The sequence below is a fragment of the Choloepus didactylus genome, chromosome 3 (genome assembly GCF_015220235.1).
Source record: "Choloepus didactylus isolate mChoDid1 chromosome 3, mChoDid1.pri, whole genome shotgun sequence".
Classification (NCBI taxonomy): domain Eukaryota; kingdom Metazoa; phylum Chordata; class Mammalia; order Pilosa; family Megalonychidae; genus Choloepus; species Choloepus didactylus.
The window spans coordinates 153,297,946-153,359,856 of record NC_051309.1 but is presented as its reverse complement, the minus strand read 5'-3'; the positions used below and the strand labels follow the sequence as shown (position 1 = coordinate 153,359,856).

Genomic DNA, 61,911 nt, shown 5'->3' with positions numbered 1-61,911 from the left:
TGGTTCCTAGTGCATGGAGTTTTTGAGGGAATTGTACTGCCCAAGCAATGCGAAGTTGCCTTGAAATAATGGGAACCAAATTCATGCCAGCAAGAAGTGGACTGTTTTCACAACACTCATGGAGAGAACACCCCCCAACCTCCACTGCAGATGTAGCCATAGGAGAAAAGGGATAAGGAATAACTTCCCAGATAAGGGAACCACGGAAGACAATGAACAAGGAAAGTCTCTGCCTGAGATTACAACTGGGGTCTAGTTAATGAACTTCACTATTAAGAGCATTTCTCTTTCTTCAATTTTACAAATTAAGAGTTTTTACGTAGTTGTCCTGTCCCCACTACTTCACCTTAAATAAGGGCAGGGGTGAGGGTGGGAGCAAATAATTTGCACATCAGTTAAGAGGTTGTCAGACTAGAAGCCACATTTACAATGGAAGGACCTTAACAGAAATCCTGAACTTTTTGAGCTGAATTGGTAATTGGATGAGGAGTGGCTGAATATATGCTGTGTGCAAAGAAGATTGTGCACATACACCTTGTGGCAAGAGAAGAAGAATGTGGCAGAGGCTGCTAGTTGCAATCAAACTCCTTTATCTTCTTCCATAGTAGTGAAGTTTGTAGCTAGAATATGGCTGCCCAGCCAGGGACAGCATTTCTCAGCTCCTCTTGCAGCTAGATATAAGTCCTTCCGCCACTGGAATGTGAGAAGATGTGAAATATTTCCAGGCCCAGCCCAAAAAGCCTCACCTGTGCACACTGACTTTTTCCTGCAAATTAGAATGGCAATAACTAGAGTGACTTGGAAGCCATGTGTTGAAAATGGCAGCCATCCTCAACCTGAGTCCTTGAATGAGTATATGAAATCAAACCTGCAGCCTGCAATAGTCACCTAGGAACCATTAGTTGGGAGAGAAATTTCTATATTATTTTACATTCTTTAACACTGGATCGCTTGTTATAGCAGCTTAGCTTAACCCAAAAAATACAACTGCTTTTACCCAGGAGATCATAGATCCTTTCTCTTTCTCTGGATGCTTTTATTTTAAAAATTAATCTGTAATCCTATAATATTTGTTTTAATAAAAATATTATTCCCCCAAACTCAGAGCAACATGGATATGCTATTTATCCTGTGCCTTTGAACAACCCTGGGCATATCATTATATAGCTCAGTTACCTACCATATGAAAACACAACACAATCTCTGAAATGGCTTTTTATTAAACAGCAAAGCAGAATCGCAACACAATTTTCAAACGTTTGTAAATCAGGTCACAAAAGGGATGCAAATGTTTGCAGTACAACTATTATATATTCATACAGCTGAAGTCATTTATTGAATTTTACTTGCACCAATACAAACATTAAGATTATTATTCCATGATTAAAAGTGGCCCAAATCTAAAACCACAAGCTATTATCAGTGGATCTGTCTTCCTATTATAACTAGCATTTTAACATTATTTCTGCAAAATTCCCTTACCAAAAAACTCTAGTAAAAGGATGCCCAAAATTCTACAAATCAAGTAGTTGATTTACAGAAAATTCAAGAACTACTAAGATAAAATACTGAGAAAAATTATCAAGTAGTACATATGTAAAACCCTCCCATTTTATTCATTATTCTGATACTAACATACTTTTAAGGGTTTTTGCAAACTTGATCTTCTGGGCACCATAAATAAACCTTAAGAGACCAAACACTTTATAACTGTTCTCTTCCAAATGTGGATTACATAAAGTTAGTCAGACTTAATCCACTTTCATATATATTCCCCAAAAGACCTAATCTATGTCAGGATGACACAAATCTGGAGTGAAAATATTTGGAGTTAGTTACTGTTTATCAGGTACTTTTTCCATTCTAAGTTTCCCAAGATTTTCTATTTTAAACACACACACATACAACCAGAGCTCATCTTTTTAGATACCAAGTGCAGAAGGAAGTTTTGAACAACAAATCTTCCGAATTTGAAAATTCACAGTTTCAAAGAACAATCATTTTTATAGCCTGTTTTCAATTTATCAAAAAGGAACTAACAGTCCTATCTTGTTACTAAATATAACAAATGACAGGTCCTAGCTGAGAAACTATCTTATTTTGGTTAAATTCAACAATGAGTTCAGGTTATTTTCATAAATGATTAATTATTAAAATTACTTTTACAAATGTGGAACCAACTGTTTATCCTTAGAAGGGAAATGGGAAGGAAGAGGCAAATGGAAAAGAGGCACAAGACGGTGGGCAGGGTACATAAAGCTGTGCATTCAGTACATGATTTTGGTTACTTTTTTACAACATGGTAGTTATTTTCTTCTATCATCTTTTACGAAGCCTATAATAAAAGACAGTGCTAAACTTATAAATCAAAGCAAATTTGATAAAACACTCATTTTCAAGTTTTAATAAATATATGCAATTCTAATTATAAAGTCTCTACTATCAATATAGTTACATGTTTTCATAGACTAAGTTAATATACAAACTCATAGAAGTCTCCAGTTATACTTTTAGAGCTCTTAATTTTTACCTAGATCTGCCATTATCTTCATAAATATTCAATGAAGCCACAAACAAAGGTACTGTAACTTTTGGAATCTACTCAAATTTTAAAGAAAAAAAAACCAGCAGCAATTCCATAAAACAGAATGGATATCAGCCTTACTTTCTTTTGCTTTTTGTGTCAGTTGTTTGAAAAACACTAGAAGCTGACATGAGGTTTTCTATATATTGTCCAAGAACTTGGTTTTCTGATTTTAGCTTCAGATTTTCTTCCTTAACTGCATCTACTCTTGCCGAGAGATCTATATTGTTAAGAAAAAGCCCATTAACAATAAAATGATGGCAATAACTCTACGTTACAAAATGTTTATTAAGATTCATGAAGATATCACAATCTTTAAATTTTTTTTAAATTCAGATTACTTTAAAGAAGTTAAACAGTACAACTCAGTAGGCAATAATTCCTAAAATCAGATTTTGATAAGTTTAAATATATTTCACATTACTCTTTCTTCTAAAGACTGTTTTTAAAACACGAATTCTACCTTCAACATCTTACCAACAACATAAGAGTATGTCTTTACTATGAATGTTTAAGATATTTATAGTAAACATGATTACAACTCTATTCAGCCAGCCTCCAAGCAACTGATCATTTTATGTTTTTACACTAGCAAAAAAAATTTTTTTTAATTTAAAATAAAAATGATGATCAAAATAAAAAATCACCCACATTCATTCACTTAACAAGAGTCAGGCACTGATCTAGCTGCTGGGAATACAACAGTGAACAAAATAAAGGAAGGCCCTGCCTTCAAGAGAGCTTATACATTAATGTGTGCCAGTGTGCACGGGTGCAGAAGGGGACATTACTGGAGGTTAGGAACAGGCATTAAACTACATACAAGTTATTGCACAGTGATGAGTTGGTCTGGAGAAAAAACAAGGAGGGTAAGGGTGACAGGAAGAAGAAGGGAAAGTTGCTCTTTTATACAATATAGGCAAAGATAGCGTTTTTGATAAGGAAGTAAGGAAATGAACCATGTAGACATACAATCATTAAGGGAAGAAGATTCAGGCAGAGGGAACAACTGCAGAGGCACCCTGTGCCATGTTGCGGGAACAGCAAGGAAGTTGGGGTCTGAGGTGAAATGTACGAAGGCAGAGAGTGACATACCCTGAAAGGTAACAGGGAAGTCATAGATGTTGGCCAATATAAGGATTTGAGCTTTTATTAACTGTGTGAAATAGGAAGCACTGGAGGGTTCCAAGTGGCATGATCTGTTCACTCTGGTTACAAAAAAAACCTCTTTAATTTCTTTAAAAACTAAAAGATGTTTCAGTGGTAGTATTAATTTTACATAAGACTCAGATCAATTCCCTTTTAATCTCTTATGAGGTTAACTTTTTTATTTTAATATAAGTTTTATTAAAATGACTTTAATATCACAATGAGGGGGCTAAAAAAGGGTTCTCATCCACTAAACAATATTATGTTAGTTATTAAAAGGAAAATAAAGGGACTTTAAAGAGGGAAACATAAGAACACTATTTGACTTTGATACCTGTTCTTTAAAACCACCAGCCAAGTTTATAAACAGGAAAGGAAAAAACTACTGAAAGGGAGTTTGAAGTTTCTTGTTTTAAAAATTCTGTATATTAATTAATAAAAACAAAATTTAGCAACAGAAATGCTTACAATTTCAATTAACTGGATGTCATTCAAGGAAACTACAAAACGCAAGCTAACCTTCAAGTGTGTGTTGGAGTTCCAACACTTGATTAATAAGTCGTGTTTTTTCCTCCAGTTCCACCTGATTTTCAGCATCAACAGCTGTAATTAAAAGGTTCAACTATTAACACAGGTACCATTTGTGTACTATAGCACTTAAAAATCTGCAAAATATCTTATATTCATTATCTTTATTTGACTTATAACAAGAGCCCTGTGAAGTAAAAGGTTATATACCACCCCCCCCCCAACCCATTGCAGCTGAGGACACCACTGTGAAGATAAAACAACTTGCCACTGTCTCACCTTTAAGTAATATGGAAGCTACCTTAGATCCTTTCTAGAACAGTTGGGATATAAATAAGTAAATAAGTTAGACAAGATCCAAGTCTTCTAATTACTGCATCTCTGCTCTTTCCATTGCTTAATAAAGCAAAAACATCTACAAGATGAGGAACATACAAAAAGGAAAACAAAGAACATACCATCCATGTCAGCATTCATCATCTTGCGTAAAAAACTTTTGGGCCTCAGATACAAAACCCCTGATGAAAGGTCTGCAATGAGGGAAGGTTAGAACATAGATACATATAGCAATCAAACGCTTTTCAAAAGAGATGTTTAGTCAAATATGTGATCCAACAGACCCTATTCACAAACATTACCATGTCTAAGGATAAAATGAATACGTTTGTATGATGCATACAAACAGTTTACAAAAAGGAAGTATGTTAGTAACCAAGACAAAACGTTGAGTTTCTTGGTAGTGAAAGCAATATATCATAAAATTAAATACCACTATTAAATTAGTTTTTGAAAAGATTAGATAATGATCAATTCTAGCAATGTTATGGAAAAACAAATACTGAACACAAACTTTAAATGCATACTCTTTTTAGAAAGTAGTACAATAGCAAATGAGATTCGTAATAACATTTAAACTTCTTCTATTCAGTAATTTTACTCTTGGAAATTTAGCCTAAGGACAAATACAAAGAAAATAATTTTACATATAAAAATGTTCACTTCAATCTTATTCACAGTCCAATGATTTGGAAACAACATACTGTTCATTCAAAGTCTGGCAATTTTTAGTTGTAATTTCTAATGGAGTGGCTACTAAAATTAATTATGACTATAATAACTTGGAAAAATGTTTACAAAATTGTTTAGTCATGGATGTAAATTATGTAAAAATATGCAAAAATATGGATAAATGAAAATGAAAACAGCTCTAATGTTAAGGGATGATGGTAGGGATGAAGACTACTTTCTTTGAAAATATTCTTCATTATTAAAGTACTGTTTTACATACATTGTTTAATTTTTTAAAAATACACAGAATTCCAAAGAAAAATACTATCTACAACACTAGAAAAATGTCTACCTGTTTTGGTTAAGCCAAAATAGATAAATCAAGATGTAAATAAATAAATAAATATTAACATTTTATTATTTGGATAAAAGGCTCCAAAATATCAGAGCACAAAATTCTTGGGAAACAGAATGTTCTGCTTTATTGATAACATTCATTTTACATATGCTCAAAGTTTATTAAAGCAATCTAGTCCTGTCTTAATCAGTATTGTTATTCTTTCAACAAGTATTTATTGAGCACCTACTACACCCAAGGTATTGCTAAGCCTCCATATGCTGAAGACTGAACCCCAGACCTACTGAACAAGAATGTCTATATACTAAAAACTAGAATCACAAACAAAAGGGTTATCAGTGTATTGTATATTCCCTCACAGCTTCAGTTTAATATGATTTGTTACACTTCAGGTACAAGCATGAATATGGAAATAGAATGCCCAGTATACATATATATAAACCACTACTAAAGTAAGATATCATTAATTAGCTTAAAAAAAAGACCCTAAACATCCTTTGCTTAGCATTATTAACGAATTAACTGCAAATAGTATAAAATTAGCTTAATGCTTAACAAACCTACTCCAAGTCTTCTAGCATCTTTCCACTCATCCAGCAGGAGAGCTGCTCTCTACCTCTTTTTTTTTTTACATGGTTGTGCCAGTTTGGATATATTATGTCCCCCCAAAACATATTCTTTAATGCAATCTTGTGGGGGCATATTTATTAATCTTTTTGATTATTAATTTATTTATATATTTATTAATCTTGACTGAATGTTTCCATGGAGATTTGACCCCGCCCATTCAGGGTAGGTCTTGATCAGTTTACTGGAGTTCTTTAAAAGGAGCAGACCCAGATGCTTGCTGATGCTTTTGAGATGCTAGCCTAGAGTTTACTTCAGAAAAGCTAAATGAGAACAAAAGACTCCCTGAGCAGCTGAGAGAGACTTTTGGAGAGAAGCTTGGGAGCTGACACTTAAGAGATGCTTGGAGATGTGGACAGAAGGACACTAGAAGATGCTAAGCTAAGAGAAACCCAGAGACATTTTGGAGAAAGCCATTTGAAATGCACCCCAGGAACAAAGAACAGCAGACACCAGTCACGTGCCTTTCCAGCTGACACAGGTGTTCCAGACACCATCACTGTTCTTTAGTGAAGGTATCATCTTGTTGATGCCTTTATTTGGACACTTTTGTAGGCTTAGGACTGTAAATTTGTAATCAAAGGAACCCCCTTTATAAAAGCCAATTCTGGTATTATGCATAATGGCAGCATTAGCAAACCGGAAAAATGGTTTTAGTTCTAAGGGTCTCTATACTTCAGAGAGATTATAAATTAGTATATTTACATAAATCCAAATAAACCAATTATTAAAATTAAAAGAAAAAATTTTGGTGAGGGTGTTGAGTTTTCCAATTATTCAGGCATTTGAAGACCATGCTTCAAAAAGTATTTCTCTCCAGCCAATCAAAATGTCTCTTTAAAATAGAAGAAGACTGTGAACAGGGAAGACGTGACTTGACACTTCCCTGAGAAAGAAGCACATTTCTAACAAGGTGCCAATCCCTTCACTTTTCATACCGCTTCAACCACTGAGCTGGTTAAAGTAGGGCTGGAAGAGATGACAGGCAACCAACAAAAGCTAAATTAAGTAACCTCAGCAGTACTCAGCAAGAGTAGACTAGAACTTGGCCATTTCCCCTGCTAAATATATTCCTGTATGCCTATTTTTGGTAAAAAGTACTTCAAAGTTCTAATGTTCACTTAAAAAAAGAGAGAATATGGCTAAAACAGAATTTTCACAATAGGCTGAGAAGAGTTATACGATATACAAGCTAAAGCAGCAGATAATTACCTCTGATTTTGAAATAAGATGTAGTATATGGATGTGATATATTTATTTTTCAATTTAATCTTTAAAATTAAACAGAAAGGTCTTCTATAAAACACAGTATTGTAGGGCCAGGTTCTAAAATTTTATAATTCAAACAACAGAAACATGATTATCAATGGTTTTTTACTTCATCTGAAAAAGAGAAAATAAAATTAAAAAAAGATTTTAAATACAGCAGAAAAATTGGGGGTTGAGGAGAGAGACTTTATTAAAGGAAAAATGACTCTTAGAAAAACACATTTCGTATTGAGATGGGGGCAGAAGCACAAAAGCCGAGCCACTAGGACAGTCCTGTAGGATATACCACACAACCTCAGAGAGCAATATTCACATCATAGTCTACACAAAGGACAGCACCCCAAAGATTTACAATGCAAAACCTGCCCAACTGTATGCGGCAGCCCTGTACAAATGGGTATCACTCATTAATAAGGGACCAGAGCATTACCCACTACCTCTCCACAACAACAAAAGACAGCAGTGATTTTCTCTATTGTGATGTGATTAAATCGACTGGCCTCAAAATTCTATTGTATATATTCAAAGTCTTTCAGTAGATTTTAGAGCAATAGCTGATTTATTTTATATACTTAGACCAAAAAGCCTGTTGAGCTCTCCAAAGTATTTTTAGCCATGGATTTTATTTTCTTTCAAAAGATCAATCCAGAAACTGCAACTTCTAGTCAAACCATTACCACATTAACAGTACCACAAAATATGTACTCATACAAGATTCATATTTCCAACTGTAAAATCCTTTTTTATCTATAGTTTCCATCGCATCAATCCAATTTCATGTCAAATGTACTCATAAGGGTTCATTTTAAACTTCTTCCACTCCTACACATAAATGGAAATCGGACCTTTAAAAAAAGTGAGACCCTAGACCAAAGCAATGTCAAGTGTGGGAATACTGAAACAGATTTGGGGTGCTGAGGCTCTGTTCAACAAAAGACTGCTTTGTCAATCCTAAACCTGCCTTAGCTCTGAAATGGATATGATTCTCTCAGATTCTGTAGTTCTAACCTAAGCCTAGGTCAGTTCTCATAAAACTTTTCTCAAAACTCACAGTAAATTTTGGTGCCATTCCTAGCCTTGGTCAGTGGAAGGAAATCTAAAATTATTTTGATAATTTAAGTCCAGGAAGCAGAAAGTATGGAGAGACCAAGGATCAAGAAGTATGGCAAGCATCAGTACAAGACTCATTTGATTAAATAAATTATCTTTTCACTACCCATACATCTAACCATGATCAAAGGCCATCATCTTACCAAATATACCTCTGCAATTCCTGCTAATAGTATCACAAGATCCCTTTTCTCCCCTCTTTTCAAGAGACAGTTTAGCACAGTGATTAAGAACACAGACTGTCTGAATCCAAATCCTAGCCCTCCCATTTACAAGTTCTAGAACTTTGGATAAGGTTAACATCTTAAGCCTCAGTTTCCTCATCTATAAAATAGAGATAACCAACAGTATGTACCTCATGGGGTTGTTATGAGGATTTAATGAGTTGATACACATAAATGTTGGCTAGTATCCTTCCTACCTTTTAGCTCATATAATTCAGGCCACAAAAAGAATCTTGGAAAGATCATCAGGTCTGGATACCTTATCTTACAAATAAAGAAACCAAGGTCAAAGATGAGTGGTCTACCCAGGTTACTGAGCTTATGTTCAACAGAGCCAGGATTACAGCCAATGTTCCATATTTGGGCTTTGTTCACTATTCCACCACAGCTAAGTCAATGAATCTTGAGATCTTGAGACTTCTTCCTGATATCCACCCAATCTCAACCACCCAATTTCTCTGCCTCTCAAAACTGATTTTCAAGTATGATATACCATAATGTCATCCACTTACTAAAGGACTAGAACTGCTAACATAATGTCTTTGTGCATTGATTACTAAATGTTTTACCTTTATGCATTAAGAAATTTTAATATGGCCCCTGTCTAAAGTTGCCAAACATTTTGCAACCTCTATGGCCAATTCCTATGGTATTTCTACCAACTACAAAGCAACTGAAGGTAAATTTCATTCAATCTTTTATCTTGGTTCTGGTTGGATAAGTCTCGTTTCAAATTCCACAAATCAAGGATTTGTTTGGCCAAATGAGGATCTGAACGGGAAACAGATTCCCAGAGAGAGGCTAGCTACATTGAATTTAGTCAGTGAGGAGCACAGGCACAAGAACAAAGAGGCATAGTTTTGGGTCCTCAGGAATAGATTCGGTGTTGGCAATACCGGGCATATCCCCTGTCCTTAATATTGTTATGTCACAGAGCTAGTAAGATTGATACATTGTAAAACAGAAGCCCTGCCTTTTCAGGAACATCCTCTCTTCTCCTTTCCAATCCTTACCCACTCAAACTTGTTCCGCAGAACCATTAAGAGAATCCGATGGAGAAACAAACCCGGGTGCTGCTTTCAGCGCCTGGAAAGATGTCAACAGTCTCATTTTACCGCTCACTCGCTTCCCTCCACGCCTCGACGTTCTGTCCCCCGCTACATCCGAGCTCCCGGCCTAGCATCCGCCAGCAGGTGCAGGCCTGCGAGGTCTTATCCCACCCAACGGAAGGCCCCTCCCGCGGCCTCATTCCCGGGAGGGTGCAGGACCGCGGTCTCTAACACGAGCGGTGGAGAGAAGGCGGCAGGGCGTCAGCCTTTGGGACCGAGGGTGGCTCCTGCCCAAAGGAACCTTTTGGGAACGACAAAGAGACGAGAAAAAGGAGGTGGCGCAGGGGTTCTGCAGAGAGTCAGGCCCCAGCCTCCTCACCAACTGCCCAGGCCAGGCCGCTCTTCCTGGGGTGCGTCCAGCCCGCCCCGCCCTCCAGGCCCTCGGCATTACTTCACTCGCGGCGGGCCAAGCCCGGGAAAGCCCTCACCTGGTGCTTGAGGAGCCGGGAGAGGGGAGGGGATTCGGAATAAGACGCCTCAGGCCCGGCACTTGCACCAGAATACACCGGCAACGCTGCCTTCTCAGCCCACAGAGTCTGCGCCGAGGGAGAGTCGCACCTCCTCCCTCCCAGCCGCCCGCCAATCCCGATGCAGGAATGCACGCTTGCGCATTAGCTGACCGGTGCCCCACTCTTCCAATTTCAAAACACCGGGATCCGCCTTTCGCCATAACAAAAGGACATTGGCCTCCAGTCAGGACTGAGGTCATTATAGGAGAAGGAGTGGAAGGGTCCAGGAGGAGCAGCAGCCAATGACAGTACAGGGATGAAGTTCAGCGTGTGAAAGCCTGTCTCAGCGAAGGAGTTCTCTAGTCTCAGCGGGAGCCTGAACATTAGGTACAGGTATCCAGTATGGATAATCCTTATTTCTGACTGGAAGGGGGTCGCTATAACTAAACGCTGGGATAGGGAGAAATTATTCAAATTCAAGAAAAGGGCGTTTGTGGGCAGAAGAGAGGACGCTAATGAGACACGGTGCTTCCTCAATTCTAAAAGCAGACTTTCACGTGTTTTTTTCTTCAAATAGGAAAAGCTTGTAAAGTGTAGATCCAGTGGAACGTTCCTCCCCCCTTCCAAGCTGTTATCAGATCTATAGTACGTGTTAGAATTAATGGTATTTTAGAATGGACAGAATACCCTAATAGCACTTTGGTATAGTGTTTCAGCTCGCATTCCATTTTATCCTCACAGCAACCCACACAAAGAAACTGAAGCTTGGAGTAAATAAATTTCTTAAAGTCATACATGCAATAAGAAATGCTATATGCCAGGCTTGGGATGATAAAGTGATCTTGCTTGACACAGATCATAGCTATCTAGCACTCGACATGTAGCAACGTCTGCTGCTTTTTCATAATTGTTGAGTACTAGGTGGGGACACCCACAGCAATACCTTACTGTTTCTGCTTTGGCACCTTCTCCTGCGCTGTGGGGGTGAGCCTTATGTCTACCTATTTCTTTACCTTTTACTTCTGGCACAGTTTGCTGACATGTAGCCTTAATCCTTTTAAGCCCTACCTTCCATTCAATGAGAACTATACATTTGGCTGCAACTACAATAAATAGAGGACATTTACTAGAATGCAATGCAGAAGATAAATAAATGAAAAATTAGAGAGAAAGGTCCAACATAAATCTAATAGAAGTGCCAAAAAGAGAGACTAAAGAGAATGTGTTTGGTCAGGTTCAAAGAGTAATAGCTAAGAATTTTCCAGGGCTGTGGAATATTTGAATCCTCAGATTCAAGAAGTACTCATTTTGGGGCAGGATTAATATAAAGAATTACATACTTAGACACATCGTGGTGAAATTGCAGAACACCAAAGACTAAGAGAAACTATTAAAAGCAACTTTAAAAAATATGGTATTGACATAAGGATAGACAAAGAAAATGGGAAAGGAGAGTGCCTGGAATTGGTATACAATAGAGGTGTCTGAAAAGGAATATGTTGGTGAGGATGTGGGAAAGAAATCTGATTTGTTGCTGTTGAAGTGTAATCTAGATACAAACATCTCCAGTGAAGAAAAGATTAATTCATTTGATCATTTTAAAATTTAAAACTTTTATAAACAGAAAAGAAGTCACCATTAATCAAGTTAAAAACAAGCCATGGGCTGAGAAGATATATTTGCAATTTATACCACCAAGAAATAGAAAAACTTTGAAACTATAAAGAATCTTGACGAATCAGTAAGAAAAAGACCAAAAACTCAATATATAAATATGCAAAGAATATAATCAGGCAACTCACAGAAGAGTAAAACTGAATAGCCAAATTAAGATTTTTTTTATGTTGATCTTCATTAGTAATCAGGGAAACTCATATAAAACAATGAGATATTTCACACCCATGAGACTGTCAAAAATTAACATGTCTGATATAAATTAAGTTTTGGGGAAGCTCTGGAAAAGAAGAACACTTGTACATTGTGTAAATTAGTATTAACACTTTGGAAAATATTTTGGCAATAGATATACATAACTTATGAACTGACTTCCATGTCTCGTTATCTGTCTCCTAGAAGGCATATATAGAGATGTTCATTGTAATGCTGTTTTAATAGTAAAAAAATGGAAAACAGCCTGAATGGCCAACAAAGGAATGAATACATAAATTGTAGTTAATTTATACAAGGAAATACTATAAATCCATTAAAATGAATACATTTTGTATATATAAACACAAATGTATCCAGAAAACATGTTGACTGAAAAAAGTTGCAAAATATCTAAAGTATGAAACCATTTATCATATATGTAAAACACAAAAAAACCAATAATTTAAATTGCTTATTAATAAATGCATACGTAGTAAAGATAGAAAAACATTGACTAGAAGTATTGCAACACCAAGACTGTGTTTTTTTTTCTCAGGAGAGGTTATAGGGGTTGGGGCTTTTTCTGTGATGCTTAATTTCTTAAAGAAATAATGATTTGAATCGAATTAACATTGGGTAACCAATTAACATCGGGTAACAGTGTTTGAATTACTACTCTGTAATACTAGTAAAGCTGTAATAGATGTAAATGTTTATTAGGTAAATAATAAACATAATTCATAAGATAGAATTCTTAGATTTGGGAAGTGGAAATGGAAATTAATTTTCTTTTCAAGTCTTTCATAATAATTTTCTAGGACAGTGATTCAAAAGTACAGAAAGACAAGTTGTAAATTCCTTGGAGAAAGATACAATAATATTAGAAATAAATAACAAGCAAAAGATACCTAAACAAGTGACAACTTTACTTTGTTAATGCCATATAATCAGAAAGGATTTTTTTCTCAATTTTTATTTCTCATCTCCTTTGACTAGCATTTGATTAGCAGCATTTTGACCCAGTTGACCACTCCCTCTCATCAAAATACTTCTCTATTTTGTTTTCTGGACCTCCCTTTCTCTTGGTTCTTCTTTGACATTGGTTGTTCCTTTCCAGTCTCCTTTTCTCCTGGTCTCCAAAATATTTAAATGTCAGAGTCCACAGACCTCTTCTTTAGTGATACTCACTCTCTTTGTAAATACATAGCATTGAATATCATCTAAATACTGTTGTTGATTTCTCCAATAAAGATATCTCATGTAAACTCCAAGCTGATATATCTAACTGCCTCCTTAACATCCCACTTACGTGTGGGCATGTCAAATACAATGTGATAAAAAACTTAACTCTTTACTCCATACACTTCTCCACCAAACCTGCTTCTCTCACCATCTTCGCTATCCTTTCTGTTGCTCAAACTAAACACCGGGGACTTATCTTTGACTCTTCTCTTTCTCTCACATACATCCGGTTCATCAGTAAGCCCTACTGACTCTTCAAAATATAACCAGATTTGACAATTACTCATCATCTCTACTCCACCCACTCTAGTTCAAGCCACCATCCCTTTTTGGTCTGAGTTATTGACTAGCTTCTGGTTTGTCTCCTTGTATCTACTCCCTCCAAGCTCTCCTACACACAGCAGCAAAAGTGATGGTTGAATATGTCAGATCACTCCCACCGACACTCAGGGTATAGAAAGCTGCAAATGAACGTCATTCCCAACCTAATAATGAGAAAATAGCCAGATAATCTACAAAATAATGAATTTTCTTTAGCTCATCAGGGAGTTGAGGTCACAAGGTAACCAATTAAACTGAGTTCCAAAGAGTGGCAAGCCAAGGTGAGATGCAATATATGAGCTACTTACATTTCAACAGAGCATTTTAGGAAGAGATGACCCCCATTCAAGAGGTAAGAATGAATTAGCTAACATTTTAACAAATGCTAAACACCAAATAAAGTAAGTTCTTCACACTGGAAGAGTCTGATTCCAAATGGAAATTTGGGTCTACAAAAAGACATGGTTAAATGGTTAAATACAGGAAAGGGTTAAAAAGTGAAAGCAAATAAAAATAATTTTGTTCTTATTTTTAATCACTTTAAAAGATTATGTCTTTGAATGTATAAAGAAAAAATAGTAACAATGTGGTTTTTGTTTCATATGTGAATTTAAATGTATGAAAACAATAGCAAAAGGATGGGATGGAGAAATTGGACATATACTGTTGTGAGGTTCTTACTTTATATATAAAATGTTATAATATTTGGCGGTCGACTGTGATTAAAGAAGTACATTGTAAACCAAAGGGCAACCACTAAAAATTTTACAACAAAATGAGATATAAACTAATAAGCCAAGAGTGGAGGAAAAATATAATCATAAAACATATTCAATCCAAAGTAAGTAGAAAATTGGGGAAGAGGGAACAAATGAGACAAATAGTAAACAACTAGGAGGGAGTAGATTTAAATAAAACATAGAAATAATTACAGTAAATGCAAATTATCTAAATGCCCCAATTCAGAAGCAGAGATTCTTAGACTGCATAAATATATCAAGACCCAACTATATGTTGTGTCTACAAGAAACCCACTTAAAATATGATGATATAGATAAGTAAAAAATTAAAGGAGAGAAAGAGATATGCTATGCACATATCTATACAAAAAATAAAAGATGAAGTGGCTATATAATATCAAACTAGGACTTCAGAACAAGAGATATTATCAGGGTAAGAGAAGAATTACAAAACAATATATAGCAATAAAAAAGTCAATCAAGAAGGCACAAAATCCTATCAACAGTGCTACAAAACACATGAAACAAAACATGATAGAACTGAAATGAGAAATAAATTAACTCACAACTGTAGTTGGAGATTTCATTGCTTCTACCCTTTGCACTTTGTAAAACAAATATTTGGAAAATCAGTAACCATGCAAAACATGGATCTCAAGCTTGTTGCACCTTAGAATCACCTGAGAATTTCTTAATAATTCCAAAGACAAGGCCATACCCCAGACCAATTAAATGATAATCTCAGGAGTGGGACATAGGCATTAGTAGCTTTTGAAGTTCTACAGGTGATTTTAACATGCAGGCAAATTTGTGGAATTATTAATATAGTAGACCAGAACAATCCTATCAATGAACTTGACTTTTATAGAACACTCTACCCTACAACTGGAGAACACATTTTCTTTTAAAGTACATACGGAATATTTGCCAAGGTGGGACATATTCTGTATCATAAAACAAACCTCAAGAAATTTAAAGTAATTAAAATCATACAAAATACATTATCTGCCCACAAAGTAATTAAACTAGAATCAATAACAGAAGGATATTTGTAAATTCCCAAATAGTTGGAAATTAAAATACTTCTGAGCAAACCATGGGTCACAGGAGGAAGTCACAAGGGACATTATAAAATATTTTTAATGAAATTAAAATATAAACACAATATTTCAAAATTTGTGAGATGCAGCTAAAGCAATGCTTAGAGAGAATGTTTACCATTGAATGCTTATATGAGAAAACAAGGAAGGTTTTACCTTAAGAAACAAGAAAAGAAGAGCAAACTAAACTCAAAGTCAGCAGAAGGGAGGAAATAATATAGAGCAGAAATCAATGATATTGAAAAACAGTAAAGCAATAGAGACAATCAATGAAACCAAGAAGTAGTTATTTTAAAGGAACAATGAAATTTAAAAATCTAGGTGGACATCCAGGAAAAAGAAGAGAGAAGATACAAATTACAGTATCAGGAATGAAAGAGAAGATATCACTCTAGATCCTATAAGCACTAAAAGGCCAATAAGGGAATATTATGGGCAATTTTTTTGCCAATTAATTTGATAATTTAGATGAATTAGACAAATCTCTTGGTAAAAAGCTTACTCAAGAAGAACAGATAACATAAATAGTCCTGTATCTATGTTTAAAATGTCGTTAATAAATAAACCTTCCCCCAAAGAATACTCCAGGTCCAAATGATTTCACTGGCAAATTCTAGCCAATAGTTAAAGAAATCTACACAGACTCTTCCAGAAAATAGAACAGGAGGGAACACTTTCCAACTCATTTTGTGAGGCCAGCCCTGGTATCAAAACTAGACAAAGACATTGCAAGACGCAGAAGTGAGCACAGATACAAACTCCCTTAACAAATTGCTAAGAAGTCCAATTCAACAATACTCTCTAGGCAGAGAGCTTGGGAAATTGACCCTGGCCTTATGAGTTTCACTTCTCTTAGGGATTATAGTCGATATTATAAATGTCAGTTCTCCCCAAATTAATCTAGAGATCCGCTACAACCTCAATTGATATCCCGGCAAATTTTTTGAAGAAATTGGTGAGTTGATTCTAAAATTCACATGGATGTGTAAAGGATCTAGAATACCCAAAATAATTTTAGAAAAAAATAAAACAAAAATTAGAGGACTTACACTACCTGATTTCAAGACTTAATGTAAAGCTAAAGCAATCAAATCAGTGTAGTATTAGTTTAAAAGTAGAGATATAGATAAATGAAACTGAATACAGTCTAGAAATAAAAGCTGCATATCTACAGTCAACAGATTTTCGTAGTGTATCAAAGTAATCCAATAGGGAAAGGATACAATTTTTCAGCAAATAGTACTATGACAACTGGATATCGGTATGGTAAAGAAATGAACCTCAACCACTACCTTGCACGTTATGTAAAAGTGTTAACTCAAAATGGATTACAGACTGAAACATAAAAGCTACAACTATAAAACTTCTAGAAGACATAGAAGAGAATCTGAAAAATCTGTAAATCTTTACTGAAGAAAACTGAAAATGACATGAGTGATGTTCCATGTTATTTAAAGAAAGAAGTCAACATTTCCAAAATTAATCTATACATGTACAATTTTAATAAAAATCCAAAAGGATTATCTGTGGAACATGACAAATGGAAAGAGAAAGTAAACAATAATATTCAAGAAAAATTTAAGAAGGAAAACAATGAGCAAGAACTTGCCCAACCAGATCCGAAAACACATTGTAAAGCTACAATGAATAAAACAGTGCAAGTTGTTTTATATTTCTTGGTTGGTCATTAAAACCATTTTGAGGAACCAGTCTCCAACAGGTTACATGGAAAAAGAGACAGAACAGGTATTCAACCAAGGTCCTTCTAATTCCAAACCTGGTGTGTTGATAACTGGTCAGAACTGGTACAGTGGGTCAATCTGAAACTCTGCCAGCACATTAGCCATTTCTGTGTCACTGGAGTTGTTAAATAGAAGACAGGGAAAGAGAGAAAGCTGGGTGATTCCCAGTTTTCTCCAGGTCAAGTGAATATGTTAGCAAATTTTCCCAAAAAAAGCTTAAGAGGAAGATGGGAAAAGATTGTGAACATATTGGTGGTGTTTCTTCTCATTCTGAGGAAAGAAGGAAGATCATTCACAGCACTCTTCTTACTTTATAGATGTCAATATCTTTAAAGGATTAACCATATATTTAAAAATAGACATATATTTAAGGAGGTACCTTTGGGTGATAAACTATTATGTGAGAAAATGGTAACACTAGTACAATATGATTAGTTTAGGGCATTCACCTATTATAAATTCCAAAACCAAATGTGTCACTTTAATTTTTATTCTTTTTATTTTTGTGTATGTGGTAATGAAAATGTCAAAAATTAATTTTGGTTATGAATGCACAACTATATAATGGTACAGTAAACAATTGAATGTATGCTTTGTTTTGTATGACTGCATGGTATGTGAATATAGCTCAATAAAAGTGAGTTAAAGAAAAACAAATGTGTCTTGCTTGGTACTTCAAAATTTAAAGGAAGTCTTTAGACAAACTATCTTAAAAAGATAATACGAAAAGATAGCTGTAAGTTTTGAGAGCAATATGTCATTCATAAAATGTTACAAATTTGATAAAATAGTATTGCTGGTAAGTTAAATGTGCCCTTAATGAATATAGAAAAATCCTTGAAATGACAAAATAGTGGCAGAAAAAAATAGTATGTCCCAGAAAATATTGAAAGGGGGTTGAAATATTGGCAAACTGGTCATGAAGTGAATTGAACATTCATTAAACTATGTATTTATTTTATACACAGTTCCATATTTGCATTATATTTTTCCATTGAAAAATGGTTTAAAATGTTACTTGGCCACAAAAAGTTCCCTTCTTCTGAATAAGGAAAACAAAAACACATAAGTGCAAATAAAAGCCACTGAAATTGCATAGAAAAATTTTTCTAAGATGAAAATCCAATGTGATCTGAAATATGCATATATTAGTGATGTATTACAATCATCTAAATGAAAGCACAAAATTAAAATTTTTCCATAGAGAATGGGGAACTCCAAATTAAACTACTGTTAGAATACAATATATTATGTCGGGATGAAATGATGAATAATAAAATAGGAACTTTCAAGATCATTTTGATGCTCCACTCTGACATACTGTCATCATGCACATAAAAACTTCTATTTTATTTTAAGTAATTAGAGGGTTATAAACACACTGTGGATATTTTAAAGTGAAATATGCTAAATGGAGGCATTTTGATAACTTTCAAGTGTAACCAGGTGTGTTCCCTGATACTTTAGGCTCATTAATTTGCAAAATCATCTCATTCCTAAATAAGAACCACAATTTCTTTTTTTTACTTATTTTTTTCCTCTTGAAAGGTTATTGAATTCATTGGAGAATAAGTGCTGTCCTGAATTTGGTGAGTCAAGAATATATCCCACTTGTTGAAATTTGTTTTCAGAAGTAGACTTAATAACATACCATACTGCTATTTGGCACACAAAAGTTGTTTACGTACACTTTTCTCAAGATTATAATATCTCATCATGGTCAATAGTTGGATAATTTGATCAGAGTCATCTTAATTCATTTGTTCAATAGATGAAATTACTAGTGTATTTTTGTAAGGTTTCTCAAGTAAAAATTCTGAAGGATTTCGTGTCTTCATAGAATCACACTTTGAACTTCATGACAAAAATGAAAATAATTATGAATGATTCTGTGCAGTCTTGGTGCTCATTTTCCTCTGGACCAAAGTATTGTTTAATTAAGTGTTTTCCAGAGATTGATGTTTCTACCTCTGATTGTATAAGATAAACTTTTTAAAATAATTATATATTTATTTTAATGTAGTGGAAAAGTATGCATAACATAGCTTACCTTCATTTTGCTGGTATTATTGCTTAGAATAAGGTAATTTCAAAAATGATTTTAACCAAATGATAGCACAGGTATTAGGAAGACATGGCAAAAATTGCAATGCTGGTGTGAAAACGACAGGTTGGAAAACTCTGATCTTTCAACCATGCAACAAGCATTGGTTTGAAGATGAGGAAACCTGGGTTCCAGTTCCAATCAGTCTGTATTTGTTCATCCAGTTCTTTACTCATTTACTTACTGAAGAGTTTGCTTTTCATGTTGTGTGTCCTTTTTAATCTAAAAAAAAACCTGAATACCTTTCAAAAATGATTGACTATTCTTTCAAAATCATTTTTGATGGCTAACTAGTTTCTCCTTCATATATGTCTCAAAATGTAGTTAATCATATCTTTGTTGCTGGATATTTCAGTTGCTTCTTGTTTTTCTACTATAATGGGGAGTGGTGTGTGTGAGTATGTAATCATCTGCTAAGAAGCTCTGAATCTTTGTGCGTCTCCTCTTTGCATTTTCCTTTAATATGTAATCTAGAAAAGAAATTGCTGGGTCAAAGATTATTACATTCATTTAAAACTGTTAATCTGTGTTGTTATCTTGAACTTCAGACCAGTTGTTCCAATATACACTCCCACCTGTAAGGTATGAACAATCATTGCCCCTCACCTAACCAATACTAACTTTTATAAACATATAAAATTTTACTTTAGTGGCCATTGTGAGCTAGATACTGTGGGGCATCCAAAAATTAGTCAGTTAACTACAAGACTGTGTGTGAGGATGAGACAGTTTACTATAGGCCTGTTTCCTTAAATAAGGGCTTGGAATAGAGTTAATTCTACTTCTCCATTGCATATAATGCTACTGGGGTCTTTATCAAATAATGCTGCCTCTGAGTTATAGTGGATTGTTCCCTTTATATAATAGTCAACCTTTGAGTGCTTAATTGTGTTTGACCCTGCAGCTCTTAGCATCATGTCTGGTATAGGTTCTCAAACATTTCTTGAGTGAATTATCTTTGAGCCACCCTGTTCCAGCTTTTATGGTTTGTGATTCTGTGATTCTAGATACATGAATTTGCCATTGTCCATCATATCAGCTGCTTTTTATTTTTATAAAATAATCTGGCTTTAAAATCAAGATTAATCATTTGGGGTCTGGGAGCATAAAGGGAATTCTATTTCAATAAGATATAAAGTGAATACTTGAAGGACATAGGAGTCAGGGTTGCAGTGATAACTAATCTTCTGTAAAAAAAAAAAAAAATGCACGTGAGTTGCTTCAAGGCTCTAAATGCTAGGCTGCTAATGGCTTTTCGTAGTGTCAGTGTACATCATCATTCTGCTTTCCTGGTAACCATGTGTGCTGATCAGTTTGGGAGAGTTCCCCTCTCAGTGTCTGTCAGGAACTGAGACTTTCTACTACTTGAAAGCTACCAAGTTAGTCTGCTATATTTCATGAATGGTGGCAGAAGACATGAGACCCATGGGTCAGAGTCAAGGGACCCTGTTACTCATGGCTCACCAGCAGCATGAGCTTCATGTTGGTTTGCGTCTGTTCTGTCCCACAGGGGTGATGCAGAGGGCCCAGATAGATGGCTGCACACACAGTGGGTTGCGTTACAGGCAAGGAGCAGTGATCTTGGGGGATCTGTTGCTTTTATGGCAAGTGGAAGCAAGCTTGCTCTTTGTCTGGGGGAAACATCACCTCATTCCTTAAAGTTGCTGACTACAAAAACATCCAAGAAATGGCCCAGGTAAAGGCTGGGTCAGCGCCTGGTGCTCTTGGCTTACCAGCAAGAGTATTATGCAGGGATGCCTAGGGCCCATGGCAGCTTGTCTATCACAAAAACCTCTAACTTGAATAATCTTTAGTTTCTGTGACAGATTCCTAGTTCTCTTCCTCCTTCCTTACATAATATCTCAAGAGAAGTTTCTCATATGCATTAAAATAGTTTGGTACTTCTAATTGTATCAGAAAGTGTCAGTGAGATGCCTAAAATTGAGTAAGGAAAAGATCTACACCAACTGGAGATTGAAGAAGAAACAATAGAACTCATTGGCTAAATAATAATAATAATAATAATAATAAATGTTTATTGGATACACCTAGTTGTATTTTGCAGGTCTCTCTCCACCCCTTACTTTTTTGCCATTTGGCCAGACTTTGCAACAATCAGAAGTAAGGACAAGACTGATTTTAGTTTATGTTTTAAAACAGTTATTTAAAAATAGTGATTACCAAGATCATTAGTACATTCATCACAGCAAAAGCAGATCAGGGCTTCCTCTGCTTGACACTTAGATCTGGCCAGGCTCTCTTTCTCCTCCAGTGACGGCAGAACGCTAGAGAAAACCTTGCTACTGAGTGACAGAGGTCCTGCCTGTATCCTTCTCACAGATGGCCTCTGCGCATTCTGCATCTGCTCCAAAGTTTAAATCAGCTGAAGTCCCCTTAAACAGGTAGAAGCGATTGCTCCTCAAGTTATGGAGAGGGCCCAGAACTCCTGGCTAACTAGTCCTTAGGAAAAGAGTCATGGGTGCTGGAGTTTGAAGTTAATTTTCTTTATATAATACATGAGAAACATTGTAAGAAAATGTATCATAGCCTTCATTTGGGATAAAAATTGGCATCCCCTTGAAGGTATTGTGGACTCCAGTGAACAAAACAAAACACCAGCCTTCTCACTCACAGTTTTCTTCAGAGAAGATCTCTAGGGATCTCTATGTTTCAAGGCATTAATTTGACTTAGATCTTTGTTTCTCTCTTCCAAAGAGTTTTATATTAAAATAAAATTTGATTTTTTTTTTTAACAAGCACCATTGGTTACACCCAACTCAGCATTCTAAAATTTCCATGCAAGTAGCTCTGTGGTTCAATGTTGGATTTGATGTAATATCACTGTATTCAGCTCCTAGCTCTGCCGCTCACTGGTGGCATTGCCTGAAAAGGCCACCAACCATTGCTGTAAGTATTCACGTATAGAAGTAGGAATTATAGTACCTGCGCTACAGATCTGCTGGGAGGATGAAATGAGAGAATCTAAGGGAAAATTGCCTGGCCCTGTGGTCTGTTAATACCGATTGAATCTGAATAGAAACCTCCCCGTTAATTGATTTCTTAAGTTCCTTGAGGGAAGCAACTCCATCTTCTTCATCATTATAGCCCCATTGCCAAGCCCAGTGCATGAACGCTTATCTGTAAATATTGGTGGAATGAATGAATGAATGTTTCACTCCAGATCTTTTCTTTTTTCTATGTCTTAAAAGGCAGAAATGCCTGTGCGGCATCAGGGGATGAAATTTGGATTTCTATAGAGCTTTTTCACCTCAGAGCTCACATTACTTGTGCCGGTTTGAATGTATTATGTCCCCCAGAAAAAGCCATATTCTTTGATGCAATCTTGTGGGGCAGATATAATAGTGGGGATTAAGTTGGAATGTTTGGATTCGGAGATAACGCCCCACCCAACTGTAGATGATAACTGATGGGATATTTCCATGGAGGTGTGGCCCCGCCCATTCGGGGTGGGCCTTGATCAGTGGAGCCATATAAATGTGCTGACTCAAAGAGACTGAAGGGAGTGCAGCTATGAGTGACGTTTTTAAGAGGAGCAAGCTTGCTAGAGAGGAACATCCCGGGAGAAAGCCATTTTGAAACCAGAACTTTGGAGCAGACGCCAGCCATGTGCCTTCCCAGCTAAGAGAGGTTTTCCGGACACCATTGGCCATCTCCAGTGACGGTACCCGATTACTGATGTGTTACCTTGGACGTTTTGTGACCTTAAGACTGTAACTGTGTAGTGAAATAAACCCCCATTTTATAAAAGCCTACCCATCTCTGGTGTTTTGCATTCTGCAGCATTAGCAAACTAGAACATTACTTTATATCAGATTATCTCCCTACCCTTATCACATCCCAGTGCAAGGGCAGAAAAGCCAAAGTGGTAAATTTACCTTTTTTGGGTTCTGGCTCACCATGCTTACAGAACATTAGGTATTCATGGAACATCACCTAAAGTCACAACTGATGTCACCTCATCCTAATGTGTTTCTGACAACTGCCGGGAGCTATTCACAATAAACTAAGATGCACCATGAATGCCATCTAGGAGCAATAAACAGGGAACTAAATTGTTTAAGCTCATTTTTTCTCTTCGAGATGATGCTCTAGTGACCTCTAGTGGCAAAACTGATTAAAAATAAGTTTTGATTTCACAACACAACCTTTGACTTCATTTCATCCCTTAAGATTTTTTCTCTTCATTTAGTAACATTTTCTACTTGTACGATGCCAAAAATGCACAGTTATTTGTATCTTTTCATATCCAAGTAGCATTGTTTTGGGGTTTCACAGAATCACAGAATTTTGAGCTGAAAGTGCTCTCAAAGGGATTTTTCAGCCTTCTTTCACCAAGTGTAGAAAACAAGACCCAGATAAGTAAAGTGGCTTGCCTGAAATCTCACCACAGAAGTGGTACTAAAAGTTTTCTGAGTCTGATGCTCTTTCCACTCTAATGCATTGCCTTTTAGATAGTGTAAGTCTAGTCCGTAGCTGGGGAACAAACTGGATCTTGTTTATGGCGCTGCGCTGAAGAAGAAAGCTGAACTAATCCTGTCCCCATATCACTATTGTACCTTGGGTACAGGAGGAACAGACACTCTCTCTTTAACTTGCTAGTCTTCAACTGGAAAGTGTTCTTTCCTGAACCGCTGAAAGGGGGAACCTCATCCTTACCTGCATCTGCATGCTGAGATCCTGGATCTCCAGCCTGATCTGACTCCTAGTAGATGAGACTTTGGGGGATCTCAAGAAGGGAAAGATGTCTTTTGCATGTGGGAGAATATGAGTAATTTGTAGCCAAAGAGGATGAACTGTGAAGATTTGTAAGAAGGTTACCAATCCTTTCATCAGGAGGAGGGGTATATGTTCCTTCCTCTTGAACCTGGAAATGACGCTCTGTAACTGCTGAGGCTAGGTTCTGAAAGACCACACAACTTCCACCTGGTGCTCTTAGGACACTGGCTCTGGAGAAACGGCCACCACAAAGAACTCGGACTACCCCAAGACTGCATACTGAAGAGCCACATGGAGATGCTCCAGTTGACACCCCCGCTCAGCTCTCAGCCAACAGCCAGCACCCCCTGCCAGCCATGTAAGAGGGCCATCCTGGATGTCCAGCCAGCCAAATGTCAGGTAACTGTAGCCTGAGATACCCCCAGGGAGAACAGTCCAGCCCCTGAACCACAACATGGTGAACACAATCAGTGGTTGTCGCTTTACACCACTAAGTTTTGGGGTAAGTTGTTATACATCAATAAAAATCAGATCAAAGAATTTATTGAAGCAATTTCTCTGATTCTATAAAACTGCTAAATGAAAAATACAAAATAATGTACTCTTCTCGAATACTAGTGGAATTTCAGTTAATCTTCCTATTAACAGGCCATAATAACAGCCGTAATAACTGAAAGAGCTCTCAATCAAAATTAATAGATATTCTAATTGATATAAATATAATTTCTTCCTCCTTTAGAATGTAAATTTTGAAGATATGGATATTTTAAAAATATGGACTCAAAAGAGGACATATACGCTCTGCAACATAAAATTCAAAGGATCAGTTACAACTGAAAATTGTGTTTTGAACTTCTACTGTGTTGGGCACTTGAGAGAATACAGAAGTCTCCCAGACAGTATAAAATCTAGTTCATGAGAAACAAAGAACCCATATTAGATATAACAACTGTAAAATAGGTTGGTACCAAATATAATATTTAGAGAGGAAAGAGCAGTGTGGACTGGGTTGGGAATGCATACAGCATAAGGGGTCACGGTGAAGAGACTTTCCTGCCATATACTTGTTCTTCCAGTTGTAAACTCTGTGAGACTAGCCACTGCTTGTCTAAATTCCCACTGTGTGTCCGATACCTGGCATGTAACAGGGATGCAATATCTATTGAATAAGCGGTTGAGTGATACATGGTTAGGAGTAGCAGGAAATAAGTTGGATATCTAGGGTTTGAGCCAGAAAGAATTAATAGATGAAAGAGTGAATGAATGAGCTGAAGATGGCAGGGAAAGCGAGGCATGAATTCAATATGATAGATTCCTAAGGTGGTGAGCGACAGGTTTTCTATAAAGATTTGTGTGATGGTGGTATACAGGATGAGTGAGGCAGGAAGAGACCAGAGGTTCTAGGTGATAAAAACAGTCGTAAGAGATGACATTTATTGAGCTCTAACTGTGTATAAAGTACTAGATGAAATGCTTAGCATAAGATACCTCATTCAAATCTCACCAGAATCCTCTAAGATAATTACTACAATTATTTTTACTTTGTATATGAGGAAACTGAAATTCAGAGAGGCTACCTTATGCAACTGTTGGAATAATTCTATCCTGAGCTAATGGAGGCCAGGTTATGGTGGAGGCAGTGAGAATGGAGAGGAGGTGATCTTACTGGGCACATTTCCAAGAAAGTAAAAGCAAGATTTGTTGAAGGATTAAATCAACCACGGAGGATGAAGGGGAGGGGAGGGTCAAAGATGACTCCATGTAAAGTTTTTACTTCTGAGTTCTGAAAAACTTGGTAACCCATGTTGACAAGTCTGCTGCAGGGATGGCAGAGTCCATCCTGCCTCCAGCCTTTCTGCGAAAGTGCTGAGTCTTCCTTCGCACTACGTGTCCACCCTCTGCAGTGCATTAGCCCCCTTCTCCTTAAGTCTAGGATTCTACTAGTGATAGACCATTCTTGGGAGAGTTGAGGAAATAGTCACTCAAATCCTTTTGTGTTCCGTGCTTCATTTGAGGAAACCTGGTTGGAAAAGGCTACATTTTTTAAGCAGAAAAGTCCCTTTGGGAAACTGTAAAATTTACTCAGTCTACTTGCCCTAGAAACAAAGAACCCATATTAGATATAACGGCTGCCCCAAATCTTGACTCAGCCAACTGTGGTAACATTGGGCAAGTTATTTAACCTCTCTAAGATTTACTTTCCTGCCCTGCTCTGTTAAACTACCTCCGAGAAAGAGCTGGCTCAGAGTCCCGGCACTGAACTCAGCAGGGCCCACTTCTGGACCCCCAGGACATTCCTGCCTCTTGGTCCCTTGAATTTAATTCTTCAGGAATTCAGTAGCTTGAACTATTTGTTGTTTTCTTTGTTTTGTTTTTCTGTTAGCTTCTTTTCTCCATAAATAATTTTCCTGAAAAGAAGATTCCCTTCCATTTGCCTTCATAAATGGAGCCCTAGAACTTAGACTTCCCTTTCTCTGACTGTAACCTGCTGCCTCTCACCAGGGGGAGGCATTTTGAGGGAGAGTCAGGGCATGGGCCAGGTGGGAAAGAGGACTAGAGAACCAGGAATAAAACAGCCAGATATCACATTCCAGTCTTCAGGGCCTGGAAATTGGACAACACCTCTGTCAATCCCTTTAGATGAATTACCAAGCCCATGGAGAAAAGATTCTACAGACCTCCCAACCATAAGTCCTTGATCTTTTGTGTCTTTAGACATTTAAATTTTATGGAATTTCTGGGAGGGGATTATTAGTATGGAGAAAGTGACAGAAAAAGAAAAATAATTGCTAGTTCAGATAGAACAATAAAGAACTGCGGGTAGATTTTAGCTCAACTATAATACAAAGTTCAAGCTTTCTCATAGTTTACATTTTGACCATGATAATTTAATAAAAATAAACATCAAAAATGATTTTTTAAATCAGGAAGATTAAATGTAGAGACGCTGCCATTATATATCACAAACGTTTTTACTATATTTGGAAACAGAAACCATGTAGTAGGATTTTGTCATCAAATGTCATTTATAGTAATAGACAATATTTATGCAGCATTTACAAGGTACCAGGTGCTTTTACAAGAACTATCTTATTTCACTCTGACATCTTGATGAGGTAGGTAATTGCTATCCTTATGCTATAGATGAGGAAACTAAAACTTAGAGAGGTTAAATAACTTGCCCAATGTTACCTCAGCTAGTTGAGTCAAGATTCAATTCCAGGGACTTTGACTTCGGAGCCTGGAAACTTAATCATGATATAATGCTTTTCCTAAGGGAAAGCCATAACTATTTAAAAACCACAGAAACACTACTTTAGTAGCCATGTTTGATTCTGAATAGTAAATGAACTTAGCATTAATGTTTCTAACTGGAATATGCAAATTATAAGTGCTTACATCCAAATTTATCTGAGTCCCACTTCCTTTTCCAAGTCTACTACCTTTTCCATGTAGTTAAAAAAAAAAAAAAACCTAACATTTAAAAAAAAAAAAACTATTTAACTCAGATTAATGAGGTCCTGCATGATCCCCAAACTCTAAAGCCAACAATACATTGGCATTATTAAGAGTCAGCAATGGGACCAGAGTAACAAAAAGTGTGAAGATCAACCCATGAGATCAGGATGATGAAAGAAAGGTAGAAAACCCAGGAAAACATAGATGTGAAAGGGAGAAGAGAGAAGGGAGGGAGGATGGAGCAATGCAATGGAAAAGGAGATACAAGACCATGGAGAGCAAACGAGAGGATAAAAGGCAGGGTGAAGGCAAAGAGCAGAGTGGGTAAAAACTTTGTGGAGGGAAAGAGGAAAAAGGCAGAAAACAAGAACGTATGAGGTATACCGAACTAAAGTTTCTTCTGTAGATCAACCATTATTAGAATATTAAAAGTGGGGCAAAATGTGATTGTTTTTCTTAAAGCAATGGTGGGAGGAAGGGTCAGGAAAAGTAGTGTAGTCAAATGACAAAGACAGTTCTGATCTCTACCACCATTTTGTTAAAGTTGTATGTCTGATACATAGAAGTTAAGGTCATAATCCCAATATGAGTCCTAATTTTGAGATTGCTGAGAAAAGAACAGTGTACAGTTTATAAATATCCCATCTCCTGTGGGAGATTGAGGTTAGCACCTTTGGGGAACCCAGCCCTACGGAAATAGTAATGTTCTGCCTAACCCTGCTTTCAGTCCAGGGGCCATTCACTGCAGAAGAAACCCAGCCTGGGACCCAATCCAGACACTCTGAATCGACAGCCTGAATTAAGTGCCCTACACATAGGAGACTCTTATTAAATATGTGTTAAATGGATGAATAAAGGAATATTCAATTTTTCCTCGTTGGTCATCCTTCCTATCTTTATTTTAAGGACTAATTTATAGGAGAAGAAGACATGAAGTGAATATAAGTGAGAATTTGAAAAATTCAAGGCAGTATAAATAGAATCAATGTCCCCTTGATTAAAATACTGTTTATAAAAGATTTTAAGATACTATGTAGCTCTTCCTCTTCCCCTTCTCTAAAAGTATAGTGAGGATTATAACACACTGAATAAATTAGCAAACCATGAGTCTATTCTGATGTAAATAGATAGAAAGTTTTATGTGATGTAGAATACTGACATAGTCTCAAAATACCTTCTCATCAAATATTAATTATGAAAGGAAAAAAGAGTAAGACACCATTATATCCAAAGGACCAAGTTAATATCACTAGTAAAGGGACAAATTGAAACTATGCACCACCAGATAGGATAAAATGAGAAGAACACAGCATCCCTTCTCTGATGTTCTTGTCAAATATATGAATCATGAGAAAACATCAGGCAAACCCAAGCTGAAGAACATTTTACAAAATAACTGCCCTATAATCTTTAAAAGTGTCAAGATCATGAAAATCAAGTAAGGATTGAGGAATTGTTCCAGATTGAGGGAGACTGTGGTGACATGAACAAAATGTGAGGCATGATTCCAAGCTGGATCCTTTTGATATAAAGAATTTTATCAAGACAATTGGTGAAACTTAAATGGGATTTGAAGAATGGGTGATGATAATATATCAATGTTACTATCCTGATTTTGTTGATTGCATTGTGGTTATGAAGGAGAGTGTCCTTGTTTATAGAAAATATTAACTAAAATTTCCAAGCATGGTGAGGCAGGACCTCAGCAATTTATTCTCAAATGATTCAGAGGAAAAAAGTTTTTTGTACTGTACTTGCAAATTTTCAAAAGCTTCAGACTGTTTTGAAATAAAAAATAAAATTAAAATGAATAAGGTATGACTGTGCTGGAGCATGGCAATTACAGTTTATGTCTTATTTCCCCCACCCCCCGCTCTCTGCTCCTTGCATGTCCTATGGCTAGATCTGCCACTTTCTAGAGTCTATTTTTCTAAGGCAACTTTTTTGTATGCATCACTAAAAATGCAAAAGGCAATAGTGGTGTTTTGATAGGTGTCCATAATTCAAATATTGGTATTTTCACATGTTTCTCAAAATAAGTACACACGTTAGGATTAATACCTTCCATATATTAGAAAAGCTTTAGGGTTAATCTTGTTTTTTAAGAAAAAAAAATCTCATAAATATAACATGAAAATATTATAACCCATAATCCCTTCACACTAATAAATACATTTTTCCAAGTTCCCTTCCCATCCTAGTCCACATACATAAATTGCTTATACATGGTTGCAATCACAATACAGATACAATTTCATATTCTACCTTTCTTGTCTGAGCGTATTCCAATATTGTTAGAGAGCCTCTGGGGTTCTTGTCCTCTGATTCTATGATTAAATTTTTGAAACACTGACCTCATAATATAACCTGAGGTTCATATTTTATTATTCAATACCTGCAATGTGGGCACCTTATTGCTTCTACCTGGTCAGTATGATATGGTTATACTATCTACCTAGCAATTTCTATTCCTCGGCATTGTCAATGACAGAGGTTTTGAAGCCACTCAGACCTAGGCTGGAATCCCAGCTCTGCTTTGTACAGGTTACTAAATAAAGCTTTCTGGCTTCAGTTTTCAGTCTGAAAAACAGGGGTGATAGTATCTACCCACATGATTTTTGTGGGGAGTAAATGAGATAAGGAATGTGAAATCTCTAGTACAGTGCCTGGCATGTAACACGTCCTCAATAAATGTTCTCAATTATTATTCTTCTAAGAACTACGTTACTAGTGAGTAGAATGTGGGATTACTTCCAAATACATAATTTTATGACCAATATTGTATTTTACAACTTAATTTTTTTTTTTTTTTTTTTTTCCCATTGAGTTAGCTGCCTCTTTACCTTTTTGAGAAATTCCTTTGAGGTGCAGAAACTTCTAAGCTTGAGGAGTTCCCATTTATCTATTTTCTCTTTTGTTGCTCGTGCTTTGGGTGTAAAGTCTAGGAAGTGGCTGCCTAATACAAGGTATTGAAGATGTTTTCCTACATTATCTTCTAGGAGTTTCATGGTACTTTCTTTTATATTGAGATCTTTGGTCCATTTTGAGTTAATTTTTGTGTAGGGTGTGAGGTAGGGGTCCTCTTTCATTCTTTTGGATATGGCTATCCAACTCTCCCAGCCCCATTTGTTGAAAAGACCATTATGACTCAGTTCAGTGACTTTGGGGGCCTTATCAAAGATCAGTCGGCCATAGATCTGAGGGTCTATCTCTGAATTCTCAATTCGATTCCATTGATCTATATGTCTATCTTTGTGCCAGTACCATGGCAACTTAATTTTATTTGTGATGAGCGATGAGTTATTTTTTAGATCCTATGAAGGATTTGTAAAGAAAAAACTGATTTTCTAATGGTCACCAGAATTGAGAACCAAAGGAGAAGTAGAATCACAACTGATTAATCATCTTTCTCCAATACCTGCTTTAGTTTTCCTGCTTCCCTAAAAAGAGACAGAAAAAAAAAAAATAGAACTCTTAAAGATGTAATCACTGGAACATGGCAGACATATTACATGTATAGTTTCCTTTTCAAAATGAATTTGTCTAATTCCTTTCACAGTCAGATGGTTCCATATTATGGAAGAATGATAGTATCTCAACTTACAAAATGGATAAATAAAGGAATTACTGTTTGTGTTAATAAAAAAAATATTGTGTAGAAAAGTGTTCTTTGAGAAATTCCTGGAAATACAGGCTGTTGGAAGGCAAATGTGTGCTTGATAATCAAGAAGTATTTCACAGCGAGGCATTGATTAAGAATTTTAATATGTAGGGGTCGAAAGTCACTGCCAATTGAAGGGTGTTTCAAATTATACATCAGTAACATTTTATTTACAGATTTCCTGTTCTTACACTACTTTAAAGGGCTCAAAGCAGATGGGACAGGAATCCACTGTGTAAGTTGAAGAACATTATAATAGCACAAAACTCTGGCCATTTAAAATTCCAAAATAAACAAGGATGGTAAGAAACACTGTTGAAAAATCTTCTAAATATTACTATAAACAAAACTTACTAGATAGTTACCATGTCCTTAGAAAAACTCACAACTGTGCGATCAAAAATGAAAATGAAAGCTAAGTATTCACATGGATGACCAACTAGTAGTGGAGCCTTTTATCTCCTGGGGAAAAGGTAGTGAAGAATCTCAGAATGGACAAGAAAAGACAAAGGTATGTAAAATACTTGCTTCCTCAAACAGCTGTTACTAATGTCATGCTACCAGCCACGCGAGAACTACGCATGTGCACAGCCAAGTCATTAAACTGACAAAGAAACCTGTGTGTGGAGAAACAAGGGAGCAAAGACTGAATGGAGAAGAATGTCGGGTGAGGGCTGGGAGGAGCCAGCGACTGTGACTGTGCACATCCCAAGAAGGCTGGTGGAAGGAAGACACTAACAGACAGGCGGCAGGGGCAGCTCACTCTTCTGGACCATTCATGGGGGCTGCTACTGAGTCCTTTTTATTTTCAATGTTGAGGACTGAAAATGAATCCTAAAGTCTGTCTGTGGAAGTAAAACTTGTCTTTCTGGAAAAGCTTTTACAGTAACTCTGGCTCTGTTACTGGGGTACATATTATTTCCAGTAGGGTCACTCATAGCTTTTGGATCATTTAAAATGTTTACTTCCAAGACTGGGGAGCCCAGCAGAAGCTGGTTCATCTAATCTGCCCTATTCTTCTAGGGCTAACGTCTTTCTGCACCCAATAGAAACAGGACATGAAATTCCCCATGTTAGGCAGCAGGAGGCTGCGCTGGTGCCACCTGGCCCCTTCTTGATGGGAGAAGGACCTGGGAAAGTCAGCGTCTCATTAGCTCATGAACTCAGGTACCTAAGTCAACCTTGATTTTCAGGATCTGCTCTGGATTTTTCTTTGAAAAAAATTAGCACAATTAGAAAGGATTTTGTGTAATTTTAACATGAAAAAGCTCTTGACTCCCATTCCTTTGCTGTTAATCTAATGAAGAAGAAAAACACATTGCTGACGCAAGGTGATTGATGGATGGTTTTGTCTTTTAAAGCAAGAGTCAAAATATTAAATTCTTACCCTTTGATGAGAAAATTAGAGAACACTCTAGATTACTGAAAGCATTTAACTCCTGCCCTAATATTCTATTTCTTAAGCTTGTTTCTTAAAACTATTTTTGCATTATACAGCTCATTTAAGTGGATTCCCTCTGATTGAAGATTTATTTCACAGAAAGGGCACTGATAATTTCTATCAACACATTAGTGACCCCAGAGCCATACCACTCTCAGAAGCTACTTAGAGGCAGAGTTAATCTTCTTTTTCTTATTGACTCTCATATGCTAAGTCTCTAAGGCATTTTGCTGGGCCAGGGGAGGTATTCCTAATGCCACTGTCCATATTATCTTCAGCTTACAGGAGCAGATAGTATCACTCCACCAATGTCATTATCTATACTTATATAGATCCCAAATACCAATTAAGATTTGCTGGAACTTTCTGCCATTGCTGGAGAAATGAAGACACATGTTCAATTCCACTAAAAATAACATTTCCACCATACTGGAGATGATCTTTTTGACATCCCTAAGGATGACTAAATAATCTTTGAACTTAATATTCATGGCCAACTTCATTGGAGGGTGTAAATAGAGATGACTTAAGGAAGAGCTTCCACTGTCCCTGACCGACACACACACCGCAGACACTTGCCCTGTCCTTGCATATTTGTTTAGTGGCGCCTCCACTCTGGGATGCTCGTCGGCTCACTGCTCTCCCAAGATGTCCAGTATAACCCGGCAAAGCCATTAGCAGTGGTGCAACACATGCTGGGGAGTGTGGTGCCAGCTGCAAACACTGGCTTCATTCACCATCAGAAAAGAAAGCCCTGCTCCCTTTTCACTGACAGCCCTCATGCTATGCCTCAGTGTTTCTCTCAGCTGGGTAGCCACAAGTCTATTTCCTTCTTTAGCCCATATTATAATGGAGGATGAGATGAAAAGGAATACAGACCCTTGATACCTTTTACTTGTAGTGCTAACTAATGCAGGGCCTCGTGTCTGATCTTCTGCTTGGCTGAGGGATGGCAGATGGCCTTCTGAAAGCTTTTTAAACTGAGGCTGCTTTCAGCAAGGCGTGGGGGGGGGGCATCATTACATTTTCCTTATAGTGGTAGGAAGCATCACTGAATAAAAGCACACAACAATGGTGCCACTTCTCTGGGAAGCTTATTACAACCTTACAAAAAGGGCTAATTGGTTGATGCCAAAAGCAGATGCAGAAGCAGCTTTGAATATTATTCAGAGGAGGTTTAGAAAGCAGAGGCGGGAAGAGGCTCAGGAATAAAGGAAAACAGCGATGGGAAGAACATCAACGTATAAGAGGTAAGGGCTGGGATGAAGAGGTAAAAGAGTAGTTTTATTATTTTTAGCCAAAAGGAATCATGCTCTTGTTTAAAGAGTTTGCTTATATTCACCTCCCCACTTTTTCCTCAAATTTCCTTGATTAGGAGACCATCAATGGGCTGCCCTGGCTTACAGCTCACTGTCAACACACTCATGCAGCATTCTTGGGCCCTGACGCTGCCGTTACCATGAGAACTGATGGACAAATCTTGTAGCCTTTTAAGAAACTTTTGTGTGAGCTCCTTGAGGTGGGCAAAGGAGGAACTAAAATGTCCTGTGTTCTTCCTATATGGCAGGCTAGTGCAAGAAGCTTCCTTTATTATATTATTTAATCTTCAAAACAACTCTGCAACACAGTCTTATGATATTTGGTAGCAGAGGAAGTTAAGGATCAAGGATGTTAAATAACTTGCTCAAAGCTGACATATTCAAATTCAGGCATTCTGCCTCCAAAGTTCAAGTCCTTCCCACCATGCCAACCTGTGCCAATTCTTCATGTATCTGGTCCTATTTAGTACCTGCCATACACTAGTAAATGCTCAATAAATGTTTTCTGAAAATAGAACTAAACTAACTCAGACATAGAGGGAAGTAAGAAGCTCATAAAAGTAGAGACAATTTAGGAACACTGATCTTAGAAGTAAATTCTCAGCTAAAGCTGGCCTGCCTACCTACCCCGATACATATAACAATTCAGTCAGAATCCTTTGGCAGAAATGTACTGAGTGCCTATTATGTGCCCAACACTGTGCTAGTGTTAGAAGTACAGACATTTTAAACCCAGGCTCTGTCCTCTAATAGCTCACTGTCTGTTAGGTAGGACTCATATATATTTATATATATATATATGTATATACACAAGTACATTATGATTTGAAAAAATACAGATAGAGGTAAGCTCAGGTGCTCAGGAAGGATAAAGGAAGCCCAGCTCAGCCTGGGAAGGTCAAGGAAGGTTTCCTGGAGGAGGTGATGCCTGAGTGGGCATTTAACAGATTAGTAGGAATTAACCAGTCAAAGAGAAGGGCAGGTGGTGTTATTCCAAGAAAAGGGAGTAGCAGGAACAAAGTCCAGAGACATAAAATAGCCAGCATGTGCATAGAATGTTAAATGTTTCCTACAGAGCCCAAACTGTATGGCAGGAAATGACACCGAAGAGATGGGTAGGGCCAGGGAAAGAAGGGAGACCTCCAATGCCACGCTAAGAGGCTTGTGCTTCATCCAGCAGGGCATGTAAAGCATCAACTGTTCTATGCAGAGACAGGGAGTGATACAGTCAGTGTAGATGGTAGATTTGAAGGGATACAAATTGAAACAGAGGAACAATTGGAAGGTTGATGTTGTGCTTTATAAGGGGAATTATGAGGACCTGATCCAGGGAAGTGATGATCAAAATGGATGAGACCAAATTTATTTGCAAAACATTTTCAAGGTCAAGTCAACAGGATCAGTGATAGATTAGATTGTAAAGGATGAGGCAATGAGAGGATGACTCCTGGATATCTAGCTTAAATACCTGGGGGGGATGATGAGGCCATTTAAATTATGAGTTGGGGTGAGTTGGAAAGATGAAGAGTTTATGTTAGATGCCTGGGGGATATCTAGGTGTCTAGCAGGCAGTGGATTATGAATCTGAAACTCAAACGCAGGATAAAGACAAGAAGTACAGATTCAAAGCAGAAGTCTGAAAGTTTCTTCTGCAGACATATCTATCTTGCATTTATATTTTGTTTGGAACCATGTTGTTTTTCAAATTAGAATTAGGTGAAAAACATTGAAAAATCAGGAAATTGCACAAAGATTATAAATTTCTGGTATCTCTTGAAAATTTACATTATGTGTATTTTCATTCCTCCATGGCAACATTCAGCTAGAACCTGGAAGCAGCTCTGTCCTCTGAGCATGACATGTGGCTACACTAATCCACCGTCCTCACCACTCCTGCCTGTGCCCCTGGTCCTGAGGTCAGCGTTGGTTGACATTTTATCATCACAATTGCCCTGCTGTTTTTCTTACAGTAGAGTTAAGACGAAAGTAAACTACCTCTTGTTCATTATCACTGTTGAAGGTAGTAAATGAAATACAGCCTAAGAGGACTGGGTGTTTCAAGGAAAGGGATGGTGAAAGTGAAAAATGTTCTCATCTATTTCACATGTAAACAAAATTTGTCCTTGTTGAAAGAATTAAACTTGAGATGCCATTGTGAAATAAACCACATTAAGAGCAATGTCTGATATGTTAAAAATATGCGTGACAAAAAACCCAATAAACTTTAAAGTAAAAGGATTGAATTTCAATAAGGTTTGTTTTTGGAAATTAGATGAAATAAATAGTCATCTACTATAGCCTCTTCCCCACTATCCATGGCCTGGCTCCTGAAGATGTTTGGATTTGCAACCTCTGTTTTAAAGTCATCCATACAGAGCATGGACAGTAAAAATGGAATCAGGGAGTGGATGATATCATCCAGAAAATGTGTCTAGAGAGAGAAAAAAAAGTAGGCCAAGGATGGAATCTTGGGGAAATACTCTGAGAAGACTCAGAGGAACCTGAGAAGTATGGTGGCTTCAAAGCCAGAGGAGCAGGAAAAAGGAGAGATCAATATGATCAAACTCAGCAGTTGGAAACTTTCCCAATTCGGTCTTTCCCAGCCATAACAGCACCAGGGACCCCTGCAGGTGGTGCAGACCAGCTCCAAAGTGCCCTGTGGAACAGGGTCCCAGGGGGTGCTGAAAGCTTCTCCAGCGTCTCTCTAAAGCTGAGCCTTCCTGGCCTGCCCAGCAAACGCAGCCCTTCATCTAACCATCCTCGCAGCCCCAAGAAAGTGCTGCATCTTTAAATCTCCACCACCTTCACCCCCTGTCCAGGGAGGGTTGAAGCAGGGGCTGCGTCTGCCATTGTCAGGGGTGGGTTAAAACAATAGCTGCCCTCAGAGCTGGGACCCAGTGATCCAAATTCACTAATCAAAAGCCCTGATCATGATCAGCCGTGCCCACCCCTGTTCTTGGGGAAGAGGATTTTTATGTTACTTTCTGTGACCAGCGAGCTAGCCAGGGACTGGGCTCTGTGGGGGTCTGCCATGAGAGTGGAGATACGTGTACATAGTTGCCATGCAGAGATAGCAAGTTACAGTTCTTCATCTTAATTTGTCAGACTCTTCCTTCCACTCTTCTCTGAATGCTGTACAATGTTTTCTGGCCTCTGGTGTTTCAAAGTAGTTTCAGACAGTTCTTGCCTGTTTAGAAGCTGTTTTCATTGAAGTACTGAGTCTTGGAGTTCCCTGCTCTGCCACCTTCCCTGGAAGTCCCCTATTTCATTCTTAAATAAACACAACTACTTACGGATGGATGTGCCTGTTGGGAATTGCACAACTTCTTCAGGCTTCTCAAACTGCAACCCTCATTTCCTGTTCTATATTAATTTCCACACTGAACTTGCATTTTATCACAGCAACCCCAGATATCCCAGCTTGGAAAAATACGACGTCATTGAAAGGAATGTAGCACCGTCTATTGTGAAACTTTGACCAACCTCCACCTAGTAATTCTCACGGTGTCCGATAGAGGTTGAGGTGCCCAGTGGCATCCCTGTGAGCTCACTGTGGTGCCCTTTGGTACCTTGGCACACAGTTTGGGAACCATGGGGTTAGACAGTATGGACTGGTTGGGGTCCAAACTATCATTTATAACCGTGTTTTCTATGGGGCCATTTGAGATGAATTTATGGAACACAACCAGTTCATGAGTTGAATAACTGCTGGTACTGCCAGTTCTCATGGACCCATACTAATGGGGAATCAAGATTACCTAAATAAGTGAAACCCAAAGGTATACTGCAGTGCTTAGTTTAACTGAAGCCTTCAGGGCTCTCCCCAAATAAACCTCATCCCCGAGTTAGCAAATGCTTTCTTCTCCTTTCCCTTGTGTCCTCTGAATAAGAAAAAGAAAACATGGTCAGGTGGGGGCAGGATGAAAGGAGACCTTACTGAGTCTGAAGCAGCCACCCTGGGTGTTGGTACCTCAGTACTTGAGGCCTGACTGTATATTCAGAAGTAAAGCTGAATTGTCATTGCATAATAGCCTACAAATACCACACCTGGCTAGCATCTAGTACCCAATGTTGTTTTTTTGACAATCACCAAGACAAATCCATTCAAGCCTATTATCCTTTTGAGTTTAATAAAGAGGTCAAGGCTTTCTCTGGTACCAGTAAACTATTGAAGAGTTAAGTATGAACAAACAGCCATTACTACTCAATATTCATATAGTTTTTCCCCAATACTCCATACCTTTTTAAAGGGAAAGAGTAAAATGAAAAGGGTGCTCAGGTGAAGTGTCTGCACCCATTTAAGATAAAAGTTTGAATTTCAGCTCTATGGGGAGTGACCTTGATTAAGTCACTCAGATTTTTTGAACTTCAGTTTTATCATCTATAAAATTGGGACAATTATGTTGTGAAGATTAAATTAGATATAAAAATAACCTAGCATTGTGCCTTGAATACAGTAGGATTTCAATAAATGCTTCCTTCCTATCTAGTTTGGCTCTGCCTGTAACTGGCTCTGTGAACTTGTCCAAGTCACTTAACCTCTCTGGGCCTCCTCTTCATATATATGTATGGACATACACACACACACAGACATATACACACATACACACATGGACTTGTGTAGGCACACACATACACATACATCAAGAAGAAAAGTAAGAAATTAGACTAAATTTTTCATAATATAAGCAATACCCTTTTAATACTTTATTCTTACTTTTAATGCTTTACTCTTGAATGGACCCCACGATTTTAATTAATGGTGCCTACTAAACTAGCTGCAGGTATTTTTAAATTTGTTCTCCCATTTTTATTTACCAGAGACCGAGAACCTCTTATTAACAGGAACTAACCATGGCTTCCATAGCAGATTGATAGAATTCTCTCCTAAAGCCAAGAAAACGTGTGTTTTGTCACGAGTAGGTGAACAATTTCCATTTGGCATTTTGAAATACTGAAATGGCACAAAATAGTACTAGTTCCTCAGCTCACCACTGGTTACAGGCTAGGCACTAAGATTCTGTGATTCAGTCTGTCCAAGGACGTGAAGGTCACTCTTAGGTACAGTGATCGACTCGGCTGCCATCACTCTCACTACAAATCGGGAATTATTGCTTCCCCTCCCTGTTCCCCGAGTCTTGTTCAGCATTTATGCCCACGTTGTCAGACTTGGTTTGCAACCAACTCTGATCAAGCCCCTCTCAAAACTACTGCCAACAGGAGACTGGACACCTGAATTTAAATTCCCTGCTCTCTTACTCACATTCTGCTTTTTCTTCTCCAGCAGATGAGATGTGGAGGAGAGATTTGAGGGTGTGTGATGGAATAGAGGAGAGAGGGTGGTTTTAGAAAGGCTCATTTATTCAGAGACACTGATAGTCTTTGCTTTCAGGCATGGTCTAGGTTACAATGGAGAAAGAATTCTGGGCTGAGTCAAATTCAGAGCAGACAAGCGCTTTGTACAGACCGCACCCGCCCACAGTGCAGGACTACCCACACTCACACTCACTGCTCATCATGCCTTCTAGAAGCTCAGAAACTTAGGACTCCTTTTCTCTTTGTCTCCTTCGCTGCCTCCTGTAGCTCTGTCCTCTAAAACACCCTAGTGGGAGCATGCTAAGGCCAGCGGTATCCCATTTCTTCAACAGCTCCAATACCTTATACATTTCCTTCCCTTCTAAAGGCTGAAAATGTTCCTCTTTGATTTCCAAAGCCCCAGCATGTTTACGCAGTGCCAGGAGGGGAAGCTTAGCTCTGGCTGGCAGTTTGTGCTAATTGTCTGGCCGCACTTTAGAAAAAGGCTTTTTGAATCTGAGCATTTAGGGAGAAAGTGGAGAAGTGTGGCTGTATGAAAGAGCAATTGATGTTAAATATTCATGCTCTGCCCCTGTTAATCAAAATCAGTAACCCCCATTGCTTAGCTGCAGTCTTGCTGGTTTCTTACTATGATTCTGCTAAAGAACTTGGATACAAAACCACCACCACCACCAAAAACAAAAAATAAAAGTAAAACAAGAATCAAGGCCTGGGTGCTTATAAGTTTGAAGTGTGTCCAGTTAACTCAGCACTGTCTGTTTTCTCAGAGATTTTGAATAGGCCACAATAGTTATCCCTTCCAGCAGCATTTTACAACCATCCCCACTTTTTTCCCTTCTCTCATGTAGAATTCAGCCAACTTTGTCCTTGCATAAAAACAGACATCTTAAGAAATAATACTTAAAGCTAATTGCAGCATGTTGTAGTTAATTTTTCAGAAATGACAAAATTATGTCACAAAATAAAGAAGAAATTGACTATAAACTAACAAAATATGCTAATAATATTGGAGATTGTTTTAGTAACAACTTTGAAGTCATGTTTCCAGAACTTTTAGGAAATAAACATCTTATATTTTTATTTATTGCTTTATTTTTAAAAGCTCATATAATATAACCACAGGAACTTTTAAAATATTCACTTAATTTAAAAGGAAAAAGGAAAACAGCTCTTAAAAATTGTTCTGTAGCTGTATTTTTTCAACATGCAATGAGTACGTTTTACCATTATAATAAAAATGACAAAAGTTATGGTTTTATAAAACTGCTGAGCAGTTGCTGAATTTTATGGTTTGAATTCATCAGTTTTTTCCTTACCTATGTCGTCTGCCAGAGAAATGTTCGTGAACGTGCCATCCTCCTCCTCCTCCTCTTTGCTGAACCCGTCCATCTTGTTCAATTTTCAGGCCTGTTAGTGAGAGAAATGAGGGCAGGGAAGAGTGGCAGTTGTCCCATGTGGTCACCCTTGTTAAATCATTAATGAACTAGCAACCATGCAAGCAGGTGCTCCCTGATCCTTGCACCAGCCATCCTCTTCCTGCTTTCCACCTGAGAAGTTCACCTGAGCATTCCGTCCCTAAGCGGAAATGGTTAGAGACCTGAGTTAAAAAGTCACCCTCCTTTATCTGAGGCTGCTGAGCTGGCACAACTACCATGCCCTGGGCCTTGCCTTCAATCTTGAAGAAGCATCAGGATGAGGTTGAGGGAAGAAATTGACTTTACATGATTAACAGATATTTTGGACACACATGCAGTGACCAAGCAGCATGACCTGGAGACAAGCCACCTAACCTCTCTGAGCCCCGATTTCCTGCTGTAAAATGGGGATAAGTCTGTTGTGAGGATTAAGTGAGATCGTCCATGAAAAGAACCTAGCACATAGGACCCACTCAGTAAATGCCAACCTCAGCAACTACCAACACAAGCAATCAAGCACATGGGAAGAAACAAGATTCCCTGCATATTGAGCTCCTTGGTGCCCTCTCACGTTACTGTACGGCCACCTCACTCCTTGAAAGTTCATTAAAATGACAGGACTTCCTCTGTCTCTGGAGTAGAGCTCAAGGGGAGGAATGATGACCTCACCAGTCCTTAGGTCAAGGACCCTTTGTTATAGAAGGAAGAATTATTTTATAACTGTTTTTCTTCGATCCCTAGTCCATATTCATATATACAGACAAACCCAAAACTATTTGAGAATTTAAAAGCATCAGTCCATTGGGGAAAAATATCAGCCTAATTTGATAAAGAATTTTAAGCAGATATGAAAACTGAGTTGCTAATTTCTGAATATTTAAAACTAAATTCAAGTAAATAAAAAACAAACAACGAAGAAAAATAATAAATTCCTCAGAATAGATTCATTCCCCACCCCCCCCGCCCCCAATTTTCCAATTAAATTAGACAAATATTGAGTGCCTGTTCTATACTAGCTGGGCACTTTGGAGGATTCAAAGTAAGAGACAGGTATTGCTGTTAATGAGCTTATAAAAGAGCTTAAAGGCAAGAGTGCTGGAAGTTTAGAGGAAGGGAAGAGTATATCTGGCTGACAGAATCTTGAAAGACTTAGAGAAGGTGACATTTGAGATGCACCATCAGTGACGAGATCCAATAGGTAAAAATGATGAGTGCTTTTGCAGTGAAGGGCGTGAGCAGAGGCTCAGAGAGTGGACAGCATGAGGCACATTTGGAAACTAAGGTACATGTAGGAAAGAGGTGGGAGGTAAGGATGCAAAACAGGTTAAATTGTATCCGAGAGAGCTTTGAATGCCAGTCTGTGTTAATCCAGGTCCTCCAAGAATCGGACACCAAGGCAGGATTGAGAAGATAGGGAGGGAGCTGGGGAAGGCAGGGCAAGCCATTACTCCATGATGCAAGCCTGACCCTGAGTAAAGACAAAGCGGGAAGGAAGGTTTAAGATTACCATTAACACTAAGGAATGTTTGGCAAGGCCGTCTAGGAATAGTCAAGACAAGATACACCATTAGAGAAGTCCTGTGTCTCCCAGGAGTGGCCTAGCTGGGAGCAGCTGGTAGGAAGTGAAGCCTTGATGCAAACATGGTGATGGATTTCGGACTGGGCAGCTGAGGCCCTCGGGCAATCAAGCTCCCTGTAGTTGGAGGTTCACAAGGCACACGCGCACGGCCACCATATAAACCAAGCTGGTTTTCTAGCAACAATCGATCTAATTAATGGGCCAGTACTTCAGGAAACATAGAAATGCCTCTCTTGCCTGACCCATCATCTGTCAGTCCCAGAAAGAATAGAACAGACCTAAAAAATTCTTACTATGTGCCAGACAACAATCCATTAAGGAGGGCGCCGATACTATTCCCATTTTAAAGACGAGAAAGCTGCAACATGAAGAGAGGTTCAACAAACAATAGAATGTACGTGGTGGAGCTGGAGTTGGACTCCACGTCCTCTTACTGCAGAGTCTGTGCTCTTAACCACTATATTAATTCTCCCTAATAAATGAGTTTATAAACCAAAGTCTACCTTTGGTTGGAACTGTGTATTTGGGTTTTATTTTATTTCTCATTAGCAATTATAGTTTTTGTTAGGATTAGCCTAGTCCCCTGATCTTTGGCCTCCTTTCTGATTTCCTTCAAGGACATTTCTCATGAAGTATCTATCCTAATGGACATGGGAATGAAAGATAAAACTCAAATCAGTCAGCATTGCTCCCTCTCATAATCCTTGGGAAAAAAATTATAATGGAGAAATGATTTGCTTTCAACTGGGGTTGAGAATTTGCTGTGGGTTTAAATTATCCAAGGTGTGCCTATCTTTCCATAATATGAATGAATGAATTGTGTATGAGTAACCTAAATCTTAAAACACTCTACAATTTCATATTCAACATAAGACTAGTTTACCATGTCTCAGAGAATTATATAGAACTAAAATGGGCCTGCATAAAGGAGGTTAAAGTAAGGATAAAAATCATTATTATAATACAACCTTCCCTAAAACAGTATCCAAAAGCATAAATTCTGAGTCAACATGATTATAGGAGCAATCGTGTACTTTTTAAGTTGGGAGTATGAGACCTAAGTGTATGTGTGCATGTGCACGTGTGTGTTAATGGATGTTGGGGTAACAGAGCTGAAGAAAACATAAAATGAAGAGAATTGTAAATTAATCAGCAGTCTCATACTCCCTTTGTCATGACCTCAAAATATCAATATTAGTAATGAAGCACATTGGAAGCCAGTGTTTGCAATGTGCTTTCTCAGAGCTTTATCAGAGCAACGACCCAGGAAACATCTCTAAGGACTCTGAGCACCAATTATGATATCTGAAGTGTGTGTAATCAGTGGATTCCTAGCGATAAAATGGCGTCTCTAAAGAAGATGCTAAGCACTCTTCTTCTGTGTAAAATATTCTCTTTCTTTAGGAGTAATTTCACATGAAACTATTGGGATATTTTTGACAAATTAGTTCAAATTGGATTGATTCAGCCCATTAGCTACAAAGGGAGAATGTGATGGAGGAACTTTATTTTCATTATACATAACTAATAACAATAGCTAACATTTATTGAGTGGTTGCTCAATGTCCAGCACTATTCTAAGTGCTTGACCTGAACCATCTCATTATTCCTCACAACTTTATAAGGTAACCAAGAAACAACTGGACAAAGTACTTTGGCCAAAACACACAGCTAGGAATTGGCTGGGCTGGGATTCATATCCAGGAAGTCCTCTTCCAAAACCCATACTCTAGGTTTATGGCCTCCATCATGCATAGGCATTAAAATACACATCTGATTAATATGCAGATTGTATTTTTATCTCTACACGTGCATTTTAAAGATAAAGATCAAACACTAAAATATGCAAGGAAAGACATGTTGGGAAATTTTAGATTTGCATTCTTCTTTAGGCTACTATTATCCAGGTTAGCTATTAGTGTGTTTTTTGTTTTTTAAGCAAAAATTTGCCCTTAATTATAACCTGTTTTAAATTAATTTACTTTTTGGTTTTCAGAAGTGTATTTAAATTATATGTCATTTAAATCATGGATTCAGTTTCAGTAAATATACTTTAATATGCTAACAGCTCACATCGAGACAGGAATCTTTACATAAACAATTAACTTTGGGAGTAGGATGATAAATAGAAACACAATTCCTGATTTCACTGGTGGATATTCCTTCATAAGACATCAGCCTAGATTCTTCAGTGTCAGCAATAGTGAACCATGACATTCATAATACATTTATTTAGACAGAATTTGATAGCAATTGGTAAAAACATGTAGTAATATAATGTTTTGTGATTCAACACATGATCAACAAAGGCATAAATAATGTCATTTTTGTAGTGTCCTCTTTTGCTCAACTACCTTAGGCCATCCACTTACTAAACACAAACATGGAAGATTTCATCCCACCTTTCATCAAATATTCATACTGTCTTCATTGTGCTCCAAGGGTAAACACTGTATTTCTTTAAATGCCTTTCAAGATGCCCAGTTCTGCTTGGGCAACACAGGAACATTTAAATCAAAGTTTAACACATTTTACAGACTCGGGCAAGATGGCGGCATAGAGAGGAGTGGAAGCTAAGTAGTCCCCCTGGAACAACTACAAAAAACCAGAAACAATTAGTAAATAATCCAGAATAACTGCAGGGGGACAAACGAGACCATCCACTCATCATACACCAACCTGAATTGGGAGGAATGCCCAAGAACACAGCATAAAATCTGTAAGTAAAACCTGCGGAACCAAGTCGTGAGACCCCCTCCCCCATAGCCCGAGCTGCAAAGCCTCGTGGTGCCAGAGAGAAGCTCTCTCCCAGCAAGCGAATATAGCTCAGCTGAGCTCCAGCTGGGGTTTTAAGTAGCGAGTGTGAACTGCTCACTACAGGTATGCATCCCCAAAAAACAGACAGAGGCTTTGGGTGACAACTGACCTGGGAGAGCCGGAGGGTTGCCTTGGACTGAGTCTGAAGGGGACTATCTGTTTCTTTTTTGGCTCAGTGGAGAAAGCCTCAGTCATTTTCAGTTTCCAGGGCTGTGACTCTGGGAAGGGTGGAGACAGCACAAGCAGAGAGTGAGACCATTGAAATGCTAATGACCTCCACCTGAGGGGTCTGTTGTCTCTAGGAGGAAATGGGTGGGGCCCTTTCCATTCAGAACCAGACCCCAGAGCCTGGGGGAACACGGCCATACCTCCTCACACCAGTCAAGAATTATAGGCTAACAGGCATCACCTGCTGGGCAGAAAAGCACAGTGACCTGAGGCATCAAAGGGTGGAGCAATTTTCTAAGACACACCCTCAGGGAAACCAGATACTGAATATTTCTTCCCTCTGGGACCTGAGCCTGTTCTGGTCTGGGAAAACCTGATTTGGATAACCAAGGAAACCATGCCTAGACAACAGAAAATTAAAACCTACACTAAGAAAAACAAAGTTATGGCCCAGTCAAAGGAACAAACGTACACTTCAACTGAGATACAGGAATTTAAACAACTAATGCTAAATCAATTCAAAAAGTTTAGAGACGATATTGCAAAAGAGATAGAGGCTGTAAAGGAAGCACTGGGCATGTATATGGCAGAAATCAAAAGTTCAAGAAAACAACCAGTAGAATCTATGGAAATGAAAGGCACAACACAAGAGATGAAAGACACAATGGAAACATACAGCAGCAGATCTCAAGAGGCAGAAGAAAACACTCAGGAACTGGAGAACAAAACACCTGAAAGCCTACACGCAAAGGAGCAGAGAGAGAAAAGAATGAAAAAATATGAGCAACGTCTCCGGGAACTCAAGGATGAAACAAAGTACAATAATGTACGTATCATTTGTGTCCCAGAAGGAGAAGAGAAGGGAAAGGGGGCAGAAGCAATAATAGAGGAAATAATTAATGAAAATTTCCCATCTCTTATGAAAGACATAAAATTACAGATCCAAGAAGCACAGCGTACTCCAGACAGAAGAGATATGAATAGGCTTACGCCAAGACACTTAATAATCAGATTATCAAATGTCAAAGGCAAAGAGAGAATCCTGAAAGCAGCAAGAGAAAAGCGATCCATTACATACAAAGGAAGCTTAATAAGACTATGTGCGGATCTCTCAGCAGAAACCATGGAGGCAAGAAGGAAGTGGTGTGATATATTTAAGATACTGAAAGAGAAAAACCGCCAACCAAGAATCCTATATCCAGCAAAGCTGTCCTTCAAATATGAGGGAGAGCTCAAAATATTTTCTGACAGACAATGAGAGACTTTGTGAACAAGATACCTGCCCTACAGGAAATACTAAAGGGAGCACTACAGGGTGATAGAAGACAGGAGTGTGTGGTTTGGAACACAATTTTGGGAGATGGTAGCACAACAATGTAAGTACATTGAACAAAGGTAACTATGAATATGATTGAGAGAGGAAGGTGGGGAGCATGTGAGACACCACAAGAAAGGAGGAAAGATAAAGACTGGGACTGTGTAACTTGGTGAAATCTATTCAACAATTGTGATAAAATGTACAAATATGTTCTTTTACGAGGGAAAACAAGCAAATGTCAACCTTGCAAGGTGTTAAAAATGGGGAGGCATTGGGGGAGGGATGCAATCAGCATAAACTAGAGACTGTAACTAATAGAATCATTGTATTACACTTCCTTTAATGTAACAAAGGTGATATACCAAGGTGAGTGCAGATAAGAGGGGGGGATAGAGGAGGCATGTTAGACACTTGACATTGGTGGTATTGTCTGATTCTTTATTCTACTTTGATTTAAGGTTATTTTTCCTTTTGCTGCTTCCTAGCTGTCATTTTTTTTTCCTCTTTCTTTTGCCTCTCTACCTTCTTTGACTCTCCCTCCTGCCTTGTGGAAGAAATGTAGATGCTCTTATATAGATAGTGGTGAAGGTGGTGAACACATAAATGTATGACCATGCAGAAAACCACCAATTATTTACTTGGGATGGAATGTATGGTGAGTGAACAAAACCATATTAAAAAAAAAAAGGGTTGATGACAAAACCTTGAGGGCAATATACTGAGTGAAATAAGCCAGACACATTAGGACAATTATTGCAGGGTCTCACTGATAGGAACTAACTGTAATATGCAAACTCATAGACATGAAATATAAGGTACCAAGATATAGGACGAGGCTTAAGAATGGGGAGTGGTTGCTTAGTATGAGCAGAATGTTCAATTAGGATGAACTTAAATGTTTGGAAATGAACAGGGGTGTTGGTAGCAAGATGTGAGAATAACTAAGTGCCGAATGGTGTGTGAATGAGGTGGAAAGGGGAAGCTCAGAGTCATATATGTCACCAGAAGGAAAGTTGGAGGTCAAAAGATGGGAATGTGTAAAACTGAATCCTATGGTGGGCAATGTCCATGATCAACTGTACAAATACTAGAAATCGCTTCCATGAACCAGAACAAATGTATGACAATACAATTAGAAGTTAATAATAGAGGGGCATATAGGGAAGAACTATATACCTATTACAAACTATATACTACAGTTAGTAGTATTTCAACATTTTTTCATAAACAGTAACAAATGTTCTATATCAATACTACGAGTCAACAACTGAGGGGGGTTGGTTAGGGATAGGGGAGGATTAGAGTTTCCTTTTTTTTTTTTTCTTTTTTCATCTTTCACTTTATTTCTTGTCTGGAGTAATGAAAAGTTTCTAAAAATTGAACAAAAATTAAGTGTGATGGATGCACAGCTGTATGAGGGTACCCAGGGGCAAGTGATTGTACACTTTGGATCTTTGGATAATTGTATGGTATCTGAACAATCTCAATAAAAATGAAAAAAAAAAAAAGTTTAACACATTTTATTTTACATATTACATGTAGCTTTTAGCCAGTATTTATATAAACTGCCTAGATCCATTCAATATTCATTCAACAAATGTATTTATTGGTTACCTATGTGTTAGACATTGTTCTAGGCATTGGGAATATTAACAGTGAATGCAACAAAATACTTGCCATCATAGAACTTACATTCTTGGTAAGAAAGACAGACAATAAATGAATATACATACACATACATATATAAATATACATACATGTACATACATACATATATACAAATACACAAATATATATATTATGGGTATGTGTGTATATATATAAAATATATATATTATGGGTATGTGTGTATATATATATTGTGTGTGTATGTGTGTATGTATATGTGTGTATATATATGTGTGTGTGTGTGTATATATATATGTAAACACATGCAAATAATGATAAGTGCCATGAAGAAAAATAATATGGAATAAAGGAGAGGAGAGTGCTAGGAGTGTGGGTGTTATTTTATTTAATGTGTCAGGAGAGGCCCATATGATGAGATGACATTTGAGCAGAGACAAAAGGCACTGAGGAAGCAAGCCTAAGGACATCTGGAGGACATCACTAGACAGACTAGCAAGGAGAAAGACCTTGTGGTGGGAGCTTGTGTGGCATGTTCAAAGAACAGCAAATGGGACGGTGAGGCTGGGGTGATACTCAGCTGTGTAGCAGGCAGCACTGAGGAGAGCCTTACAGACCCTTCTGGGTTCCTTGGGTTTCAGTCGAAAGAGATGGGGCACACTATGCTGAAGAGAGATGATCTGACAGGTTTTAACAGGAGCTCTCTGGCTGTCATGAAGAAAATTGACTCTGGTTGGGATGTGGACTTGGGAGAGGACAGAATCAGAGAAGTGAATTAAAATTTGAGTAGAGCCATCATCCAGGTAAGAGATGATACTGATTTAGACCTTGGTGAAGCTTTATATATTTGAGGATGGTATGAAGTAGTCAAATTCTGGCCATACTTCACATCTGGAACCGAGAGCATTTGCTGAGGTGGGAAGCAAGAGAAGTAGATGAGTCAAGGATGATTCTGAGGTTTTTAGCATAAGCAGCTGATGAAAAGAGGTACCATTTGCCCAGGTGGAGAAGGCTGTGGAAGGACCAGATAGGGGGAGAAACCAAGGAGCTTGATTTGGAGCATTTCAAGTTAGAGATTCCTTTTCAACATCCAAATGGAGATGAAGAATAGCCAGTCGAATATGTGTCTGGAGTGCAGGAGAAAAGCTGGTGGAGAACGTAAACTTAGGAGTTGTCCAGGATAGATGGTGTGTGAAGCAGAGGACCTGATGAGATGGCCTAAGCAATAGTGCAGATAGAGCAGAGCAGAGGATGGCCCAGGTACATCAAGAAAGATGAGGTATTGGTGCAAGAAATTAAGACGGAGCCGCCAGCATTGGAGGAGGAGAAGCAAAAGAGCTGTGTCCTGGAAGCCATGTGAAGAAATTATTTCCAAAAGATACAGGGATTAACAGGGTTAAGTGGTGTTGTCAGGTCAAATAAGGTAAGTACTGAGAAATGATTACATTTAAGATGTTTAAATAAATGCCTGTTTTCAGTTTCCTGCTACAAAAATTTTTAACTGATGAGAAAAACTGGGAGAGAGTGTTACAAAAATATAGCACCTAGGGAGTGATCAGAAAATGGAAATTATAAAGAAAAAGGCAACTTGGAAAATATAAGCAACAAACTTTTCCAGCAGGGTAGATTGGAAGCAGAGGAGAACTGGAGGGGAAATGCTATTTTCTGTAGTTTCGTGGTGGATCCGGAATTTCTCCATAGGAAGAACCTAAGGCCAGCATTCGATTTGGACGGGGCAACTTGTCTTGGAGCTCCATTTTACATGAGGTTGAGAAAATATCCTTGTCCTTATCAAAGACTTGGGGCGGGGGAGATTTAAAACTTCCTCAAGCATCCCCTTGGAGCCACCACTGCCTAGACTCCGGGGGCTGCAACACAAGGTGTGCCCATTGTCCCTGCACAGATCTGCCTGCTTTAGGGGAAAGTGGGACCCAAAGTCTATCCCACCCCCGACTAGCCAAGCCACCGCTCCACAGGCATGCCTTTTTCTAATTTGCATATATGCTAGTGGTAGCCCTGCATCCATGCATTGATACCTACTTTTTTCCTCTCCAACAGGCATGGATTAAATGAAAGTAATAAAGAGAGAAAGTGCCAGCACTCGCCTCTCCTCCTGAAAATTCTTCATAATCTATTTTTCAAATGTGAGCTATCCTTATTTTCACATCCATATCCATAGTAGGCATTAATTAGTGTTTGCCTATTATCATTAAAACATGTCTACTGCCGAGGAGGAAAATAAAGCCATGAATTAAATCTGGCTTCAGTAAAAGTTTGCATGCCTTCCTGGGAACCAGGAAATTGATACTTGCTTATGTCTTTCTCTAAAAAGCTTGATTGGTAGTTCACTAGATTGGTATGCTTCTATTATTATGGCTGTATTGGCTCCCTCTGGTGGATAGATTATGTGAACATTAATTTTGGATGTTCTTTAACAAAAGGCTTCACATTAGAGTTCAGAGCCAAATCTGATAAAAGAGACCACTTGAGGGCTTTGTCTGTTCAAAGTGTGACCCGGAGATTTCTTGTGATTATGTGCTATGTATATACAGGATGCCTTTGGGAGCAGTAGGCTGGGAAGTACCAAGGCAGGCTAGCAGTGGTGATCTTTTAAACATATGCCAGATGGAGTTGGTGGGCAGAGGACTTCTAAAAAATTTTTGTGTTGAGGTATTACATACATACAGGAAAGTACTGAAATGCTTATAACTATAAAAAGAGACAGATAGAGATAGCGATAAAGTTATTTCCAACACCAGATCAAAAACCTTTCTAGCACCTCAGGGAAGAATTATTTTTAAAGTCGGTTTGCTTATTAGCACTCAGGTCTGTTTTACAGCAGAGAAAACAACCTGTAGTTGCAGAATTACTGCCAGGAGTCTATCTAAAGGAACTTTGTGAAATAATTTGTTAAATGCATTGTTTTGAAAGTATGTTGGGTACAGAGGCTGACTCCAAGGTTGCACACAGATATTATCCCCCATCCCAGAGTGAAAATTGCTCACTTTGTCCCTTTGCTTAGTTGTATCACGTTGCTCTATCTTGAACAATTTTCCAATTCTGTTCCTCTCTTCAGTTCAAAACGCATCAGCTGAGTGTTGTGTACTCAAGACTGTGACTACAGAGAGAAGTGAGCTATGGTCTCTGTCCTCAAAGAACTCACAGGCCAGTGGAGTTTAAAGCAAAAGTAGGAAATGAGTGTTTCCCATCCAGTGTGTTTAGTGTGACAGCAATAGCAGCCAATATTAGTAGAGTACATCCTATGTGCCAGGCTTTTGTCTGAGCACGTTCTCTGCATCTCCTCATTTGAAACTCGTTGCTGTTATCCTTACTTTATTCACCACAAAATGAAAGTATAAGAGGGGCTGGTAATTTGCCCAAGGACAATTTAGCTGGTAAGCAGGGTAGCTGGGATTTGGCCCAAGTGTCCACATGAGTATCCACTTCCCTGGGCTGTTTCTCAAATGTGGTGTTGGGGGCACGTGCAGGGCATTAATGGAGCAGGGAGATCTTTGAATCTCTTGTCTGGTTGAGACCCCCGACCAGGAGCAGGCACACTCAGCTCAGAGGAAAATATGCCAGTCACCATTGTTCTCTTACACAGCACACAACTTGCAAAAGCTGGTTGGTACATTGTAAAAATTCAAAGGCAAGTTTTATTTTCATCTGAAATATAGTAAAGTGTTACAATATGTCAGAGTTAACACTAACTGACTAGTCCTAGTTATGGCACGAATTTCTCCAAATCACAGGTAATCTACAGAATCAGGAATCAGGTTTTATGAAGTGTTGACTTGTGTCCCCTCAAAAGATCTGTTGCAGTCCTAACTTCCAGTACCTCAAAATGTGGCCTTTTTGGAAATAGGGTCACTACAGATGGAAAACAGTTAAATTAAGATGAGGTCATACCGGAGTAAGGTGGGCCCCTTGTCTGATATGACTGGTATCCCTATAGGAAGGGAAGTGACAGAGAGGGAGGAGAATGTCATGTGATAAATGAAGGTGAGATTGAAGTGCAGCAGCTGCAAGCCAAGGAATGCCAGGGATTGCTGGCCAGACCAGATAGAAGAGGTTAGGAAGGATTCTCCCTTGCAGGTTTCAGAGCAAGCATGGCCCTCCTGACACCTTGATTTCAGACTCTTAGCCTCCAGAACTGGAGATAATGAATTTCTGTTGTTTTAAGCCACCAGTTTGTGGTACCTTGTTATGGCAGCTCTAGGTAACTAAGACAAGAGTCAGAAATACTTTTTAAAGTTTCTATTTAAATTGCTGGTTGAACTGCCCACCAATAAATGAAAGCATTACTGTGGCCTCAGGGAGTTCCAAATAGTTCAAAACAGATCAGTGTAGTGGCGCAAGATTTTGAAATCCCACTTGGGGGTGGGATTTGCATCTTCCTCCTGTAGAATTCTCTAAAGTAGGCAAAGGCAGGACAGAGAAGCAGAGCCTCCCCTCATAATCGTCAACAGAGTTATTTCTCTTGAACAGAGAAAAATTACACCCATCTGCACCATCTTCATACTTGGACACCCCAGAGGACAAGGACCAAGTTTAATTTAAACTGAATTTTATTTATCACAGCAAGGTGCAGATGGGAATAGAATAATTATAAGGATGTTTAGTAGTAGTTATGATGGTGCTAATGTGGGAACTTAATGGTTCTCAATTTCTCCACGTCGTCCTGTATGATGTCAAGATACGTTGTAAAATTGAAGTTTGTGTCATTTGAAGAGAGAGGTTACAGTTTTCTTTGTCTCTAATGTATAATCTTATTATGGTCCTATAGCTTATAAGAATTGTAAGCATAAAATATATATATTTGTGCGTTTGCACATATTTTTAAAACAAGATGATAGAAGACATCAATACTTGATTCCATGAGACGTTCTCCTCAAAAGGAGGGTCCGTATATTACTTAAGTTTGAGAAACACTGTATTGTAATCCACTGGCCCACAGAGGGAGACAAACACAGGCCTTGCTTTTCAAGAGCTTAGATTCACACAACATTCACTGAGTGGACCAAAGTGGAAGGCCCTTTACATAAACATTTTTGAAGTCATGACACTATATTTATTGTTGTTTGTTTTTCCTACTCTGACCTTCTTTAAAAGTTGCTGTCCCCAGAGAATCTTTTGTTTCTGCATTCCATTTTGGGATGCCTCCAACATTCTGGTTGACTTTCCTTTTCCAATGTGCATACAGTGAAGTTCACTCTGTGTTGTCCAGTTCTCTGGAATTTGACAAATGCATGGAAACATGTATCCACCAGCCCAGTGATGTACAGAAGAGTTCCATCACACTAAAAATTACTCATTGTGGTCTCTTTCTAGAAAACCTCCCCCATTTCCTCCAACCTCTGGAAACCGCTGACCTGTTTTCCATCCCTCTAGATTTGCCTATTCCATAATGTCATAAAAATGTATTCATATGATATGTAGCTTCTTTGGTAGGGCATCTTTCACTTACAGAATGCATTTAAGAGTCATCCATGTTGTAGGGTGAATCAATAACTCATTCATTTTTATTTCTGAGTAATAGTTCTTTGTGTGGATATATCACAGTTCATTTATCCATCACCCTGTTGAGGGACATCTTAGTTGTTTCCAGTTTTGGGTGATTGTGAATAATGTTGTTATAAGCTCTAGTATATAGGTTTTTGTGTGAATATCCATTTTCAATTCATTTGGATAAATACTGAGGAGTAGGATTTCTGGGTCACGGTAAGTATATGTTTAACTTTATCAGAAACTTCCAAACTGTTTTCCAATAGTATGCCCAGCAACAATGAATGAGAGTCCCTGTTGCTCTGGATCCTTACCAGCATTAGATATTATCAGGTTTTTTTGTTGTTGTTATTATTTTTTTTTAATTTCAGCAGCTCTAATAGATGTGTAATGGTATCATGCTATGTTTTCATTTCCATTTTCCTAATGACAAATGATGTTGAGCATATTTTTATATGCTTCCTTGCCATCAATATCTTCTTTGGTGAAATATCTGTGTCTTTATAGTAAGTCTTAAAATTCTAGAGTATGAGTCCTCCAACTTTGTTTTTCTTTTTAGAATTGTTTTGACTATTTAGACCCTTTGCCTTTCCATACAAGTTTTAGAATTGGCTTGTCATCATCTTTAGAAAAGCTTACTGAGATTTTGATTGAGATTGCATTGAATCTATAGATCAAATTGGGGAGAATTGAAATTTTTAACAATATCGATGCTGCCAGTCCATGAATAAGGAGTATCTCTAAATGCATTTAGTTGTTCTTTGCTATCTTTCATCAGTGTAGTTTTCAGCATACAGATTCTGCACATATTTTGTTATATTTACACCTAAGTACTTAATTTTTTTTTGGTGCAATTGTAACTGGTATTGATTTGTTAATATTAAATTCTAATTATTCATTACTGATATTTAGGAATATGATTGACTTTTCTATATTGACCTTTTTAAATTCAGTAATTAATTCAAAGAGGGTTTTTTTGTTTTGTTTTGTTTTGTTTTTTGCAGATCTTTGGAATTGTCTACAAAGACAACTATGTTGTCTTCAATAAAGACAGTTTTATTTTTTTCCATTCAAATCTGTATACCTTTTATTTCTTTTTCTGGCCTTATTGAAGTGGCTATGATTTCCAATATGATGTTGAATAGGAATAGTGAGAGTGAACATTCTTTCTTTGTTCCCAATTTTAAGAGGCAGTAACTTCAGTATATTACCCTTAAGCATGTCAGTTGTAAGGCCAAGGAAGTTACCTTTTATTCCTAGTTTTCTGAGAGTTTTGTCATAAACAGATGTTGCATTTTGTTGAATTTTTTTTTTTTTTTTTTTTTTTTTTTTGCTTCTAGTGAAATGATCTTTAAAAAAAAAAAATTAGTCTGTTAATATGGTGCCTTATACTGATTGATTTTTGAATGTTGAACCAGCCTTGCATTCCCAGGAACAAGGATTACCCCCACCTGGTCATGGTGTGTTATCCTTTTTATATATTGCTAAATTCAACTTGCTTAGATTTTGTTGATAATTTTTGCATTTATCAAAAATGCAGGTGCTATGAATGTGATCCTATTTGGAAATAGCTTTTCTAAAGATGTTATTTGTTAAGATGAGGCTAACCTGGATTAAGGTGGGTCCTAATCCATTATGACTAATGTCCTTATAAGAAGAGGAAATTGGGACACAATGCATAGGAGACAGAGAGAGGGGACCATGTGACAGAGGCAGAGATTGAGTTCTGCCACAGCCAAAGAACATCATGGATTGCTGGCAAGCCACCACCAGAACCTTGCAGACTTCAGAGGAAGCATGGCCCTGCCAGCACTTGACTTCAGACTTCTAGCCTCCAGAACTGTGAGACAGTACATTTCTGTGCTTTAAGCAAATTAGTCTGTGTTACGCTGTTACAGCAGCCCCGGCAAACTGAGACATGAGGTATATTGGTCTGTAGTTTTCTTTTCTTGCAATGGACTGTCTGATTTGGATATTAGGGGAGTGCTAGCATCATAAAATGAGCTGGAAAGTTCCTCTTCTGCATCCTGGAAGATATAGCATAGAATTAGTATTACTTCTTAAATGTTTTGTAGAATTCACCATTGAAACCATCTGGGCCAGGGGGATTCTTTTGGAAAGGTTTTAAACCACAAATTCAATTTCTTTAATAAATAGAGGACTATTCAGATTAGCTAATTTTTCTTAAGGGAATTTTGGTGTCTGGGTCTTTCAAGGAATTTGTCTATTTCATCCAAGTTGTTAAATTTAGGGACATAGACTTTTTTGTAATATTTCCCTTATTATCCCCCTAATGTCTATGGAATCAATAGTTATGTCCCCTCTTTCATTCCTGATATGATAAATTGTGTTTTCTCTCTATTTTTCTTGGTTGGCCTGGCCAGAGTCTAATCAATTTTATGAACTTATCAATGAATTAACTTTTGGTTTTATTGATTTTATATATTCTGTCTCTGTTATCAATTCTGTTGACTTCTGTTATACTCTTTGTTATTTCCTTCCGTCTTTCTTTATTCATGGATTATATTTCTTGTTATGAAGTCTACCTCTCTAAAATTAATATATAGTATAGCTTTCTTTTGTTCATATTCCTATGCTTTTATTTTATACCTGCCCCTTCATATTTAAAGTGGGTTTCTTATAGAAAGTATATATTTGGGTCTCTTTTGTAATTAACTGACAATTTCTGTCTTTTAACTGGTGTGCTTAGACCATTCACCTCAAGGTGGTTATTGCTATGGTTGGATTAAACCCTACTATATTACCGTTTTCTATTTGTTTGATTTGCTATTTATTTATTTATACCTCTTTCTTTACCCCTGAGTTTAATGCCACATTTTAAAACTTTCAACTGATCACCCCAGGGTTTACAATGTACATTTCTTAAAATATGAGTCTACCTTTAAGTAATGTTATATTGCTAAACATGTAGATCAAGGACTTTATAACAGTATGTTCTCAATTTCTCCCTTTCCTCTCATGCCATTGTTGTCATCCATTTCACTTTTTTTTAAACAGAGTTCCCATATACCATCCTATTATTATAATCTTGCATTAGTATGGTACAGTTTTTACAACTGATGAAAGAACATTTTTATAATTGTACTATTAACTAAAGTCCATGATTTATGTTAGGGTTCATGGTTTGTGTTATTCAATCCTATGTTATTGTTTTCTTTATTCTGTTAACATATATACAACCTAAAATTTCTCCCAGTAACCACATTCAAATATGTAATTCAGTGCTGTTAATTACTTTCACTACGTTGTGCTACCATCACCATCATCCGTTACCAAAACTTTTCCATCACCCCAAATAGAAACTCTGTACAGTTTATGCATTAACTCTCCATTCCCTACCCCCATTCCAGCCCCAGATAATCCATATTCTAGTTTCTGACTCTATGAATTTGCTTGTTCTGATTATTTCAGATCAGTCAGATCATACAATAATTGTCCTTTGTGTCTGGCTTATTTCATGCAACATGATGTTGTCAGGGTCCATCCATGTTATCACATGTAGCATAACTTCATTCCTTTTTAACAAGTGAGTAGTATTCCACTGTATGTATATACCACATTTTGTTTATCCATTCAGCAGTCGAGAGACACTTGGGTTGCTTCTATCATTTGGCAATTGTGAATAATGCTGCTATGAGCATCAGCATGCAAATATCTGTTTGAGTCCCTGCTTTCAATTCTTTGGGTATTGTGCCAGGTCATGTGGTAATTCTATACTTAGTTTCCTGAGGAACCACCAAACTGTCTTCTGCAGTGGCTGTACCATTTTCCATTCCCACCAACAATGAACAAATGTTTCTATTTCTTCACACCCTCTCCAACACTTGTAATTTTCCACTTTTTTAATAGTAGCCATTCCAGTGTGTATGAAAGTTATCTCATTGTGGTTTTGATTTGGATTTCCCTAATAGCTAATGATGTTGAACATCTTTTCATGTGCTTTTGGTCCATTTGTGTATGTTCTTTGATGAAATGTCTATTCAAGCCTTTTGCCCATTTTTTCAATTGTCTTTTTTTTTTTTTTTTTTTTTTTTTTTGTCTTTTCATTTTTGAGTCGCAGGATTTCTTTATATATTCTGGATATTAAATCCTTCTCTGATATGTGGTTTCCAAATATTTTCTCCCATTGTGATTGTTGTCTTTTTACTTTCATGATAAAGTCCTTTGATGCACAAAACTTCTTGATTTTGATGAAGTCCCATTTATCTATTTTTATTTTTGTTGCTTGTGCTTTTGGTCTAAGAAACCATTGCCAACACAAGGTCCTGAAGATGTTTCCCTATGTTTTATTCTAGGACTTTTAAAACTCTGGTTCTTATAGTTAGGTCTTCGATCTACTTTGAGTTTATTTTTATATATGGTATGAGGTGTAGGGGTCCATGTTCATTCTTTTGCATATGGACATCCAGTTTTCCCAGCACCATTTGTTGAAGACTATTTTTTCCCACTTTTGTGGATTTGGCACCTTTGTCAAAATTAGTTGGCCATAGATGTGAGAGTTGATTTCTGAACTCTCAATTTGATTCCATTGGTCTATATGTCTGTCCTTGTCCCAGTACCATGCTGTTTTGATTACTGTGGCTTTGTAATAAGTGTTAACATAGGGAAATGTGAATCATCCAACTTCAATCTTCTTTTTCAATATGGAATTGGCTATTCAGGGCTCATTACCCTTCCATATAAGTTTAATGATTGGCTTTTCCATTTCTCCAAAGAAGACAGTTGGAATTTTGATTGATATTGCATTGAATTTGAAAATAACTTTGTGTAGAATTGATATCTTAACAATATTTAGTCTTCCAATTCCATGAAGACAGATTGTCCTTCCCTTTATTTAGGTTTTCATTAGTTTCTTCTGTCTTGTAGTTTTCTGTGGAAAAGTCCTTAACATCCTTGGTTAGGTTTATTCCTAGAAATTTGATTCTTTTAGTAAATGGAATTTTTTCTGGATTTCTTCTTCAGGTTGTTCATTTCTAGGGACCCACAATGGGATCACAAGCTGGCTGTACCCCACATTGTGGAGGGGATGAAGGAGGGGACAGCAAGGGCACCAGGAGCTTCTTTTATGGCCTTTGAAACTGTATTTTCTTGATTCAGCACTTGCCTAGTTAATGCAGCCCTTTAACTGTTTTCTGTGGATTTGAGGAAGGTTAATACCACTAAAATTCCTCTGACGACTTTGCCCAAGGAGGACTGGAACAATGGCTGTCCTCAGAACTGGTCCAGTGATCTGAAATATCTGATTAAAAGCAGTGATCTGCAATCAAACTACACACCCCACGAGTTTGGAGAACTAGGTCTTCATGTCCCACCCTGGCACTACTTTGTTGTGCCAGGAGCCCCAGCTCCAGTCCCCACTGCTGCCTGCCATGGAGCTGTGGGAAGGGAGAGGCTAGCTCTGGCAGGGAGTGTGAAACTCACTAGTACTTATTGCAGTTTACCAACCTCTTCACATTGCTCCTCCTTGGATGCTGCAGAATGTTTTGCTAGACACCAGAGTTTCAAAATAGTTGACTTGGACAGTTCCTGCCAGTTCGATATTTGTTTTGGTTCAGGGTTTGATTCCTGGAGCTTCCTACCCAGCCATCTTCCCACATTCCTCCTCCCATTTCACAATTACTATGTTATAATCACACAACATACTGTTAATACTGTTGCTTTAAAGAGTCAGTTATCTTTTGAATAATTTGAAGCAATTACATTTTTTAAAAAAAGATTTAATATTCTCTTCATGTATTCCATTTCTGACTCTCATCATTTCCTGGCACATTTCCAGTTTTCTGACATACATCATCATCCTCTGCCTGACAAACTTCTTTTACAATTTCTTCTGGGTAGATATGCTGTAAGTGAATTCTCTGTTTTTGTTTGTCAGCATTACGGACAAGTAAAGGATAAGTGTGCTTGTCAATCTGTGGCCAAGAGGAAAAATCCCTGGATTTCCTTCTTGGGAAGAGGTTATTGACTTGGGAAATTGTCCTTCTGACCCAGCCTCTCACCAAGGTTGTAAGAGGGATTGTGTGAAACACACATAAGCATCTGAATGAAAATGTCCCCAAAGTGAACAATTGAGAGAATTACTGCAGTTCTTCCATTGAATTCTGTTGACTGAGGCCCCAGTGCTGTCTTACTGATGAGAGGTCCTGGACATTATCACAGCAGAGAGATGTGTGTGTTTTGCCAGTGTTCAGCAAATGAAGTATCAAGTGGCTGGGAATAAGCATTTGGGAGATGACACATTATGTATTGTTTTCCAGAGCTTCTGTCCAATGCCATTATGGAGAAACAGAGTTAGAGACCCAGTTGTAGGACTTGTTTTCTTATTTGTGGAAATGTTTCACCACCACCTAGGGCCACGGAAACTTGATATTTTAAAGCTTCTGCACATATTGATCCTCTTTCTCTTATCTAATAAATCGTATCATAGCACTTCTCTCCTTAAGGGAAAAATAAAAGGCCTAAAGTCAGGAATCTCTTAGAAAGTGAAACAAAAAAACAAGAACCAGGTAGAGTAGAAACTTCTAAAAATCTGGGTTAAAGTGTTCAAAGAGCATGCTGTGATTTTTGATTTATGGGTGATGCATGAAAACACTCTGATTTCACCAGACAGCATGGGTGTCACTGCCTTCACATGGCAGAAGGGCCTAGTATCTGCCCAAAGAGGTTAGATGTGGGCTGCTGCTTGGACCTGCTAAGGAAAGCGTTACTGGGAACAGAAAAGTTCATGTCAAAAGATTGGCTGAATTGTGTTTTTGAGAATTTGCTACCATGACAAAGCACTGGTTAAGAACTCAAGATTTGGAGTTAAAAATGAGCTTGATTTCTTGACCCAAAGGGGGAAGAAAAACGAAACAAAGTAAAGTTTCAGTGGCTGAGAGATTTCAAATGGAGTTGAGAGGTTGCTCTGGAGGGTATTCTTATGCATTATATGGATATCCCTTTTTAGTGTTTAGTGTATTGGAATAGCTAGAAGGAAATACCTGAAACTATTGAACTGCAACCCAGTAGCCTTGATTCTGGAAGACAAGTGTATAACTATGTAGCTTACACAGTGTGACTTTGTGATTGCAAAGACCTTATGACTCACTCTTCCTTTATCCAGTGTATGGATGGATGAGTAGAAAAATGAGGACAATAATTAAATGAATAATAGGGGGCAATGGTGGGATGGGATGTTTTTGGTGTTCTTCTTTACTTGTTTTTTATTCTTATTATTTGTTTTGGACTAATGAAAATGTTCAAAAATTGATTTGGGTGACTAACACAACTATATGATGGTTACTGTGGACAATTGATTGTACGCTGTGTATGATTGTAGGGTATGTGAATATATCTCAATAAAACTGAATTTTTTAGAAAGGAAAAAAAAATGAGCTTGAACCCCAGTACTACCACTTTCTTGTTGTATGACTTTCAGTCAGTTACTAAAATATAAAACAGGGGTAAGGTAACAACCATATGAAAGGGCTGTTGTGAGGATTAGATTAGGTAATGTATATTCAGTGATGATCCTATAGAAGTACCTAACAAATATTAGATATTGTTAACCATACTCTTTCTTTTTAAAATATTTAAACTACAGCCTACTACTTTTTGTCATTACTCAGAGGTTGCTTCCCAGAATGAACCCCCATGAAAAGGAATGTCTATTGACATTCAGGGGAGGCGCAGGGATTTGCATTTTTGTTATTTCACACACTGAAGAGGGAATAGCAATTGCTTTTCAGGGGATTTGTTGGAGACAAAGAACCAGATAACTGAAGAGTCCCAGAATGTTATGGGAACCTTGAATTGCCACCTAATCCTCAGAGTGTGACCCAGTGTTAGCTTCTTGGGGTTCAAGGGACTCAGATCCATTTGGCAGGAGGGGTTTTATTGCAAGAATAAACAGAAAAGTAAAACAAAAAAAGTGGAAGGGAACCATCTCAGCAGCCGCACAGCTATGCCTCACAGAGAACTGCTGGGGCGTCCACGGCCGTCCAGGCTGTCTAGTCCA

General features: G+C 37.8%; 1 protein-coding gene across 4 annotated transcripts; it reads right to left on the bottom strand.

Moving 5' to 3' along the window:
• Positions 1-1,200: 1,200 nt before the first annotated feature.
• On the bottom strand, positions 1,201-40,883 carry SCOC (short coiled-coil protein). Of its 4 annotated transcripts, none has more exons than XM_037830702.1 (5): positions 10,395-10,502; positions 7,467-7,637; positions 4,720-4,791; positions 4,253-4,336; positions 1,201-2,804 (listed from the first exon to the last, which is right to left on the bottom strand). In XM_037830702.1, exons 3-5 carry the CDS (start codon positions 4,739-4,741, stop codon positions 2,662-2,664), a joined length of 249 nt encoding a protein of 82 aa, XP_037686630.1. In that variant the 5' UTR covers positions 4,742-4,791; positions 7,467-7,637; positions 10,395-10,502; the 3' UTR covers positions 1,201-2,661. The 4 variants fall into 4 exon arrangements, with proteins under 4 accessions (XP_037686630.1, XP_037686631.1, XP_037686628.1 ...); XM_037830703.1 differs by lacking the exon at positions 7,467-7,637 and adding an exon at positions 9,871-9,943 and having other exon boundaries at positions 10,395-10,485; XM_037830700.1 differs by lacking the exons at positions 7,467-7,637; positions 10,395-10,502 and adding an exon at positions 40,783-40,883.
• Positions 40,884-61,911: the final 21,028 nt, after the last annotated feature.

Bases quoted from the DNA above. Each gene is read 5' to 3' on its own strand.
- SCOC (XM_037830700.1), bottom strand. From the start codon at position 40,855: ATGGACGGGTTCAGCAAAGAGGAGGAGGAGGAGGATGGCACGTTCACG. The intron at 4,792-40,782 runs GTAAGGAAAAAA...CCCTCATTGCAG, and splicing joins TTCTCTGGCAGACGACATAG to ACCTTTCATCAGGGGTTTTG. The intron at 4,337-4,719 runs GTATGTTCTTTG...TTTTAATTACAG, and splicing joins GATGAATGCTGACATGGATG to CTGTTGATGCTGAAAATCAG.